This window comes from Strongylocentrotus purpuratus, unplaced genomic scaffold, assembly GCF_000002235.5.
Source record: "Strongylocentrotus purpuratus isolate Spur 01 unplaced genomic scaffold, Spur_5.0 spur5_scaffold_3, whole genome shotgun sequence".
NCBI classification, from domain to species: domain Eukaryota; kingdom Metazoa; phylum Echinodermata; class Echinoidea; order Camarodonta; family Strongylocentrotidae; genus Strongylocentrotus; species Strongylocentrotus purpuratus.
This window is the reverse complement of record NW_022145609.1, coordinates 6,057,372-6,129,460: the sequence shown is the minus strand read 5'-3', so window position 1 is coordinate 6,129,460 and position 72,089 is coordinate 6,057,372. Positions and strand designations below refer to the sequence as shown.

Here is a 72,089-nt window from a genome sequence, read left to right as displayed (position 1 = left end):
CCTCTTATTCTTTTTAATAAGAGCCACTTCCCCTTCTCATAAAAGCTACTTTTTACCTTCGATAAATGCCCCTATTATAATCTGATTATAAAGTGCCTCTTTTCATGTATGGTCAGCGCCTCTTTTCAGATGCGATAAGCGCTCCTTTTCACATCTGATAATTACCATTTTAACAATTATATTGTGCCCCTTTTTTCTTTCTAGTAAGGAACCTATCCCTTTTTTCATAAATGCCCCTTTTCACTTCTTATAAATGCCATTTTCGTCCCTGGTGTGTGCCTCTTTTTTTAGGTGTAAGAAGGGCCCAATTCTCACCTCTGATGATTAGCCTCTGTTCTTTAACACGTGTTCCTTTTCTTTTATAATAAGTGTCTTAACCCTTTCGATAAGTGTCCCCTTTTCCTCTCATCATTAAACGTGCCCCTAATTTTACGCGACTAAGAGCAATTTTCCCCAAAGCTCGCTCGCTAAGCCCTCTCGTAGTTAAAGATGTTATAATTTTATATGCGTGTAACTTATCGAAGGACTTTTCAGTCTTCCGTTATGAGTATGTGCTTATAACCCCATCAGGATTGGGTTTTTCCGCTTTATAAGATGTCATTTTTGCACTGCGACCTCACAAATCTTTAAAAGTTTTCCTCGTTCCCTTTGCTCGCTCGCAAATGAATTTTCAGATCATATGATGTATAAAGAGAAACAAATATTGAAACCATCCCCGATAATGTAATCACAATATAGGGGTATATACCAAAGTCTTTAAAAAAATACATTTTCGTTTTGAGATTTCCCTTTGAAGGTGCCCTGTTTGCCTGAAAGTGCCCTTTTTTGTTGGTGCCTTCCCACTTTGGAAGTCGTTCCGCCGCCTCTGAACAGAAATGCTCGGAGGAAGCAGTCGCCTTTTAATTTTGAAACTGTCACTTTCGTTTCATTATACAGTAACAAGTCAGACACCCTCTCCTGAATGGCACCGGCTGGATGACGCAGTCTATCTAGTGGACACCATCACCCTAACAGGGTACGATCAGGCGCAGTCTGTCTGTCAAGGTTACGGAGCGAATCTAGCAAGGGTTGACTCAGACGAGATCCAGGTATGAAAACGATTCAACTAATGGTCAGCTAGTAATCAAAATACATTTTTTTAGCTCGTAGCGTGATAGATATACAGTTTTAACCTTGGTCTAGGTTCTGTTGTGTTGCTCTGGAAGCGTCGCTTGCTGACGTAGGAATAACTGCGTCTGCGACTGACACGGTCTTTTGATGCAACATGTGACGATGATAATTATAGTAAAAAATGAATGCCAAGTGAACGATGCTTTGATAATAATTGCCTTGTTACTGGCGCATGCGATATTGTATATTACCTACGAGCGTTGCGCATTATGGATCGCGTCATAACCTACCCTAGTAGTGTCTATGAAGGCAGCTAGTGTATAGCGAGTAATATAATGCCATCTTAGCACGATTTACTCCGTCAACGTAACTCTCACATGAAGTTCGAACACTGCGCCAGTCACTGACGCAATCTTACGTCAGCAAAGACGCATCGTGTTCAAGGGGTAATATTTATTTAAAAGAAAAAAGTCCGATTCTTAAAAAAATGATTGTAAATCAAACACATGTGTACGATTCTTAATTCGAGTGATGACATTTATATAATAGAACGATATGGAGAATGTTTCACTTGGGTTAAATGGTTTCTAATCAATATCATGTTACGCTCAGTCCAAGTACCTTTTTCTTGGTCAAATTTTGTTCCACATAATTGGTTTTAGGAATGGGAAGTGAGTCGTATCTTGTTTTGTATTTTTCAATATCAATGTAGGTTTTCTTGACGACTTTCATCACTCCGGCCTTACAAGATACGCGTTACTTTTGGATTGGTTGCAATGACAGAGAGGACGAAGGTCAATTCAGATGGCTTGATGGCACACCAGTGATGTAAGCACTATAATCACGATATCGACAATGGGGCGATGAACTTCGTCAGAATTTATGAGGAATGCACGTTTCTATATTTATGTCAATTAAAATACCAGCAAACACAAAACGTTCTAAAGGCGTTAACAAAACTTTCAAAGTTCGTTAAAAGGGTTATGACTAAGTGGTTATTTATGTCCTATAAACGATTATTTAACCGGCATAAGTCTTGTAGGAGTGAATATTCGACAATACCAACAGTAGTATTTGCACACCTTCAAGCCTGGGTATCTCATTGTTTTTTAAATTGTCGTGCATTTTTTTTTTAATTAGATATGATGGTTGGGCATCAAATGAACCAAACAATGATGGTGGAGATGAAAATTGTGCTTCCCTTCAGTCGAGCACAAGGAATGACAGACATGGACAATGGGACGATGGCTCCTGTTTACTGAACAGATATTTCATTTGCCAGAAAGGAATTTGTGAGTATAATTACATTTATCAATAAACTTATGTGTCATCAAATCTCAATCTAGTCTTAAGTTTATTGCGCACAAGGCGTCATTAAGTCTGCCTGACGCGAGACTCCGTCAACGAATGCGATGCGGTCTTTGATGCGCAGTGTGAGAATGGCGTCGTGCAGAGATTGCCTGCGAAATGAACAGTGCAGTATCATATGGCGCATGGGCTATTAACTACGATACACTGACATGTTTAGCGCAGGTAATTGACGCAATCAAAATTAAGTCTCGTGGGCAGTATTTATGAACATTTTATCATTTACTGTCATATATGTTGCTAGATTTTGGTATTTTATTGCCCTTCTACCACTCCCATTCTTTCTTGTATCTCACCCTACAGATAATTTCCGACTCACGATCCCTCGAACCAATCCCGGTTTCGCTAATGTCTACTGCGCCGTCGACTTCGAAATCGAAGGAGAAACACTGTCTCCTGATAACGTCACGCTATCCATCGGTCAAACTCTTTCGTCATCGAGACCGATTTCCTACTCATCGACGAGTCTTGACGGTGAATTCCGTAATAATAGTTTCCTCCTTTACAACGTGACCGAAGGTGACCAAATCTTCTGCTACGAAGGTGAACTGCCGGACCAAAATAGATCCTTTTCACTGGCTACTATTTCTGCTGTCTTTGATTTTTACGGTAATATTATTTTTGTTCTAAACATTTTTTACCATATTTTTGTTAACTGATTGAGTAATTTTGTATATGATAGTTAACGATGAAAGAATCCATACCCTTAACAATTTTTTTGAAAAATCGATTTGTCCCGATGAATGTGTCTTGAGAATGTGACATATTAAAGCTTACATCTAAAATTATTCCACCTAATCGCTCTTTCATTCTTGAGTTACGAAAAACATAATAATCATCAAAATCTTGATTCTTGAATCTAACAAGTATAGGCATAATTCATTTGTTCACTTTATGCGGTTTATAACAACATACATAATGTCCATGCATGGATATTATCCAAAATACCTATTTAAAAAAGCGAGGTACTTGGAGCTTTAACATGTCAATTTAAAGTAGGCCCTAAGAGATTACATAATATTTATTGGGATGGGTTTTTTTGCACTTGTTTTATTTTTTTTTTATTTCTCTTGGTTTTTTTTCATAACATAAAGGCAATGTACACATAAACGAGTTATAAACAGGACAGCTTTATAATTTTCAGCTTTACCGGAGCTGTCATCCGGCCCAACAGTCGGAGAGATCAGCTCGTCATCAGTCTCTGTCTTCTGGAGCTCTTGGATACCTTTTCTGGACTCTGGCGACGGACCAGTTGTTGCTTACCTTATCTATCAGCAAACTGTGGAAGAGGAATGGATAGTGGTTGGTAAAATCGACTCGGGTGTAATAGAGGGCGATCTTCAACGAATAATGGAGTTTGTATTGACCGAGTTGGAACCAGGAACAGAATATAATATCAGTGTGTCTGCCGTCAGACAAGGTCCCGGCGGAGAAGGACCAAGAAGTCCACTTGTGACTGTTACGACTCCTACCCTCGGTAAGTCGTGATTAGATCAATATTGTACAGGATGTCGTATACAGATGTAATAATAATAATAATAATAATAATAATAATAGTTCGTCCTTATATAGCGCATTTCAGGACCGCAGGCCCTCTCAATGCCCTTAACAGATATATATTACTACTCTGGTCATCGGATTCATGCTTACCCGCACACAAGGTATGCACATTCTCCACTCCCTTAGGAGCATTCCAGCCAGTCGCCAACGTCCAACCATCAGCTAGACATGCATTAGTCACAGCCTCATTTGGCGGTTAATCCTGCGTCCAATTGACATAAGCCATTGATCTTACACTAGTGCCCCTACAGCCGACCGACCCCCTCGTCCTGAGCAAGGAGCCGGATCGAGGAGGAGGGCTGGTAGGATTTTTAAATAATTGTATCGGGTAAAAATGCCGGATCCGTCACTGATTATTGACTACGATGTTGCAATTGCTCCTACGGTTACCCTCGCCCCTATGACAATCATGAATTTGTCCTTGATCATTGTACAGAACACCTTAATCTGGTCCAAGCACTATCCTGCACACCAATTATGCGCAATCTAGGATCTATGACCAAGGGAACCAAAAAGATGTAGGGCCACTGATATCAAATGTCTCTATGAAAATGTATAGCATTCTTTGTTGTAGCAATAGGTCTATTCTGCAACTGGCAATGAACTAATACATCTTGGTGATTAACGCTTATATTTTCAATGTTGCAGAGAGTCAGCACCTAAGGGAAACTAGTTCTGTTTGGATGAGTTTATTGGTGATATCACTCTTGGGGAACATCATGCTTGCTATTGCCATGGTGATTGTATGGTAAGAATTAAAACCATTTTAATATCTCGCATGAGAGTGATGCCTTTTCGAAAATGTTTTAAAAGCAGAACGTGGATTTGAAATATTTTTAAACAAATTTAAATCGTTTTAATTCCTACTTTTAACTAGTTTATACAACAGAGCTGTTTCCAATCAAATGCTCTTGTACATGCAGTCTGCATTGCAAAAAGACATTGTTAGGTAAAAGAGTAACAAAAATCATGTTTATCATAAACCTGAATATCTGCATATACAATTATGAAGTAAAATACTAGTCTTGTATTCCCTCAAAGACCTTAAAATGTGAATTTTTTTTAAACCTCTTTCTTTACACTTATAATATTTGAAAATTCCGAATATGATGTTAATAGTGATGGTAATAATGCTGTTAATGACGAGGATGATGATGATGATAATGATAATGATGATTAACAACTATTTCTGTCTGTCATTTCTAAATCGACCATGCAGCAAGCGGAAGCAGAAAAAGGCAGACCTGTCTCGTTTACGTGTTGTCCCAGAAGGAGCAGGCGATTCACAGAGCCCTCATTACGAGCTGCCTCAACCGAGTGCAGTCAGGCAACATGTCTACCAGGGCCTCAGAAGAACGGGGGTCGGCAACATCCAAGAAGGGGTTTACGATGACATCGCTGATCCATAGAAATTGGAATACGTCAATATTTCATCTCAAGTTCGAAAGAAGTAATTCCCGTTGAACGTAAGGCGTCATGCAGTGACCCCGGACTGCGTCAACGACACGCGTGACCTTTGACACGCAATAAGTGACATCGCACAAGGAATGGATGTAGAGCTAGTATCACATTGGGCTGCAACAGCTTGCAACTTGTTTCAGACACAACATTTAGAGAAAATACTAGAATTAGCAACAATTTTCACTTGGAATCACACTAAATTGGTGCTTACGACATATTTGTGTATGTCGCACGAACTCCCCACAACATTTGGGTAAAAAATTTGCCTCGAGTTCGCAAACTGCATTTCCATAATTTTATTAAACTAATTTATTTTCACTGGCTACCTGCCGTAGCAACAAACTCCATTTCGTTGACGATCAGCCATGCATGAAGTATTTCGTCTTCTTTGTTGTTAGGGCGGACAGCCAGTGGAACAGATTCGTTTAATAAATTATGGAAATGCAAGCATTGCTTTAAACAAATAGAACTTTGTTATTTCTCACTCATTTTTCCTGATTGAGGTGTCATATAAAAAGGCAGAAAATGTGATTTGTCCTTGAAATTTAGATACCATTCGCCAAATGACTTTTTGGTACACTTTCTTTAAATTGCTTTTAATCACTCATGTGTGAAATATGCATTATATGAGCTGCATCAAATGAAGGAGGATCTAAGCTTTACAAAATATGTGTCATTTATTGATCATACATGTAATTGTGATTAAGTTACGATAAAACATGGATAATTCTCAGTTTCTTTTTTCTGGAACGCACTGTATATTCATTCATGCACAGAGTGTTATACGTGGATATATACGCGGATCCAGCCGGGGACAAGATAGGGGGTCCCAAAAAGGGGCACTTTGTGCGAAAATGTGAAAATCGCGCCGGCCCATTTTTGCTCGGGGGGGGGGGGGGTGGGATGGGTAGTTGGCACTAATTTGTTTTGTTTTGCTCAATTGGGAGGACAATGCTTCCTTTTTTTTTTACTCAGGAGAGGGGGCCCATCTTCTTTTTTTATTTAAAAAGGGTGTTTTTACTTGTATTTTGCCAGGGGGCCCGGCCCCCCTCCTGGATCCGCCACTGTCATGTCTCCCCACCCCCTTCCCATGCTTATGATAGTTGGCCTCTGCATTTATCTTGTTCTTTGACTTACCTCCATACTTTCAAGTTTTTCAATTATACATGTATATAAGCATTTTTTTTTATTGGAGGGGGGGGGGGTATATTTCATTCGTCACTTTTTATGTAATTCAATTATATTATATACTTTTATTGTTTTTTGAATATTTTGTATTTGATTTTTCAATAAATGCAGAAATATCTGCTAAAAAAAAAGATGTATCATGGTTTAAATCAACGTGTGTGTGCGTGCGTGTGTGTGTCTGTGTAAATGTTTGTACATATAGTTATTTCGTTATGGTTTTTTTCGGGTAGGTGGGACGCGGTCTTTGTTAGGCCTAAACAAATTTGTTGTATTGCCCTGTAAGTTCCATAACATTGGTCGGTCGGTCGGTCGGAAATCTTTTTTTTTTCCCCTTCTTTTTCTCATCTTTTTTTTCTCCCTCTTTGGGCTGATATTGTTCAGTTTTGTATTGCGATAAACATTTTTCTTCAAAAAAAACGGTTAAAAAAAAGAACTTTTTTAAAAAGCCGATCGTACATATCAAGATTTTGGGGTCGGTCGCAAATGGCAATACATCTCTTTTGTTTAGGCCTTTTAATAATTAATCGAAGACATCTACACAAAAATTTCGGAATATGATTAAATTTGAAAAATTCGGAGAAATTCTTCATTCCAAGAATAATACCTTATAGATAGATAGTTTATTGGTTTCCACAATATCTCATTTTGCAAAGAGTGTAACAAAACATATTGAAAATTATTATAATAAACATGTACATACAATACCGGTACACACTATTCAGAATATTGTCCATTAAATTGAACTTAAGAGATATAGTGGCGGAGCCTATGGAAAAGCAGAGCTTGTTGTGGATAGGCTCCTTAATCTACAAATGACATAATTAACTAAAGTAAAGTTTATAAACTACAAATACATGCTATAAAAACGGGGAGAGGGAGATTACAGGGATACATGAACCGAGACTTATTAACTACAAAAGACAAGGAAAAGGGAACGGAATATATCTGCAGCTTATTAAAACAATATTACAATATAGTTTGTTCTCGATATGAGTATATTATAAACATAGTTGGCATGGTTATACCGTTATTTAATCATTGCAATGAACAAAAGTATACAGCTTGGAGACAAGAATAGTCAGGAATCAGGAATGACAATATGCCTATGTATTCAAATAATAACATTTCAATTTGCTTCTGAATACATGAACACTTACAGACCTTTTAATCACAGAGTCGAGAGAATTCCAGAACTTAGGACCTGTATATATTAAGGTATTTTTAGCAAAGCTTGTTCTCGTTCTAGGAAGGTGATAGGAAAACGCCTGTCGGGTAGGATAGTCGTGGACTTGATTTCTTTTCTTAAACAAATAAGATAGCGCCTGGGGCAGTTCGTTGTTATTCAGCTGAAACATATATCCCACACTCTCTGTACTTTAGTATTAAAGAAAAGAGGGCTCGAGTGAGTACGAATAGGTACATTGCAGAACGAAAAAAGGGGGGACGCATTTTCGCCCCCCCCCCCCCGAAAAAAAATAGTAGTAAAGGAGTAAAAATGGTTTGTATTTTTAATCAAAAAGAAAATAACAAATAATACAACCTGAATTGAATCACATAACAAATCAATTTCCATTCAAAGACAAGGAGAGTAAACAGGAATTAAATTTCCTAAACATCCCGCATGCCCCTATATTTATCAATGGAGGATGTTTATAATAGCGATACGCGCATATCGTGGATATATTGTGAGAGGATGGGAAAGCGTGTGTGTTTATTATTATAGGAGTGAGAAGACATTAGCCCTTGAACACTGGCGTATTGATATGGGTAGGGTAGATGCCCCCAATTAAAATTCAAACGTGGCTTATTTCTAAATCGATACCAGTGATTTACAAAAGTTGCTGAAATGACATGATTTTCCGGGACTTTTTCTCCATTTCTGTTGTAAAACATTCTTTTGTAAGCGTTTGTTGAAAAATTACAAATTCCTATATTTATAGTTAGGCAAAAACTATGCCTTTTTAAAGCCTTCATGTTAAGTCCTGCAGAACGGCAGGGCTCGGGGGTTCGAGCCCCCCTCACTTTTTTGAAAAAGTATGTTAAAGAGAAAATAAAAGAAAGAGAGAAAGGATAAGTGACCTGCCAGTGTCACAAATGAGGTATCAAAATATGCTCATCTGACCGTAATCAAATGCCTCAAACCCCCGAGCTACCGGGGGGGCTCCACCCCTCGATGCTCATCTGACCATAATTAAAAACCTCGAACCGCTGAGCTTTCGGGGGCTCTACCCCCTGGACCCCACCAATTAAGGGCCCTAAGACGGGCTCCTGAATGATCATTTGTCCATGGTTAAATGCCTTAATCCCTTGAGCTTCAAGTGGCTTAGCTCCCTGAACCCCACGCAAATTATTGACCCGTCAGTGTCACAAATACGGTATCTAAATATGCTTATCTGACCGTAATTTAATGAAAAAAACCTCTGAGCTACCGGGGGCTCCGCCCCTTGACCCGTGCCGGGCCAAAGCCACTGGACCCACGCCAATTAATGCTCAACTCGTTTCGCTGGCTTTACTCTACCTGATCGTTAATACTCCTCTTTGAAATAGTGAAAGACTGTGGATTACGTGGTTCGCGGTTCGAGTATTGCCGCGGCACTAAGGTCATGGCAAAACATTCATCTACATTTGCAACACTCGACAAAGGTAAGGAAAATGGGTACCTGGCAGGAATTAATTCCTTGAAACGTTAGAGCACAATTATGCCAGCCGTACTAAAGCCGGGGCAGTGTTGTGGAGCGCCAGGAGTGTCAAGTCTGACAAACATGAGCGCTACACAAGAACTCACTAGTAATAGTTGGTTGCTCCCAGATATACCCCCCCCCCCCCAAAAAAAAAAGAAGATGTTTCTGGATTATCCAAATATAAGATACAATCACGTTGGTGAATTTTAAACAATGTAACCGTAGGAATTGATCTAATTTGAATAACTCTGCACTCATGAGGTAACAGATAATCCCGACCTCTACAATATATTCACTTAGCCTATAGTTATACATAATTTCCAACGTCTGAAAGGAAAAAATAACACATTCCCACACCAAATGCAGTATTGACAAACATGTACATGTAGTATTAGCCGGTCAAACGCGATTTCAATGTGAACATGAAAAAGTCATGGCTAGGCCATCTAATAGTCTACTTTAAAAACATGAGCTAATTCTTTCTTGTATCTTCAATACTAAAAAGACAGATCGAAGTTCAGAAATCCTCTCCTTCCGACTTGTATTAATATTACCAACTGACAGTACATATATGAAAATGAAAGGGATATCTTTTACCTCATCTGAATACAATGGTGGTAGAGCCTACAACCAACAAGCTTTGATGTTACTATGCTCTCTCACAACCTCTATTAAATTTCAACAAATAGTATTGACTTTAAAATTTCTGCAAAAATGCCAGTTGATTTAATAGATTATAATTATGTTTATTTAAAGGACCTCTGTGGTGTTACTAACATCTCATTTTGAGTAAGTATAACTGATATGTAAAATGAATTATGTTTTTTTTTTTTTTTTTTTTTTTTTTTTTTAAATAAATGAAACCGAACTTTTTCAGCTTGTCTTTTGTTAGCATTCCCTTTCTTCTCGTCGATTACAATTCAAATTTAGAATAGGCTAAGAAGCACCATATAATTCTCATCTTGTTTGCCATATTTTCGAAATGCTGGAGCGCTGTATAAACGGCTGCTAGGCTAAAGCCAGGGTAATAATAAATGTGCCTCGGAATAGAATTATCTAGATAGATGGCGCTATAGAAATGCCTATTATTATTATTATTGCAGGTTTTCAAATACAGATTTCGCTGAAAATTATGAAACCGAACCTGACAGAAAATCTTTAAATATTCACAAACATTGGACATGAAAGTTTTCATCATAAGACCTAATACACGTATATACAATATACCAGCAAAATCATACTGAAAGGAACTCAGTGGTAAACAGAAACAAAACTACAAACAAAAACAGGCTCTGTACATGTATGTACCATGATATCTGTTTGTCATGATGCACTATTTTACATTCGCGGACTACAATATGAATATGATAATCAAAGGTATCTGAAGTAACTATGAACATGAGCGTTAGTAGTAGACAACAATTGTTAATATTTTACGCCTAGGATGATGTTCTTGTCTCATCCATTTTATTCATTTATTTTTTTTATTATCTATCTGTTTATCAGTTCTTCTTAATTTTATCATTATATTTGTTGTTTTATTATTATTATTGTCATTATTGTTATAAATTTAGGAAAACATACAGAAAACAAACTATACAACCGGGAAGTTATTATTTCGCTTACAGTCTTTCCGTCTTTGAGAGAAATCGATTAAATTACTTCAATGCCTCATATGGAAGCATGTACATGAAAAGGAAACAGTTAGTTTTATTCTAAAATAAGACAGGGTGATGTAGCAAATTTATTATTTGAAACTGAAAAAGGAAAGTTTATGTCAACAAGCCCAGGAAACAAAACAGAAAGATTTTTTAAGGTCATTTCAGCGCGAGACACGTCAACGTTTATTTCTTCTCCAGTCTATGTACATGTACATGCATTTTGAAATACAATCATAAACGAATAGCATCTCTTTCTGACACCAACTCCCATCTATTTGTTGATTTAATATGGAGTTCGCCTACCAGGAGACAGCGTTCGTTACCATCGCCATTGTAGCCATCGCATTTTTACAAGGGGGTAAGAATACTTAGAAATATATCCAAGTTCGTCGTAAAAAAAACTCATCGCTTTTTTTGTTCTGTTTAAAAAAATTCTTCTTGCTTAGTTAAATTTAATTTTTGTGTTAAAAAGGGGGAAATCATTTCCGGTTTATCCTACCTTTGGGGGGGGGGCTGTTAATTATATCTGCTGTTTCAACATTCCGCTGTATCAGGTATTACCATACGAATGCTCGGAGGAAGCAACCGCCTTATAATTTCGAAACTGTCACTTTCATATCTTAATACAGTAACAAGTGAGCAAGAATGGCACCGGCTGGATGACGCAGTCTATCTAGTGGACAGCATCACCCAAGTAAGGTACGATCAGGCGCAGAGTCTCTGTCAAGGTTATGGAGCGAATCTAGCAGGGATTGACTCAGACGAGATCCAGGTATTAAATCGATTCAAATAATAGTCAGATGTTAATCACAATTACGTTTTTTTAGCTTGTAACGTGATATATATACAACTTAAAGTTACGTCTAAGTTCTGTTGTAAATCATTGCACATATAAAGTTGTGTACGATTCTTCATTCGAGCGATGCAACGTATAGAGAGATGTGGAGAATGTTTCACTTTGGTGGAATAGTTTCTAATCAATATCATGTTACACTCGGTCCATAGAACTTTTCTTTGTGATTCTTATGCCGGATAATTGGTTTTAGGAATGAGAAGTGTGTCGTATATTTAATATTTTTCAACACCAATGCAGGTTTTCTTGACGACTTTCATCACTCCGGCCTTAAAAGATACGCGGTGCTTTTGGATTGGTTGCAATGACAGAGAGGTCGAAGGTCAATTCAGATGGCTTGACGGCACACCAGTGATGTAAGCACTATAATCACGATATCGACAATAAAATAAGTGCATTTCTTTGATTAATCTCGTAGGACTTATTCATGTCGTTTGACAGTTATTAGTCATTTGAAGTTGGATCTCCATGCATAGAGATGAAGTTTGTCAGAAGTTTGTCAGAATTTATGAGTATGCACGTTTCTATAATTATCTCATATCCCAATTAAAATACCAGCAAACACAAAACGTTTGAGAGATGTTCTTAACACTTTCCAATGTCGTTAAAACGATTATGATTGTATGGTTATTTATGTCCTGTAAACGATTATTTAACCGGCATTACATTCAATTAGGATTGGATAGTCTAAAATCCCATTTATAGTATATGCTCACCTTCAAGTCTGGTTATTTTATTGCTATTGCAATTGTCATGCATTTTATTTTCCTTTGTTTTGTATTAGATATGATGGTTGGGCGCCAAATGAACCAAACAATGATTTTGGAGATCAAAATTGTGCTTGCCTCTGGTCGAGCACAAGGATTGACAGACATGGACGTTGGGACGATGTCTTCTGTATACTGGACAGATATTTGATTTGCCAGAAAGGAATTTGTGAGTGATATCACATTTATCAATATGCCTATGTGTTTTCACATGTCACTCTAGTCTTGCACACAAGGCAGCATTAATTTTACCTGACGTAGGACTGCGTCAACGAATGCATTTTATCATCTTATCATTTTATCGTCTTATCATTTTTATCATTTTATCATTTTATCATCTTATCATTTGTATCCGCGTTCTTCTATCTTTGTCATGTAAAGAACTGTCTTGTTTCGTTTTTATCTCTGTTGGCACCCCTTTCCCCTATTTTGAAGTTCCTTTTGTAGTTATGGACTTGTTAAAATAATTACTCATTATCCTTAAGTATCATTTGAGGTGTTCACACTTTTACAAGAACTGCTTTTTAGTGGACCCCTCTGTTTCCAATATGTATTTCTACATTTGTTTTTTAATGTTTATAATTGATTTATAATGTTTTGTTGGAAACATAAATAAATTGAAATTGAAATTGAAAAATTCACTGTGATAATGTTGCTAGATTTTGTATTTTATTGCCTTTCTACCACTCCCATTCTTTCTTGTATCTCATCTTACAGATCATTTCCATCTCACGACCCCTCGATCTAATCCCGGTTTCGCTAGTGTCTACTGCGCCGTCGACGTCGAAATCGAAGGAGAAACACTGTCTCCAGATGACGTCACGCTATCCATCGGTCAAAATCTTTCGTCATCGAGACTGATTTCCTTCTCATCGACGAGCCTTGATGGTGAATTCCGTAATAATAGTTTCCTTTTTGACAACCTGAACGAAGATGACCAAATCTTTTGCTACGCAGGTGAACTGCCGGACAAAGATAGATCCTTTTCACTGGCAACTATTTCTGCTGTCTTAGATTTTTACGGTAATATTTTGTTCAAACCAATTCTCACCATATTTAAACTGATTTAGTGATTGTGTATATTAAATGTAAATAGTGAATAACAACATACACAATGTATATGCATGAACTTTATCTGAGATACCTATTTAAGAATGCAACGTTTTTGGAGCTTTATTAAGGCAATTCAAAATTGAGATTGAGATTTCAGATTGAGTTTTATTTTTACTTGTTTTATTTGTTGGTTTCTTTGCTGGTGTGTTTTTTCTCATAAAGTACTCTATACATAAAATCAGCTTTTAACTTGATAGCTATATAATTTTCAGCTTTACCAGAGCTGTCATCCGGCCCAACAGTCGGAGAGATCAGCTCGTCATCAGTCACTGTCTTCTGGAGCTCTTGGATACCCTTTCTGGACTCCGGCGACGGACCAGTTGTTGGTTACCTTATCTATCAGCAAACGATGGAAGAGAAATGGCAAGAGGTTGGTAGAATCGACTCGGGTGTGGGAGAGGGCGATCTTCAACGAATAATGCAGTTTGTATTGACTGAATTGGAACCAAAAACAGAATACAATATCAGTGTGTCTGCCATCAGAGAAGGTCCCGGCGGAGAAGGACCAAGAAGTCCACTTGTGACTGTTACGACTCCTATCCTTGGTGAGTGGTGATTGGACTAATGCACTGTCGCTCATAAAGTTGGAATATTTTTGTTTTACCCCAATTTATGGAATTATTTTAAAATAATTTAAAAATAATAGATCTAGATAATAGTATACATTCTCAGATTTTATTGAATAATAATTTGACAATGTTTGTTTTGAGTGACTGCTAAAGCATGTGTATGCTACTATGCTTATCAACTAGGGAACCTACTCCCTTAAGTCATAAATGACAGTAATGAGGATTAATGTACGGAAGCCCATTAGTGCCACCATACGAAATAAAATTTAAGAGGAATTATCTGGCGGCCGCCAGATATTTAGAGGTCTATAACAGCTGCATAATGGTAGGATACTGGAAGCACTGGCGTACTGATGGGGGGTGGGGGTGGGGGCACTTTTGCCCACAGTTAGAGGCGGCATTCTTGGTTGGGAGGGGGGACACTGTGCCCCCACTTTTCAGGTTCCCCTAAAGTGCCCCCTTATCCTTTGTACATGTACTTTTTCCCCGGCCCCCCACTCAATGTTATTTAGGGTACGCATATGCTCGTTCCCTCTTTTTGAAAGCACCCCTATCTGAGGACCGCCAATATTTCTGTGGGCATTTCGCGGGCTTTTCCTGCCTTGGAGACCCCCCTTAATCAGGAAAAATGCTCAATGCACCTCCCTAAATTCGGAATAATTTCTCAGGAGTCCAAAGAGATGAGAGAAAAAAAATAAAAAACACCCCCTTTTTAAAGAAATCTCCGGGTGAAAAGTCAAATACACCCTTTTTTTTTACAATTCTCGGGCCGGACTTTGTCGCACGAAAATTACCCCTTTACCGGACATTTTGGCAACACGCAAGCGGTCATTCCGACCTCTGAGTGGGGGGGGGGCGGGCCTTTTCCCTTCTGATAATTTTTAATGGTAGGAATTTATATATTTTCATGGAAGGATACTGGAAGCACTGGCGTACTGATGGGGGGGGGGGGCAGTTGACCCGCGAAATGAAATTGAAATGTGGTTTATTTCTAGATTTTCTGGGTTAGTTTCGCACGTTTGCCCACAGTCAGAAGCGGCATTCTTGGTAGGGGGGGACACTGTGCCTCCACTGTTTACATGTACATGTCCTTTTCCCTTCTGATAAGTGCCTATTTTTTTCTTTCTCCATGATGCACCTCTATAATTCAAGGCATCTGAGAGCCCTTATAATTATAGTGCTTGCTTGCGCGTTTATAGATGTTTTGATTATAATGTTACTCATAATTACATAAAAGAACTTTTCAGTCTTTCTTCATCATGTAATTTTTCAAATGGGACCTTATACTTTTTGCTCGCTTGCTCGAAAATCGATATTGATCAGTTTATCACACCAAATTGCGAAGTACGTTAATTAAGCAATATGTTGTTCCACGTAAAGAAATAAACAAATATTGATGTCATTCGTGGTAGTGTATTCACAATCTTGACGAAGGGGTGGTACAAATATCTAAAAATGTTTTTTTTATTTTTTATTATTGTTGATGTGTCCCTTTGTAGGTGCCCCTTTTTTCAGAAATCCAGCCATTGTTGCGATCATAGGCGCCAGAAGTGGGGGCAGGGGACTCACCCTCCTCCCGACAAAAAGGTGTGTGTGTGGGGGGGGGGTCAAAACGAATTTTCACTCCCCCCCCCCCCCGAAAAAAATCAGCAGTAAAGCAGTAAAATTAATTACTATTTAGTAACCAAAAAGAACATAAAAAAATAATTAAACCTGAATTTAATCAAATTAAAATGATATTCCATTCAAAGAAAAGGAAAGTGAACTGGAATTAAAATTTCCTAAACATTCAACATGCCCCTATATTCATATTCATGCCCATAGAAATATTGGCAGTCCTCAGATAGGGGTGCTTTCAAAAAGAGGGAACGAGCATATGCGTACCCTAAATAACATTGAGTGGGGGGCCGGGGAAAAAAGACATGTACAAAGGATAAGGGGGCACTTTAGGGGAACCTGAAAAAGTGGGGGCACAGTGTTCCCCCTCCCAACCAAGAATGCCGCCTCTGACTGTGGGCAAAAGTACCCTACCCCCCCCCCCCCCCCCCCCCCCCATCAGTACGCCAGTGCTTCCAGTATCCTATCATTATGCAGCTGTTATAGACCTCTAAATATCTGGCGGCCGCCACATAATTCTCTGGCGGCCGCCAGTTAATTAAGTGGCGGCCGCCAGATAATTCCTCTTAAATTTTATTTCGTATGGTGGCACTAATGGGCTTCCGTATTAATGCCCTACAAAAGGGCACTAATATTGCACATCGACACGGTTTTGATCCTGGGGCCTCACAGTTACGAGGCCATTGCTTTGTCACTGAACCATGACTTTACGCAGCGGGGGCTAGGTTAGGGGCAGTTTCCATCAATAAAAATAAAACATAGAAAATGCAATAAATTTTCAATAATTTATTGCATGTTACCCCGGTCCCCAACATAAAAAAAAAAAATCCTCTGGACGGCCATGCATTATGGCTCAAGGCTTGGGCACGCAGAGGATTTGTTTATGTTGGGAACCGGGGTAAAATGCAATAAATTATATCAAGTGTTGCTAGGTAGGTCAATTCATAATGTTTGTCCAACCTGGCAACAACTAATGTATGCAGTTTGAATTCTGTCTATTGAAATACTATAATTCTTACCAGGTGAATGAAATAATTTGTATTGAGGCACTTCACAAAGACTTATGCATTACATTTGGTTACATTACGAAAATGGCCTATTGGTGACATACAGTCCTCAAGAGGGCGACATGCATTGATTAAAAATATATTCATTTCACCAGCTGGTTAATATAACACCGAAAAGTGACCGGCCAGGAAAATATAACAATTTGGATCCTCACAATTGATATCACGTGTCGAGCTCTGCACAAATCACATCTCGGTATCTGTCTAAGCTATCTAATATTAACATTTATAGCATTTTTTGTTGAAGCAATAGGTTTATTCTGCAACTAGCAATGGACTGATAAATGTTGGTGATTTACGCTTATCTATTCAATGTTGCAGAGTGTCAGCACCTGACGAATACTAATGCTGCTTCAGTGGTTTTAATCGTGACATTATTCTTGGGGAACATCATACTTGCTATTGCCATGGTGATTGTATGGTAAGATAACAAAACATTTTAATTTCTCGCACAAGAGTAATGCCCTTTTTGAAAAACGTTTGAAATGCAGAACGTGGATTTTCAATATTGAAATTGTTTTTTAATTCTCTAATTCCTAATTTTAACTAGTTTATACAACATAGCTGCCTGCAATTTATTCCTCTTGTACAGTCTGCATTGCAAAAACGCATTTCTAGGGTAATTGAGTAACAAAAATCATGTTAATCTCATCATGTTTATTTTAAACCTGAATATCTACATATACAATTATGAAGTAATATACCCTACTTGTATTCCCTCAAAGACCTTTAAATACAAATGTTCTAATATACATGTATCTTTTAATAGTATTTGATGATTTGCCGACTTTAATGATAATGTTGATGTTGATGATGATGGGGAAGATAGAGATAATGGTGATGGGGAAGATGGAGATCATTATGGTGATGATGACGATTGTGATTATCCACTATTTCTGTCTGTCTTTTCTAAATCGACCACCAGCAAGCGAAAGCAAAAGAAGGAGGACCTGCCTCGTTTACGTGCTGCCCCATTAGCAGGCGGTCCACAGAGCCCTCATTACGAGCTGCCTCAACCGAGTGGAGTCAGGCAACATGCCTACCAGGGATTCAGTGGATCGGGGATGAGCAATATCCAAGAAGGTGTTTACGCTGACATCGATGATCCAGAGAGAGTGGAATACGTCAATATTCCATCTGGAGTTCAAAAGTAATGACTTAGGACTGCGTCGATGACATGCGTTATATTTGACGCGCAGTGAAGTGACGTCGTACAAGAAGCACATATAAAGTTGGTATCTCACTGGATCGCGACTTGTTGGAGACACACAATTTCGAGAAGAAAAAAAAAATCATCGAATAAGCGACAATTTTCACTTGGAATCACACTGAATTAGTACTTACGACACATCTGCGTATGTCGCATGAACTCCCGGCAACATTTGGGTCAAAAAAATCGCATACAGTTCGCATACAGTCATGTCTTGATTTTTTTTTAAACACAATTCAGTCGCGCTCAGAGGGGTTTACGCCTCTCTCGATCTTGAATTTGTCAGATTCTCAATTTCGAGAACGGTTCCAGACGGCTTCGAGACTCCCTTGACAACCCTGTGGCTACTTTGAGAGAAAATTTGTCGCACGATTTTATTTTTAAAGCCCCTGTAAAGTGCTGGGAGCCCCGAATTCGCCAAAAATGTGATGGCAAAATTTCACTTAAATTGTATCATGATGTGAAATAGGATGTCATTTAAAACACAATTCTGCAACCCCCCCCCCCCCTATCCAAAAAAAAGGAAAAATGTGTTCCCCAACAAATATTGATCAAAGAAAACATAATTTGAGTTTTCTTTTGTCCGCAGAAAACCTAAATGTTGTATTCCTTCACCAATATTCGACTTAAAACACATTTTTAAAAAAAATCCTCTTTCACATTGTGATTCAATTTAAGTAAAGTTTTACCATCAAATTGTTAGGAGTCCCAACACTTTAGAGGGGCTGTAACTTTTTAATGATAGTGTTTTTAAAAAAGTTAATTAAACTAAATAATTTTGTTGCTTTTTCCTTGAAAAGAGGCCGTTTTTTCAGCCCGTTCGGTTGGTCAAACATTATACCACTAAATCAATGTATACAAAAGTAAATTGTGTACATTGCCATCATCATTATCATCATCGTCGTTGTCGTCACCACCATCATCACAACCATCTTATATATATTATTTATACCATCATTGCTAAGTAAAAAAAAATTGTTTAAAAACACAAACCACCGATACCGGGAGATTTGACTCCTCTGATAACAAATCTAAGGAAAGTAGATTGTAAGTAGACGTGGAGAAATGATATAAACATTTTACTTAGTAATCAAGTAATGGGCCTTATAATATGTTGACATCTACATTGTATTCGCAAGGGAGTCGATCGACCATTTTGAAAAAGTGTACAGATTGTTGACCAAATTTTCAAGGCAAACAAAAATCCACAATCTAATTATTCTTATTCATTCGCAGACTAAGGTTAAGAAAATCTTTCCGCCGATATTAATCTTGAATGTGAGTTTTCAACACAAATTTTAATGTAAAGTCTACGTGTAGCCCTCTTTCAAAAATTGCATTTATTCTATGGTTAAATAATGTCAGCTCTGAATTTGGTACCAATACATTAAAATTCCGATCCCTTTCGCAGCACTGATATATGTTGGCGAGACATTAATCTACATATGCCGCACTCCACCCGGGTGAGGTAAAACGGTATACCTACCATGAATTAATTCCTTATTAAAATGGAATGGCAAAGAATGGGAATGTTCCAGACATGAGTGCTATATCCACTGTTATTACTTTTATCATTATCATATTGTTATTATTATTATCATTTATATTATCATTATTATTATTATTATTATTATTTTCATCATCATCATTATTAATTTTAGTACCATTATTAAGCTGTTGTATCCCATACGTATTACCTCAGCCCCACCCCCTTTCACAGAAAATCATTTCATTTGATGCTCAAAATAAATTGGTCGTCTTTCATATCTGTTATTTTACGCAAGCGCATGTAAACCAACTTGATCATTTAATTATATTTGCCTAAAGTAATTTTATAACCTTGTTTCAAGACTTTTGTTTATTCTACGTTTGTTTTGACTACTTAGCTTCCTTTGGATCTCACTTCGTACGTCATTTAGATATACATTTATTGTATGAGAAATTCGTAACAGCAAAGTCCTGCGAACATTTTGTGCCAAGAATCTGAGACATAATTTAGCTGCACTGTATGTGAAATGGAAAATAAGGTACTGCTTTCAGAATAATCTGTGGTCTCCTACTTTTAAAAGTATCTGGTAAACATGTTTGCGATATTTGTAGGTACCCCTTAACAAAAGGGGTAGTGCTACAGATATGTGCAATAAGTTCTTCACCTTTTTGATGGTCATTATGGTTTTCATGTTGCCAATTCCTCTTTTCTGGTCATAATCTGAAAAATGTTTTTGCAATTGCAAATTACAGTTTACCGAAATGTGTCGAATAAAATGTTTAATCACATATTTTCGATTTGTATGTATATTCTTTTATGCACAGTGTGTTATATGTTGATGTATAAGATAGCTGGATCATGGTTTAAATGTACGTACGTGTATGTTCGTGTGAGGATGAGGGTGTATGTGACATGTTGGTGCATATCTTTATGTGATGATAAAAGACCTACAATAAATTTTACATTGTTTCAATGAGTACGATAAAATTACATCTAAGTGGGCTCACTTTATTAAAAAAAAACGATGCAAAGAGAGAACACCTTTATTATGAATTTGTTTACATGTATATATTGATTTTTTTTTTTTAATCGCGTAGGTGGGGCTCGGTCTTTATCATAATGATGAAGCGAAGGCATCTACGTGAGAATTTCCTCAATATAATTTATTCGGATATTTCGAGAAAATTCTTCATTCCTACGACAATATCTCATGGGGGGGGGGGGGGAACGAAAATCTTGAATGTTGACTTTGGAGGTGTAGGGATGTCGCGTGGTCTGGTGGATTCGTCACCTGTCTGTGGACCACATGGTTCGCGGTTCAAGTCCCGCAGAGCCCCTTCTGACACCTTTGATAGATGCCTCTATTAAAATCTGATAGGTGCCCCTTTTCCTCCGACAAGTGCCCACTTTACTTTGTAATAAGTGCCCCTTTCCATTCTCACAATTGTCCCTATTCATCTCAGGTGAGTACCCATTGCCAGGTAAAAGAAGTGACCCTTACCATCTCTGATAAGTGTTCCTAAACCTGTTATAAGGGCCTCTTTTCCTTTCTATGCCCTCTTTTCATTTTTATAAGTGTCCCTTTTCATCTCAGATGAGTGTCCTTATTCAAATTGTAAAGGTATACAATTTAACCCTGTAATTAGTGCCCTTTTTATTTTGACATGCGCCCCTTATCCTTTCTAGTAAGTGCCATTTTCCCTTTGATAATTGTACCTTTTTCTTTGTAATAGGTGCCCTTATTCTGTCCTCATAAGTACCTTTCTCGGCATCTCTGCTGACCGTTCCTTATCAGGTGCGAGAGGTGCCATACTTTCATCTCACATAATTCACCTGTTACTTTGAGTGCCCTTTTTTCTTTTCTAATAAATGTCCTTTTTCTTTGGATATGTGCCCATTTTTACATTCATCAAAAAATGTGCACCTAATTTAAAACGGCTACTAAAGAACAACTTTCTTTAATTTCACTCAAATTTGATATAACTATGGTTTTGGGGTATAAAAGATCTTTTCGGTCTTTCATAATTAGGTTGTGCACAAAAAATCCATCAAGATTGTTTTGTCCTCTTTTTCGCACTGCAACCTCACAAATATTAATATGTTTGCTCGCTCACTTCACTCGCTGGCAAATAAACATTCAGACCATCACACACCAAACTCAAAGTATGATGATTAACAGTATCCTGGACAATGTAAAGAGAATAACAAACAAAATCATCCCTGATAAATCAACAACAACAACAAATATATATATATACCAATGTCTAAAAATGCTATATTTTTCGCTTTGAGATTCCCCTTTGTAGGTGCCCCTTTTTCCAGAAAGTGCCTTTTTTGTTGGTCACCCCTCCCCACCTTTAAAGACGCCCGCTGCCCCTGACTGAAAAGACGGAAGTTCAGGAATCCTCTCTTTCCGACTGGTATTGAGATTACAAACTGACAGTCCTAATATGAAAATGAAAGGGATATATTTTACCTCAACTGAATACAATGGTGTTAGAGCCTACAACTAAACAGCTTTGATTTTACTTTATAGGCTGTCTCACATCCTCAACTCAATTTCAACGTAGTTTTGACTTTACAATTTCTACAAAAATACTAATTGATTTAATACATTCTATGTATTCATTTTTATTCAAAAGATCTCTGCGTTATTTCTAACATTATATTTTGAGTACATATAACTGATATGTAAGATAAAATATGATTTTTTTTTTTTTTTTTTTTAATCAAAACAGTTCTTTTGTAAGCATACCCTCTCTTTTTGTCAATTACAATTCGAATTTAGAATAATCTAAAAAGAACCATATAATCTTCATCTTTTAATTTGTCATATTTTCGAAGACTATTGCATTTTTTCAAAATTCAGATTTCGCTGAAAATTGTGAAACCGAACCTGACAGAAAATCTTTAAATATTTACAAGCATTGGTCATTAACAATTTCATAAGCCATATACCTTACATAAAAATAAATAAATAATATGGTTATTTATATAGCGCCGGTATCCGCCAGGTTCTGACGCTCATGGCGCTTTACACATAAACATACAAAGCAACAAAGAAACTCAGTAATAAACAGAAAAGATTTACATCAGCTATGAGGGTTTGTACCATGGTAACTTTTTGTCATGATGCACTATTTTACATTCCGCGTAATACAATATGACAAAATTAAAATGTATCTGAAGTAACTGTGAGCATGAGCGTTAGTAGTAGACAATAATTTTTTAAAGGTAATACAAAGTTTTGGGAAATTTTGAAAATTGGGTGGATAGTGATTCTTTACAATTTTGATATATTTGGATGCCCCTGCGGATGTATTATAAGCACTAGAAAATTTAGCCCCTAAAACACTTCTGCTTTCGAGAAAAATTGAATATAAAAATTTACCGGTGCTCCCGGTAAATTTTGATGAATTTTAAATAGCGCCTACGGCCGTACAATAGTAGTTACGACCGTGAAAATCTCTGAATATGTAGTTGTGATATATAATTTCCAAACGGGAATAGCTAGTTGGTCGATTTTAGTCAAGAAACATTGTTTTATAGCTTAACTAATATCCTGACCTTGAGAGGGAGCTATACAGCATAAAGAGTTAATTATTTATAATTTCATAACTTTAGACTCGATTTCAACCGCGACAACGATCACTGAATATTGTAGGATCGCATATGCTTCCAATGTGTTCATTTGAACCAAATTCATGTCCCCATACCAAAACTTTGTATTACCTTTCATATCTTACTCCTAGGATGATGTTTATGTTTTACCCATTCTATTTATTTATTTATTTATTTATTATCTGTCTGTTTATCAGTGTCTTTTTGTTATCATTATGTTTGTTATTATCATTATTATTATTATTATTATTATTATTACTAGCAGGACCCGCGGAAATCCGCGGGATTCTAGAGGGGGGGGGGGTATAAATAGATATATAGAGACTGTCTAAATTAAAACCACCAAGAACTTTATTTGCCATTCAGGCCATTAAAAAAATATACATGTTAAACGTCCCCGCCCGCTTCCTTTTTTAGGGGCCGCCTCCAATTTTTTTTTTTTTAAATTTGTTTAATTTTTTTTTTTTTTTTTCGAAAGGTAAAAAAACAGCGTCCCCGCCCGCTTCCTTTTTGGGGGCCGCCTCCTATTTTTTTTTTTTTTTTTTTTTTTTTTTTTGAAAGAAAGAAAAAAAACATGAAAAGCACTGCTAAAATGTATTTCTGATTTTAAATAATAAAAAAAAATTGTCGGCCGCCATCTTGAAAAATAGCCCGATAGCAGGAAAAATGTACGGAGCGGCCATTTTGAAAGAAAAAGGCCTCCTCCTTCCCATTTTTCGAAAAAACAGGACGCTAAACATGTTTTTTTTTAATTTGGCCATATATAAAAAAAAATTTAAAAAACGATCCAACTGTACCGGTAGTTATTCTTTAAGCCACTGGAACTGCGTATAGTTCCGTAGTGTGGCGTACCGACTATGCAGAAATTAGGCCGCGTATTAATGGGAAAATAGTCCCTGCGTAGGTTATGCGTAGGATGGCGTACAGGTTTGCGTATGGTTGCTGTGTGGAAAGCTTTTACTGCTTTGTCGATCTGGCGTAGGGTAGCGTACTGTTGAGTAGGCATGTAGCGTAGTGTTGCGTAAAAAGGCGTACTTTCTGCGTCAAGTTTCTACGCCGAAAGTACGCAAAAAAAAATAAACATGTTGAATTGTTTTCGTTCATCTTGCGTACCCCTTTCCGTCCCTCAGCATATAGTAACGTAGGCCAGCGTAGTTGGTACGCAACAATACGCAACTCTACGTATTGACCCCACGCCAATTAGTGACCCGCAAGTGTCACAAATAAAGTATTAAAAATATGCTCATCTGACCCTAATTAATCGCCTAAACCCCCGAGCTTTCGGGGGTTTATGGCCCCTTGAAACCCGTGGACCCCACGCCTATATTGTATATACACTCAACTCGCCGCGATCTGATCTCTCCCCCCCCCCCCCCCAACTTTGAAGAACGTAAACCCTGAGCTTTTTGGGGTTTATGGCCCCTTTAAACCCATGGACCCCACGCCTATATTATATACACTCAACTCAGGACCCGTGGAAATCCGCGGGATTCTAGAGGGGGGGGGGCGCAGGCAAAAAAATTAAGTTTTTTCATTTCGGGGGCTCCATTTCAAATTTTTGGGAAATTTTCGGGGGCTACTTTTTCAACTTTAGGGGGCTCTTTTTTCTGGGGCTACTTTTTCATTAATTCATAAAAGGATAGGCCTACACTTTGTTGAGATTTGTTTAGTAGGCTAAGGTTTCAGGCTTCCTACTTCATAATTTAATTGCCTATTTAAAAAAAAAAAATTTTTCTAGTTCAGTTCAATAACTAAGTTTTCATGCATTGATTTGATGCACGAACTGTAACATAATTAATAGACCCTAGATTGTGATTATTTCTGACCATGAATTTCGATAATCATTTTTCAAAGTAAAATTTTCACAAGAAAATCAGACAGTCGTTTAAAAACGTAGACATTAGTAATACTTTTACTAATTCGAAGCTCAGGTTTCGTAAATCTATTCACGAAACTATATTGAAATCGCGGCAATGATGCAAACCAACAGATAACAATTTCAAAGTGTCAAATCTCTTCCGACTCGAGCTCAGCTCAACTGAACTCACACACACTCCAGCGTAACTCTAGGAAGCTCGAACACCGACGCCGCAGGCCTCGGACGCCTGCGGTGCGCGGTGCCGGTGTTACACTGCACAGTGTGTACTGTATGTGTTGACTGAAGGCTGCTTGCGACTAAACTGTCAGTCCAATGGTTTTCTTGTGAAAACTTTCCTTTAGAAAATGATAATCTAAATTCAGTATGCATGGCCGTAATAATCACAAAATAAGCTTTGATTTAATACCTCCATTCACGAAAACTATAATTAAAATCGCGGCAATCATGATGGAAATAGGTCTCCAAGTTTGGACGTCGACGGGAATTAGCCCCGTGTATCTCTCGGGCTTTTGCAGCTAGTACAAAGCACACCCTATAGCACGATGGCTTACTCGTGGGTAATCCCGCCCTCTGCATAGAGCATTTAATACGCAACATAATGTGAGTTGCTCGTCGTCTGTCGAGTGTCTCTTTGATACAATGTTGAATATCCATGAGGTATCTCTGTCGTCACGCATATCGTGCATTATGCATGTCGCGTCTGTTTTCGCCCTGGACGTCGACACGGAGGAGGACCTCGGGCGGAGTATAGCCAATTCCACAGAGTAGACTCTCCCGCGGACGATGGCTGTTCTCTAGTAATTTCCCCCTTTTCAGGTACGAGAAGGGCTCCTTTTCACGTTTGATAAGCGCCCCCCCCCCCTTCACCTCTGACTATTGCTCTATTCAAATTTGAGAGGTTCCCCTTAGTTTGCTTTGAAAAGTTCCCCTTTTCCTTTGTAAAAAGTGCCCCTTCTCCTTTTGATAACTACCCTTCTTTTACTCGAATAAGCGCACCTTATATTTTCACATGTGCCTCCTTTCCTTTTGAGTAAGTACCCCTTTTCCTTATTAGTGCCCCAATTTAAAAAAGAGCCCCTTCTCCCTTCTCATAAATGCCCCTTTTCATCTATGACAATAGTTCTTTTTCATTCTCATTAGTGACCCTTTTCATCTCTTGTAAATGACCCTATTCAATTCTGAGAGATACTCGTTTTACTTTGACAAGTGCCCCTTCCCCTTCTCATAATTACTCCTTTTCATCTTTGATAACTGCCCCGTTTATTTTAACATGTGCTTCTTATTCTTTTTAATAAGAGCCACTTCCCTTTCTCATAAAAGCTCCTTTTCACCTCCGATAAATGCCCCTATTAAAATCTGATCGGTGCCCCCTTTTCTTTCAACAAATGCATATTTTCCTTCAAGTGCCCCTTTTACATTCTCATAAGTGCCTCTTTTCATGTATGGTCAGCACTTTTTTTTTGCACTGCGACCTCACAAATTTTTACAAATTTTCCTCGTTCCCTTAGCTCGCTCGCAAATGAATGTTCAGATCATATGATGTATAAAGAGAAACAAATATTGAAACCATCCCCGATAATGTAATCACAATATAGGGGTATATACCAAAGTCTAAAAAATATATATTTTCGTTTTTAAATTTCCCTCTGAACAGGAATGTTCGGAGGAAGCAGCCGCCTTATAATTTCGAAACTGTCACTTTCGTTTTATTATACAGTAACAAGTCAGACACCCTCTCTTGAATGGCACCGGCTGGATGACGCTGTCTATCTAGTGGATAACACCACCCTAACAGGGAACGATGAGGCGCAGTCTCTCTGTGAAGGTTACGGAGCGAATCTAGCAAGGGTTGACTCAGACAAGATCCAGGTATAAAAACGATTCAAATAATGATCAGCTAGTAATCACATGAAATGTTTTAGCTTGTAGCGTGATAGATATACAGTTTTAACATGGTCAAGGTTCTGTTTATGTTTTGACATTTAAAATCCACCGTTGCGCTGGAAGCGAGTAAATTACTGACGTAGGAATAGCTGCGTCGGCGACTGACAGAGTATTTGATGCAACACGTGAGGGTGATAATTATAGTAAAAAGAATTAATGCAAAGTGAATGATGCGCGGATAATAATCGTCGGTTACTGGCGCATGCGATGTTTATTACACAGGAGGATTGCGCAATATGGATTGCGTCATTATCTACGCCAGTAGAGCATAATTATAAAGGCTCCTAGTGTATGTGCGATTAAATTATTGCAATGTTTGCACGATTTACTTATTAAACGTCACTCTCACAGGAAGTCCAAACACTGCGCCAGTCGATGACGCAAACCTACGTCAGCAAAGACTCATCGTGTCCAAGTCGTATTAATCTTATTTATTCAATAGTTAATATTTAATTTTAAGTCCGATTCTTTAAAAAAAATTATTCTAAATCATTGCACATGTGTACGATTCCCCATTCGAGTGATGCCACGTTTAGAAAGATATGTAGATTGTTTCACTTTTGTTAAATGTTTTTTGAACAATATCATGTTACACTCAGTCCATAGAACTTTTCTTAGTGATTTTTATTCTAGATATTTGGTTTTAGAAATGGGAAGTGAGTGTTTTTTTTTGTATTTTTCAATATCAATGTAGGTTTTCTTGACGACTTTAATCTCTCCGCCCTTACGGGCTAGGCGGTGCTTTTGGATTGGTTGCAGCAAGGACAGAGATGTTTAGATGGCTTGACGGCACACCAGTGATGTAAGCACTATAATTACGATATCGACAATAAAATGAGTGCATTTCTTTGATTAATCGTGAAGGACTAATTCATGTCGTTTGACAGTTATTGGTCATTGGACGTTAGATCTCCATGTGTAGCGAAGATTTTACGAGGAATGCACGTTTCTAGGTTTATCTCAATTACAATACCAGCAAACACAAACCGTTTTAAAGGTGTTCACAACACTTTCCAATGTCATTAAAACGGTTATGGTTTTATTGTTATTTATGTCCTATAAACTATTATTTAACCGGCATTATATTCTTAAAGGGGTGGATAGTATTTGCTTACCTTCAAACCTGGGTTTTTCATTGTTATTGCAATCGTCATGCATTTTATTTTTCATTGTTTTATATCAGATATGATGGTTGGGCGATACGTCAACCCGATAATACTGATGGAGCTGAAAATTGTGCTTGCCTCTTTTCGACCACAGAGGCTGGCAGACATGGAAAATGGAACGATATCCACTGTACAGCGGACAGAAACTTGATTTGCCAGAAAGGAATTTGTGAGTCAAATCACATTTATCAATTGGCTTAATATGTGTCTTCAAATGTTACTCTGGTCTATTAAATGTCCATTGCACACAATGCGTCAGGTAGAGTTCCCGTGGTCAAGTGGTTACGTCGCCGGACTTTCGTTCACAAGGTCCGCGCCGCGGCACTAATGCCCTTTGGCAAGACATTGATCTACATTTGCCACACTCAACTCAGGGTGATGTAAATGTAAATTGGTGCCTGACAGGAGTTGATTCTTTGAAATGCTAGAGCGCCGCTATGGCAGCACAGCTAAAGCCAGGGTAATTTTCTCCAACTTTGGAAGCGCTTAGTGATTCTAGTAAGCGTTCATAAAAACTGATTATTATTATTATTAATTTTGCCTGACGCAAGACTCCGTCAACGAATGCGGTGCAGCCTTTGATGCGCAGAGTGAAAATGGCGTCGTGCAGAGATTGCTTGCGAAATATACAGGGCAGTATCATATGGCGCATGGGCTACTACGATACACTGACTTGTTTAGCGCAGGTAATTGACGCAATCAAAATTAAGTCTCGTGTGCAGTATTTATGAACATTTTATCATTTACTGTCATATATGTTGCTAGATTTTGTATTTTATTTCCTTTATATCACTCTCATTCTTTCTTGTATCTCATCCTACAGATAATTTCCATCTCACGACCCCTCGAACTAATCCCGGTTTTGCTAATGTCTACTGCGCTGTCGACGTCGAAATAGAAGGAGAAACACTGTCTCCTGATAACGTCACGCTATCCATCGGTCAAAATCTCTCCTCGTCGAAACCGATTTCCTTCTCATCAACGAATCTTGACGGTGAATTCCGTAATAATAGTTTCCTTCTTGACAATGTGAACGAAGATGACCGAATCTTCTGCTACGCAGGTGAACTGCCGGACAAAGATAGATCTTTTTCACTGGCTACTTTTTCTGCTGTCTTTGATTTTTACGGTAATATTATTTTTTGTTCTAAATATTTCTCACCATATTTAAAATGATTGAGTAATTTTGTATATTATAATAACGATGAAAGAATCCATATCCTTAATTTTTTTTTTTTGAAAAATCGATTTGTCCCGATTTATGTGTCTTGAGAATGTGACATATTAAAGCATACATCTAAAAATATTCAACCTAATCCCTCTTTTATTCATGGGTTTCGAATAACACTAAAATCATTAAAATCATCAAATTTACAAGAAGTTAGCATAATTCAGTCGATCACTGTGTGCAGTATTATAACAACATACATCCATGCATGGACATTATCCGAAATACCTATTTATGAAAGCAACGTACTTGGAGCTTTAAAATGTCAACTTAAAGCAGGCCCTAAGAGAATTCAGATTGGGATGGGTTTTTTTCACTTTTTTTTTTCTTTTTCTTCTTCATAACACAAAGGTAATTTACACATAAACTAGTTGTAAACGGGACCACTATATCATTTCCAGCTTTACCAGAGCTGTCATCCGGCCCAACAGTCGGAGAGCTCAGCTCGTCATCAGTCACTGTCTTCTGGAGCTCTTGGATACCTTTTCTGGACTCTGGCGACGGACCAGTTGTTGGTTACCTTATCTATCAGCAAACGAGGGAAGCGAAATGGCTAGAGGTTGGTAGAATCAACTCGGATGTGGGAGAGGGCGATCTTCAACCGGGAATGGAGTTTGTATTGACCGAGTTGGAACCAGGAACAGAATACAATATCAGTGTGTCTGCCGTCAGAGAAGGTCTCGGCGGAGAAGGACCAAGAAGTCCACTTGTGACTGTTACGACTATTACCCTCGGTGAGTGGTGACTTTTTCTCTCACTTTTTCCGTGTTTTATCCTGTTCTTCCTATGCCTATAATGCATATTTTTGAGTATACTCAACCGTTTTTGTTGTTTATATATATATATGTGTCCTTTTCTTTTGTACGTAGTACGCTGCCTTTCTTTATGAATGAATCTCTTAATTATGAATACAAATGATGATGATATACTTAACTATCTTGAATCTAGCGCAGACTCGTTAGAGTATGATCTTGGTGATGGCAATGACGCTGTCACGAGTCACTGTAATTATTGTACAGAAAGCCAATTCTCTCAAAAAAATAGGTAATTCTGGTGATAACGAGCTTTCTTTTCTACATCGTAATGTTCGTAGCAAACTTTGATAAATTAAATGTATCTTTGCAGAACATGTGCTACAGTTCTACGATTATAGGAATCTCTGAAACTTGGTTATCGAGTGAAACTGAAGGAAATGTATTTTCTCTTCCAGGAAGTAATTTAATTATGAATAATCGACAAGATAGGAGGGGAGGAGGTGTCGCGTTGTATGTCCCCACGCAGTTGAATTACCGAGTTTGAAATGAAGTTAATGTGATGAATGATTTAATAGAAAGTGTTTTTGTAGAAATGTTTTTTCCTGGCAGACGGAATGTTATAGTTGGGGTCGTTTATAGGCCGCCACAAGGTAACGTGAATTTATTTATAAATGAAATGCAAACTGTGTTGTCAAATTCAATATTTTTGCATAAAACAGTCTTTGTCATGGGTGAATATAATGTTAATCTTCTTCAGCACGATGAGAATGCATACGTTTGTGACTTTTTGAACATGTTTATATCTTTTTCTTAATTGCCCTTAATAACTAAACCTACCAGAGTTACAGACACTTCTTCTACTCTCATTGATAACATTTTTTGTAATGTACTACCTTTACCAGATGCGGGTATTATAATTTCAGATTTGTCTGACCACTTTCCAGTATATGCAAGGATGTCTTTTGGTATGAATATCCGTAATATTTCTAGTAATAGATATGTTCGAAAAAGTAATCCTACCAAATTAGAGATGGGTTGTTAGCAAGTGATTGGAGAGAAGTATTGAGTGATTATGATGTTGATAGCTCATATGATAAATTCTTAAATACATTCTCTTTGCTATATGATAAAAATTTACCTTTATGTAAATGTAATACTAGAAATCGTAGAACAATCCCTCGATTGCCATGGATCACTAATTCTATGTTGAGGTCAATAAATAGGAAAAATAAGTTGTACTATAAGTATAAGATTAGTAAATCTCAGTCTTCTCATAGGAAATATACTATTTATCGGAATACTCTTACTTCAACCCTAAGTGCTGCTAAGAAGCGGTATTACTTTGCTCAATTTCAGGCGACACATAATGATATATAAGGGACATGGAAAGTGATTAGGAATGTTTTTAAGCCAAAGCAGAAAGCATCTGATGTAAGTAAATTAAACATTGATGGGAATGTAGTGGATGATCCAGAAGTTATTGTAGATAAAGTCAATGAATGTTTTTGTAATATTGGCCAGAATTTGTCGCGTGTCATCCCAGAGTCTCAAAAAACATTTCAATCTTTTTTTAGAAAACCCTAATCATAATAGTTTATTTTTATTGCCAACGACTGTAGAAGAATTATTTGATATTGTACATTCTTCAAAGAATAAGAAAAGTCCAGGTTGTGACTTTATAACAAATGAGTTGATAAAAAATGTAATTGATGGTATTGTAAAACCCCTCGTACATATATTTAATCTATCAATGACCACTGGTGTTGTACCCATGAAAATGAAAATTGCAAAGGTTGTGCCCATTTTTAAAAAGGGTTATGCCCTTATCTTGAATAATTATCGTCCTATTTCTTTTTTTCTGAATTCCTTTTCTAAAATTCTTGAGAAGCTAATGTATACTCGGACGTTGACATTTTTGATGAATGCTAACATTTTTTCTAATTATCAGTTTGGTTTTCGTGAAAAACACACTACCACTCATGCTATTCTACATTTGGTGGACAAGATATCCAGTGCCTTAGATGCACGCATGCATACAGTTGGTGTCTTCTTAGACTACTCTAAAGCGTTTGATACTGTAAATCATTATATTTTAATAGATAAACTGTGCCATTATGGTGTAAGGGGAATAGCATTAGATTGGTTTAGAAGCTACTTAACAAATAGGAAACAGTTTGTTACTTTAAATGGAATCGATTTAGATTTGCGGGACGTCACCTGTGGGGTCCCACAGGGATCCCTTCTAGGCCCGCTTTTGTTTATTGTGTATATTAACGATTTTCAACTTTCCGCAAAAATGTTATCATTCATTTTATTTGCAGACGACTCGAGTGTATTTTTCTCTCACAGAAATCCACAAACTCTTTTGCAGACTGTAAACTCTGAGTTGACAAATGCGACTTTGTGGATTCATGCAAACAAGTTGTCTTTAAATCTTAAAAAAACTAATTATATGCTCTTTAGTAATTCCCTGAGTATATTGCCTGGAAATGTAATGTTCAATGGTGTTGAGATTGAAAGAGTATCTACATTTAAATTTCTTGGCCTGCATATTGATGAACATTTAAATTGGAAGTACCATATTAGTAAACTTTGTAAATTATTGTCAAGAAATACTGGTGTAATTTATAAATTGAAATCTGTGTTCCCACTGAATATTTTACGTATGGTGTACGGAACTTTAATTTTGCCATATTTGCACTATGGTGTGCTAGCTTGGGGCAACTCGTTCAAATCTCAAATGGATAAATTACTACTGGTACAGAAAAGAGTAATACGAATTGTTTGTAATACTCACTATCTTGCGCATACAGATGTTCTTTTTTTTTTTTTTTTTATAATAGTAGTGTTTTGAAAGTTAAAGATATTTATCATTTACAACTAGGAGCTCTAATGTATGAATTGAATGCAGGTCTACTGCCAGTAGCCTTGGCTAGAATATTTAAGAAAAATAACCAAGTTCATAGTTATTCCACACGTCAGGCGCAAGCATATCACTTGCCTCTTGTTAGAACGCAATTTGCCCTTACTACTGTGGGGCCCACTGGACCTAGGTTTTAGAATTCCCTTGAACCAAGAATAGCGCAATCAGTCAGTATTTATGTATTTAAGCTGAAGTTACTATATTTGAGTCGATATCGTCTAGATTTATAGTTGTGATCAATATTTAAGAAAATCAATTACTATATAGGTCAGCATAATTCTACTCCCATCTCTCACATCTATTCATCTGTCTGTTTTTTTTTTTCTGTGTTTCAGTCCTGTTGCTCGTTTTATTTTCCTGTTTCTGTTGTTTATAGCCATTATTTAGTAGTCAGTAGATTTTATTATACTTATTTATGTTTATATTTTATCAGTTGTTTAGTTAGTTTAGTTTGTCAGCACTTAAATGTATGCATTATTCTTTCTGACGAGTTTTGTTCTTTTAGGATATATTCATAAGCTACTCATGAGGGACCTTAAATCCACAAGCCTTGCTTTCAACCAAGAACACCTCATCTTTCTTTTGTAACGCCATATTCTGTAAACTTGTTATATTCATGTTATATTTGTAAAGTGTGTTATAAAAGAAAGATAAATAAAACTTGAAACTTGAAATAAACTTGAATAAGACTAATCGATGATGATTTCGTATACGGATGTAAACAGAAACATCCAACCAACAGCTAAAGACGCATTGGTATTTTCCTCAAAAGTCCTATGTTAGTTGGTGGATTTGGCGGTCGGTCCTGCGTCCAATTGACATTAGCCATCAATCTTATCCCGACTCTTACCCTTACACTTGTACCCTTCACCCCCCCCCCCCCCCCCCCCCCCCCCCCCCCGCTGCACTGAACGAGGAGCCGGAGCGGGGAGGCGGGCTGGTGGGACTTTTTAATAATTTCGTCGAGTAGAAAATTCCGGATCCTTATTGACTACGATGTCGCAATGCTCCTATAATTACCCTCGCCCTTATGACAATCATGAAATTGTCCTTAATCATTGTACAGAACTTCTTAATCAGGTCCAAGCACTACCCTATATACCAATTATGCGCAACCTAGGACCAATTGGCAATGAACTGACAAATCTGGGTAATTAGTGCTTATCTTTTCAATGTTGCAGAGTGTCAGCACCTGAGGAAAACTAGTGCTGTTTGGATGGCTTTATTCGTGATATCGTTCTCGGGGAACATCGTACTTCTTGCTATTGCCATGGTGATTCTAGGGTAAGAATAAAAAACATTTAAATTTCTTGCATAAGAGTAATGCCCTTTTCGAAAACGTTTTAAATTCAGAATGTTGATTTGCAATATTGATGTTGGTTTTTACGGTTCTAGGACACCTACCCCCTGGAGAACCACCTCTGGTTAACCACCCCTAGGATAACCACCCTCTAGGACAACTACCCCCTAGAAAACTATCCCCTAGGGCAACCACCCTCTAGGAAAACTACCCCCGGGCGACTAGCCCCAGACAACTACCCCCTAGGACAACTACTCCTCGGACAACAACCCCGGACAACTACCCCCCCCCCCGGAAAACTACCCCTTACGACAATCATCCTCTAGGACAATCCCCCGGACAACTATCCTAGGGGGTAGTTGCCTGGGGGTAGTTTTCCGGGGGTAGTTGTCCGGGGGTAGTTGTCCGGGGGTTGTTATCCAGGGTAGTTGTCCTAGAGGGTGGTTATCTTAGTGGTGGTTTTCCCGGGGGTGGTTGTCCAGGGGGTAGTTGTCCGGATATGGTTTTTTACGTATCAGGTAAATAACCCTCGGAAAACTACCCCCCCCCCCCTTTCAAGGTAGATTACCCCCCCCCCCCCCCGGACAATTACCCTCCTGAAAATTACCCCCAGGAAAATTACCCTTTAGGACAATTACCCCCCCCCCCCCCTTAAAATTTTCCTCTATATAGGACAAATACGTCCCCCAAAGACAACCAAGGACAACCACCCCCGATGAAAAATACCTGCCGTTCATTGAAGGGGAATACCATCCTGATAGTAAGTTGGTTTTAATGAAAGCAGAATTATTTTTTTCGAGGGGTAATTGTCACGTGGGGGGGGGGGGTGATTCTCCAAGGGGGTAATTTGCAGGGGGTGGTAATTGTCCTCGGGGGATAGTTGTCTACGGGGGGGGGGGTATTTGTCGTAAGGATGATTGTCCAGGGGATAATTGTCCTAGAACCTGTTTTTCAATTTTCTAATTCCTAATTTTAAGTAGTTTATACAACATAGCTGCCTACAATCTATTACTCTTGTACAGTCTGCATTGAAAGTAGTCCAGTAGAAGGTACCAAATACCATGTACATGACCTTGAAAAGTTGTTGAGTACGAAGTTTTTTGTTGATTCGTGTTCTAGATGGGTACTGAAGTAAATTCAGCTTGGTTGCCACCTTGGGAACCTTGGGGGATATTCGATGCTAATCTTAATCCAGGAAGCCTGAAAACATGGGTTAAATGACTATTCCAGTTTTATATGACGAGGAATTCATTTATGACACCAGTTTATTATTTAAGTATTGCAATTGTCTCAAAAAGCATAATTAACATAATGAGGTAATTAGCATACAGTGTATGTACAATATATGTACTTTATTGTCATTGTTTATCTAGAAAGCCTGAAAATGGTGCAACGCAACATTGTAAATCACATTTTAAAGACAACACATTAACTTAAAAGAATATATTTCATGTAGATGTAGTATAATTAGCCTAATTAACATAATTAGTCAATATGAATATTTGCATTTATTGATATAGGCCTAGTTTATCCAGAAAAATTTGGAATGGCAATTGTATTTGTATTTTTGTTATAACAATCAATATCTCACAGGTCCATCATGTTGAAATAAAAAATAATTAGCCTTACTAGCATTATTAACTCAATTAAACTCATTGATCAGGCAATTGGTTAGATTAAATAGGCAAGGATTGTTACTATGTAATTCATCATCTATGCATCTTAGTATAAGTACTGTTAGATCGCAAAGTAGGCCTACCAATATATGTCCATATAACACAAACAAGGAATTCTCACAATTCTGTCCCCAATACCTAAACTAAAAGAAAAAAATGATCAACATTCTAAATATACTTTGCCACAGTAACCATCTTTCAGTCGAGCCAAAAACATTTCTTTCTGTCTTTAATAATTTACTGGTCTCTGTCATGACTGTTCAGTGGGACATTTTAAAAGAATACCTTTGTATTCTGTCTCGTCGGACAGAAATTCACAAGGCCAAAAGGCAATTGCCTGATTAATATGCTAACTAGGTTAATTATGCTAGTAAGGCTAATTATTTTACGTTTCTAAGTGACTGACTTCTGAGATGGATAATGGTTGTCATTTAATTTTAAAAAATACACTTTGAAATTGTCACCCCAGATTTTTTCTGGCTAGACTAGACCTATATCAATAAATTCAAGTATTCAAATTTACTAATTATGTTAATTAGGCTAATTATAATATATCTACGTGGAATATTTCTCATGAATTAATGTGTTGTCTTTAAAATGTGATTTACAATGTTGCATTGCACAATTTTCAGGCTCTCTAGATAAACAATGACAAAGAGCTCCATTTATTGTACATATGCTAATTAGCCCATTATGCTAATTATGCTGTTTAAGACAATTGCATTACAAAAAAATAAAAACTGGTGTCATAAATGAATTTTTCGTCATAGGAAACCCTTGAAAAGTAATATTATCCATGTTTTAAGGTTTCCTGGATTAATATTAGCAACATATTCCATATTGTACATATGCTAGTTAGATGATTATGCTTATTACGCTATTTAAGACAATTTCATTACTTAAAAATAAAAATCAGTGGCATAAATGAATTCCTTGTCATGGTAAACCCTTGAAAAGCCGTATTACCCACATTTTCAGGCATCCTGGATTAAGACTAGCAACATATTACATAATTATTGAACATATGCTAATTGGATGATTATGCTAATAAAAAAAAGTTGCCCAAGGTTGCCAAGGTGGCAAGCTGAAGGTAATTCAATACCCATCTAGAACAAGAATCAACAAAAACTTTTACTTGGCAACTTTTCCAGGTCTGAAAAACTTCTACCGGACTAAAAAGGCATTTTTAGGTAAAAGAGTAACAAAAATCATGTTAATCTCATCATGTATATCATTTAGCCTCAAAGACCTTAAAATGCAAATTTTCTTATACCTCTATCTTTACACTTATAGTATTTGAAAATTCCAAATATAATATTAATAGTGATAGTAATATTGCTGGTGATGACGAAGATGATGATGATAACGATTACAATGATTAATCACTATTTCTGTCTGTCGTTTCTAAATCAACCACCAGCAAGCGGAAGCAGAAGAAGGCAGACCTGTCTCGTTTACGTGTTGTCCCAGGAGGAGCAGGCGATCCAAAGAGCCCTGATTACGAGCTGCCTCAACAGAGTGTAGTCGGGCAACATGCCTACCAGGGCCTCAGAAGATCAAGGATCAGCGACAGCATAGAAGTGGATTACGATGATATCGCTGATCCAGAGAAATTGGAATAGTTACGTCAATATTTCATCTGGAGTTTAAAAGTACTGATTCAGGCCTGGGTCGACGACTCGCGTGATATTTGACGCGCAATGAGTGACATCGTACAAGGAGTGGATGAATAATTGGTATCTTACTGGGCTGCGACAGCTCGCGACTTGTATACATATTGATTTGATCTGCAAGCACATTCGCTTAATGCTTTCACTAAGGGGAGGTATAAACACCCTACCTTACCGGGAATTTATTTTTGTTTATTTTTTATTTATTTTTTTTATCGAGGTGATCTATTTTAGAGTGATTCCAAAAAAAAATCATGTAAACGAAATATTTTAGTAACCAAATTGATTTTTGTTATACAATCAAATATCAAATTTCCTCTCGCTCGCAAGATTTAGAATTGAGGTTATGAACGATTGGTAGATTGTGTGCGAATGTAGGTATCTCTCTCTCTCTCCTCTCTCTCTCTCTCTCTCTCTCTCTCCTCCTCTCTCTCTCTCCCCTCTCTCTCTCCTTCTCTCTTCTCAGTTGTCTTCCTCTTTACTGTTGTCTTTCCTTCCTTTCCTCTTCGTATCAATGATAATAATAATAGTTCAGTTCTTGTATAGCGCATAATACGTTATGAAATAATATCTCTATGCGCTTCCAAAGAGCTTTGGACTTTATTACCCTAGCCTTCAGCCTTATCAGCGCACAGTGCATTTCAAGGAATAATCCTACCAGGTACCCATTTGATAATAATAATAATAGGCATATGCATAGCGCCGTCTATCTAAACAACCGAGGCGCACAAGAAAAATAAAAAGAATGAGAGAGTTTGGATGAGTGTCATAGTGCCAAGTACAGGTATTGTTAAAAAAGATAAGACTTCAGCTTGGATTTAAAGGTCTCTAAGGGAGTTATGATTCTCAAATTAAATGGTAAATTATTCCAAAGACAAGGTGCTGCAGATGAAAAATCCCTTTCACCACAAGCTACTCGTGTATTTGGGATCTTAAGAAGATGCTGGTGTGATGATCTTAGACTACGAGCTGGTGTATAAGGCATAACAAGGCTTTGTAAAATATCTCCACTAACCCCCTCACCTGAAGGTGTTATTCTATTGAAACCATGCAATGTACTTTCCTATTGTAAATCTGGTGTATGTTTCATGTATTACATGTGGCAATATGTAATACCTTGTATGTATTAAAACATTTTATATTACGCAATAAAAAGTATAACTTTGTAATGATAGTGTTAAAAAAAGTTATTTAAAATAGCTTGGTAAATAATGTTGGTGTAATTGCGATAAAAAGGGGACGTTTCAGCCTGTTCTGTCGGTCAAACATTACACCAATAAATTAATGAATAAAAAAGTAAACTGTGTCCATAAATTTGTTTACATGTATATATTGATTTTTTTTTTAATCGCGTAGGTGGGGCTCGGTCTTTATCATAATGATGAAGCGAAGGCATCTACGTGAGAATTTCCTCAATATAATTTATTCGGATATTTCGAGAAAATTCTTCATTCCAACGACAATATCTCATGGGGGGGGGGGACGAAAATCTTGAATGTTGACTTTGGAGGTGTAGGGATGTCGCGTGGTCTGGTGGATTCGTCACCTGTCTGTGGACCACATGGTTCGCGGTTCAAGTCCCGCAGAGCCCCTTCTGACACCTTTGATAGATGTCTCTATTAAAATCTGATAGGTGCCCCTTTTCCTCCGACAAGTGCCCACTTTACTTTGTAATAAGTGCCCCTTTCCATTCTCACAATTGTCCCTATTCATCTCAGGTGAGTACCCATTGCCAGGTAAAAGAAGTGACCCTTACCATCTCTGATAAGTGTTCCTAAACCTGTTATAAGGGCCTCTTTTCCTTTCTATGCCCTCTTTTCATTTTTATAAGTGTCCCTTTTCATCTCAGATGAGTGTCCTTATTCAAATTGTAAAGGTATACAATTTAACCCTGTAATTAGTGCCCTTTTTATTTTGACACGCACCCCTTATCCTTTCTAGTTAGTGCCATTTTCCCTTTGATAATTGTACCTTTTTCTTTGTAATAGGTGCCCTTATTCTGTCCTCATAAGTACCTTTCCCGGCATCTCTGCTGACCGCTCCTTATCAGGTGCGAGAGGTGCCATACTTTCATCTCACATAATTCACCTGTTACTTTGAGTGCCCTTTTTTCTTTTCTAATAAAATAAATGTCCTTTTTCTTTGGATATGTGCCCATTTTTACATTCATCAAAAAATGTGCACCTAATTTAAAACGGCTATTAAAGACCAACTTTTCTTTAATTTCACTCAAATTTGATATAACTATGTTTTGGGGGGATAAAAGATCTTTTCGGTCTTTCCTAATTAGGTTGTGCACAAAAAATCCATCAAGATTGTTTTGTCCTCTTTTTCGCACTGCAACCTCACAAATCTTAATATGTTTGCTCGCTCATTTCACCCGCTGGCAAATAAACATTCAGACCATCACACACGAAACTCAAAGTATGATGATTAACAGTATCCTGGACAATGTAAAGAGAATAACAAACAAAATCATCCCTGATAAATCAACAACAACAAAAATCATATATATATACCAATGTCTAAAAATGCTATATTTTTCGCTTTGAGATTCCCCTTTGTAGGTGCCCCTTTTTCCAGAAAGTGCCTTTTTTTTGTTGGTCACCCCTCCCCACCTTTAAAGACCCCCGCTGCCCCTGACTGAAAAGACGGAAGTTCAGGAATCCTCTCTTTCCGACTGGTATTGAGATTACCAACTGACAGTCCTAATATGAAAATGAAAGGGATATATTTTACCTCAACTGAATACAATGGTGTTAGAGCCTACAACGAAAAAAATCTTTGATTTTACTCTATAGGCTCTCTCATATCCTCAATTCAATGTCAACGTACTATTGACTTTACAATTTCTACAAAATACCAATTGATTTAATACATTCTATGATTCATTTTTATTCAAAAGATCTCTGCCTGATTTCTGACAGTATATTTCGAGTACATATAACTGATATGTAAGATGAAATATGATTTTTTAAATTTTTAAAAAAATAAATTAAAAAAACTGAACCTTTTCAGCAGGTCTTTTGTAAGCATACCCTCTCTTTTTGTCGATTACAATTCGAATTTAGAAGAATCTAAGAAGAACCATATAATCCTCATCTTGTATGTCTTAATTAAAAAAACTATTGCAGATTTTCAAAATTCAGATTTCGCTGAAAATTGTGAAACCGAACTTGACAGAAAATCTTTAAATATTGACAAACATTGGTCATTAAACATTTCATAAGCCAAAGACCTTACATAAACATACAAAGCAACAAAGAAACTCAGTATTAAACAGAAACAGGGGCGTACGCAGGGGGGGGGGTTGGGGGTTCAAACCCCCCCCCCTTTGGTATTTTAATGTATGTAAACCCCCCTAAAAAAAACTAAACCCCCCCCCCCCCCCCCCCCCCCCCCCCCCATTTGGCTTTTTTTTTTTTTTTTTTTTTTTTTTTTTTTTATCAAAAAAAAAAAAAAAAAATATATATATACCCACGGCTAAACTAAATAAGATGACCTTACCCCCCCCCCAACGAAAAAAAATGTCAAATTTTGAAATTTTGAGACCAAAAAAAAAAAAGTGTCCCCCCCCCCCCCCCCCCCCCCCCCCCCCCCCCCCCCCCCCCCCCCCCCCCCCCCCCCCCCCCACTGAGCGACTTTTCGGCCGGCGCGATTTTCAAAATTTCGAGAGCAAAATATTTTAAAACCCCCCCCCCCCCCCCCTTGAAAAAATCCTGCGTACGCCCCTGAACAGAAAAGATTTACATCAGCTATGAGGGTTTATACCATGGTAACTGTTTGTCATGATGCACTATTTTACATTCCGCATAATGCAATATCAGGTGCGAGAGGTGCCATACTTTCATCTCACATAATTCACCTGTTACTTTGAGTGCCCTTTTTTCTTTTGTAATAAAATAAATGTCCTTTTTCTTTGGATATGTGCCCATTTTTACATTCATCAAAAAATGTGCACCTAATTTAAAACGGCTATTAAAGACCAACTTTTCTTTAATTTCACTCAAATTTGATATAACTATGTTTTTGGGGGATAAAAGATCTTTTCGGTCTTTCCTAATTAGGTTGTGCACAAAAAATCCATCAAGATTGTTTTGTCCTCTTTTTCGCACTGCAACCTCACAAATCTTAATATGTTTGCTCGCTCATTTCACTCGCTGGCAAATAAACATTCAGACCATCACACACCAAACTCAAAGTATGATGATTAACAGTATCCTGGACAATGTAAAGAGAATAACAAACAAAATCATCCCTGATAAATCAACAACAACAAAAATCATATATATATATATACCAATGTCTCAAAATGCTATATTTTTCGCTTTGAGATTCCCCTTTGTAGGTGCCCCTTTTTCCAGAAAGTGCCTTTTTTTTGTTGGTCACCCCTCCCCACCTTTAAAGACCCCCGCTGCCCCTGACTGAAAAGACGGAAGTTCAGGAATCCTCTCTTTCCGACTGGTATTGAGATTACCAACTGACAGTCCTAATATGAAAATGAAAGGGATATATTTTACCTCAACTGAATACAATGGTGTTAGAGCCTACAACGAAAAAAATCTTTGATTTTACTCTATAGGCTCTCTCATATCCTCAATTCAATGTCAACGTACTATTGACTTTACAATTTCTACAAAATACCAATTGATTTAATACATTCTATGATTCATTTTTATTCAAAAGATCTCTGCCTGATTTCTGACAGTATATTTCGAGTACATATAACTGATATGTAAGATGAAATATGATTTTTAAAATTTTTAAAAATAAATTAAAAAAACTGAACCTTTTCAGCAGGTCTTTTGTAAGCATACCCTCTCTTTTTGTCGATTACAATTCGAATTTAGAAGAATCTAAGAAGAACCATATAATCCTCATCTTGTATGTCTTAATTAAAAAAACTATTGCAGATTTTCAAAATTCAGATTTCGCTGAAAATTGTGAAACCGAACTTGACAGAAAATCTTTAAATATTGACAAACATTGGTCATTAAACATTTCATAAGCCATAGACCTTACATAAACATACAAAGCAACAAAGAAACTCAGTATTAAACAGAAACAGGGGCGTACGCAGGGGGGGGGGTTTGGGGGTTCAAACCCCCCCCCCTTTGGTATTTTAATGTATGTAAACCCCCCTAAAAAAACTAAAACCCCCCCCCCCCCCCCCCCCCATTTGGCTTTTTTTTTTTTTTTTTTTTTTTTTTTTTTTTTTTATTATCAAAAAAAAAAAAAAAAAAAATATATACCCACGGCTAACCTAAATAAGATGACCTTACCCCCCCCCCCCCAACGAAAAAAAATGTCAAATTTTGAAATTTTGAGACCAAAAAAAAAAAAAGTGTCCGCTTCCCCCCCCCCCCCCCCCCCCACTGAGCGACTTTTTGGCCGGCGCGATTTTCAAATTTTCGAGAGCAAAATATTTTAAAACCCCCCCCCCCCCCCTTCAAAAACTATACTATAATAATTATTCTTATTATCATTATCATTATAATTATTATTATTTTCTTTTGGAGATTATGATGATCGTTTATCAACATCGTCGTCATCACTATGATTATTTACCTCCACAGTGCATTCAGGAAAACACATAGAAAATATTCTTTCGCTTACAAATAGGATTTTCGTCTTTGGAAGGGATTTTTATTTGTTTATTTATTTATTATTTATTCGGCAATTCACAAAAAAATATAACAATGTAAACATAAGTAAACAAACATTAAGAGAAAGTCAATTATAAATGCACAATCTTCCTGGAGGTCCTCTGAGTGCATCAGTTGGTTGCCGGGGAAGAGGAAAGCAAACTAAATCACTGTAACCGTAATGGTCCCTCTTAATGGTCCCTCCCTATAACATTTCATAAACAAACCAGGTGACAAAAACAAAGCACAAGGAGGAAATCATATTAATATGTATGATGACACTACGTCATGACACGATCAATCAAATTATTTCATTGCCAAATATGGAAGCATGAACATAGACGGAAACGGTTACTTTTATTCTAAAATTAGACTGGGTAATATAGCAAATTTATTATTTGAAACTGTAAGTAGAAGATTCATGTCAACAATCCCAGGAAACAAAACTGGAGATTCAAGGTTTGTTTAAGGTCATTTCAGCGCGAGACACGGCAACGTTCATTTCTCTTCCAGTCTATGTTCATGAACATACATTTTGAAATACAATCATAAACGAATAGCATCTGTTACTGACATCAAACTCCGATCAATTTGTTGATTTAAAATGAAATTCGCCTCCGAGGAGACAGTGTTCATTACTATCATCATTGCAGCCATCGTGTCTTTGCAAGGGGGTAAGAATACTTAGAAACAATATCACGTTCGTCATAAAAACGCATCACATTTTTGTTCTGTTTTAATTTGTTTTGTGTGCTTTATTCAAGAACGATTGCATAGTTTCAGGGTACTTTTAATAGACAGACCGAATACCATGTTACAAACCTTGATGTATCCACTGTTACGGGCATTTGTTCTTTTTATTCTCAGTTTGATTATCTTTTTTCATCTTGGGAAACGGAGGTGCCGGGGACGCTGCAGCACCCTCTCTCATTTTTTGTTTATCGGGGGTGCACTTCATCCCCTGTATTGGATGGTGAATGGGTGCTGCTGCAACGGGAGCTGTCTACTGAGTTTGGAGTGAAAGGGCACCCAGAAATGTAAAGACCTTATTTTCGTGAAAAGCCATCTTTCAGCGCCCTGTTAAAATGGAGGGGGGGGGGATCAGTTGCAATTAGACGTACCATGGGGTGCTGTTAACTATATCTGCTGTTTCAACATTCCGCTGCGTCAGGTATTCAAATAGAATTGCGCGGAGGAATCAGCCGCCTTATAATTTCGAAACTGTCACTATCATATCATTATACAGTAAGAAGTCAGTCATCCTCTCCTGAATGGCACCGACTGGATGACGCAGTCTATCTAGTGGATAACATCACCCTAGAAGGGTACGATGAGGCGCAGGCTCGCTGTCGAGGTTACGGAGCGAATCTAGCAAGGATTGACTCAGACGAGATCCAGGTATTAAATCGATTCAAATAATGGTCAGCTAATAATCACAATAATTTGTTTAACTTGTAGCGTGATAGATATACAGTTTTAACTTGGTCTAGGTTGTGTTCATGTTTTTTCATTTAACATCTGCTTCCAGAGCAACAGTGTTGCTCTGGAAGCGTCACTTGCTGACGTAGAAATAGCTGCGTCGGCGGCTTACACTGTGACACAGTCTTTGACGCAAAATGACAGGGTGAGAATTATAGTAAACAATAAATGCAAAATGAACGGTACCCTGTTAATAATTGCCTTGTTACTAGGGCATGCGGTAATACGAGGATTGCGCAATATGAATTGCGTCATTACCTACGCTGAAAGAGCCCATGAAGGCAGATAGTGTATGGGCGAGTAATATAATGCCATCTATGCACGATTTTACTCCTTGAAGTCACCCTCATAGGAAGTCCAAACACTGCGCCAATCGATTACGCAATCTAACGTCAACAAAGACGCATCATGTCCAAGGAGTAATATACATTTAATAGAAAAACTTTTGTTAAATGTTTTTTTATCAATACCATGTTTTCTCAGTCCAATATAACTTTTCTTGGTGAATATTATTCCAGATAATTGGTCTTAGGAATGGGAATTAAGTCGAATGTTTTTTTTCTTCAATATCAATGTAGAATTTCTTGACATCCTTCATCCCTGTGCCCGATACTCGAGGAGAATGGTGCTTTTGGATTGGTTGCAATGACAGAGAGGTCGAGGGTCAATTCAGATGGCTTGACGGCACACCAGTGATGTAAGCACTATTATCACGATTTCGACATTAAAATAAGTGCATTTCTTTGATTAAATTGGTAGGACTAATTCAGTTCGTTTGACAATTATTGGTCATTAGACATTGGATATCTACATGTATGTGTAACAATGAATTTGTCAAAATTAATGAGGAATGCACGTTTCTAGATTTTTTTTTCTCTTATCCTCAAGCGAGGTTTTTATTTCCATAATAGCAATACATATTTACATTAATAACTCAATGATGGAATGAAACATAACATAGGCTAACATACGTTTCTAGATTGATCTCAATTAAAATACCATCAAACACAAAACTTTCCAAAATCGTTAAAACGTTTATGATTTTATTGTTATTTTTGTCCTATAAACTATTATTTAATCGGCATTATAAGATGGGAAGAAGAATCCCTACAATCTGATTGGTTAATTACAGTGGAGTTATTTTTACTGGATCGGGGATCGATACCACCGATATCCCTTGGTTTTTAATAATTCTTATATTTTTTTTATTTTGGGGGGGATTTTTTTTTTTTTGAAATAGTTATAATTATTTGTTTTCCTTGTTTTTTGATAATTTTGATAATTTTTTGATAATTTTTTTTTTCTATAATTTTTTTAAAAACATTTTTGTTTAATTTTTATTTTTTTAGAGTTTACAGTTTTATGTGCACTGAAAACTTTTTCAAATATTTTTTAAATGTCATGACAAGTTGCACGAAATCATGATTTTCGGTAATTACCGGAAAGCATGGCTGAGGCAAAACCATGCGTCCGGTAATTACCGGACATCATGATTTGCCATGCACCCGGTATATCTGCAAAGTAACGGATTTTGTTATATTTGACGATTTTGGGGGCCCCATTTTTTTAAAAACAGATGATGCACAGATTTCATTCGTGGGTCGGTGGAACTGTGTGCACGCGGAACCTTTGAATTCGGCCTAAAACCATTCAAAGGTACCTTGTGCACAGGGTGAATAGTCTACAAAACCATTAATAGTATTTGCTCACCTTCAAGCCTGGGTATTTCATTGTTATTGTAATTGTCATGCATTTGTTTTGTCTTTGTTTTATATTAGATACGATGGTTGGGCGCCAAAGGAACCGAACAATGATGCAGCTCCTGGAGATGAAAATTGTGCTTGCCTATTGGCGAGCACAATAACAAACAGACATGGAAAATGGAACGATTTGTACTCTACAGCTGACAGAAGCTTGATTTGCCAGAAAGGAATTTGTGAGTCAAATCACATTTATCAATATTCGATAAACACTGTTTATCGAATAGCAGAGTTATTTTTATTTGGTCGGGAGTGAATGCTTTTCCAAATTGCACTCAAAGAGATTCTATCATACATATAGTATGTCCTCCGGAGGAGGACTAGAGGGGAAGCTAAATTGTGACCTTTGACATTCTATAGGTTTGCATGGGATGCATTATTATTTGAACGATTTTGGAGGTCAATGTTTATTCATGAGCAACGCCTTACAAAAGACGCCAATTACTGTTTGTTGATTCGCCATCAATTAAATGTTTTACAGTTCTAATAACAATACATTATGGATAATTATAATGATAAAATCTGATAAACAACAATAATAATGGTATAAAGTAATAGTATTAATAACAAACAATAATGTCATGATAAAAAGTATTCGTAAAACTCAGTAGATACCTGTGCTTTCTAAAGCATGTTGATAATTGAATTAATCATATGGATTTCATTCTAAAATATTCAAATTTCTGGATTTATTAAAGAGAAGCAGGCACCCCCCCCCCCCCCTATTCATGCGTTATTTTCCTTGTCTCGATTTAATATGTTATGTTGCATTTAAAAAGGTCATAGGAGAAAAAAAATATGTTGATAAATGAGTTCATCAATGTTGATAATTTTTTGGTATTTTTTGTGTGTGTAAACCCCCCCTAAACCCCCCCCCCCCCCTTTTTGGATTTTTTTTTTTTTTTTTTTATTTATTAAAAATTTAAAAAAATTAAAATATTTCCATGGCTGACCTAAAAAAGTTGACCTTGCCCCCCCCCCCCTGTTACACCCTCAAATGTAATAACTCCCACAAATGTAATAACGCCCACAAATGTAATGTCGTGGTCGTGGTCGTGGTCGAGTGGTTTAAGGCGCTTGACTTGGAGATGCGAAGGTCGAGGGTTCGAATCCCGACACGGCACTAATATCCTTTGGCAAGATATTAACCTGCACTTGCTACTCTCCACCCAGGTGTTAAATGGGTACCCGGTAGGATGCGACCGTCATTGTTGGTCAAACAGTTTTTGAGCGTCACGTAACGCCTGGCTGGAATGCTCCCCAGGGAGTGGAGATTGTGCACACATTGTGTGCAGGCAAGCACTGAATCCAATGACCGGGGTAATAGTATATTTGTAAAGCGCTTAGAGACATTTGTATTAAGCGCTATATAAATTAAATATTATTAAAATATTATTAATAACACTTTACCCACAAATGTAACAACACCCACAAATGTAATAACACTTTACCCACAAATGTAATAATTTCACCTACAAATGTAATAACCACTTTACCCACAAATGTAATAATTTTGAATCACCCACAAATGTAATAATGACTTTACCCACAAATGTAATAAATTTGAAGTGATATTTTGAATCACCCACAAATGTAATAATGACTTTACCCACAAATGTAATAAATTTGAAGGGATATTTTGTCGAATTTAAAACTAAAACCCTGTAATAAAGCATGGGTTTAGAGCGTAGTTTTTCTTCCAGACCCGGTTATTTCAAAACTTTTTAAAAATCTTCAAAACTAAGACCCCATCATCTTATTCCTGCAGATGAACATAAATATTGAGCGTAGTCTCTCCTCCAGACCCAGTTTTTCAAAAGTTAAAAAACAAACAAAAAACAAAACAAAACAAAACAACAAAAAAAACTTTTAAACTAAGACCCCTCCATCTTCCAAATTTAGACCCGGTAATAAAGCATGGGATTAGAACGTAGTCTTTACTTCAGACTCGGTTATTTTAAAAAAAAAATCTTCAAACTAAGACCTCACCATCTCATTCCTGTGGAATAACATGGGTATAGAGCGTAGTCTTTCCTCCAGACCCGGTTATTTCAAAGGAAATAGAAATTTAAACAAATCTTCGAAACTAAGACCCACCATCTTATTCCTCTTTTTTTTCATTTAAAAATAAATTACATTATTACGTATGTGGATACAACACGTCACAAATAAATGATTGGTCGGCGGTCACACGAACTGACGAATCAGTCAAAATGGTCCATATATATAACACACAGAGGAGGGACCGATTCGATGGTTCGTTGACCGTCGACGATTTCTTAATCATGTAAATATTCTAACGCCCACAAATATCCTGAAATTCATTGTTCGTAGAAAAAAAAGTAATTGAATAAATGACCTTAAATGTATTTAAATATTGACGCTGATTGTTTTATGCATGTGATTATGAAATATGTTCACGATATGTAACATATATTTATATATATATATGTACGCTATTAGTGAAATTAAAACGTTGGATTGCGATGTTATATTTTCATGAGTGCGTGAATGAATTACCTTTCTTCATGTGATGAACGTATCAATTACTTATACTGAAGACTACCAATTGGTACGCGGTACACGGTGTGAATTCATGAGAACGAAATTTATTCAAAGGCAAATACAAACAAAACACATTTATATTACAGTTTTCCCTACTTCTGAAACACTCAAGCAGCTATATAAACAAGAACAAGTCTGAAATGATAATCGGTTAACAAGCAAATAACAACGCATACTTTCATATAACAAATCATAAATAGCTGTATAACGAGATCGCGCGAAAAAATATTTGCATGTTTTGAATGAACGATTGCAGAACCCTTTGACTGATAAAATATCTATATACTCTCTCAATCAATGTGAGTAAATTGCAAAGGTTATGGTTTTATAGTATTAAATGCAATGATGGATACATAGATTTTGTAAGATAGAAAGTATTTTATTCCAAACGAATGAAGAGGTTGTTTCATTAATATACAGACGGTAACAGAACCAAAATAATTATTACGTATAAAAAGGTGGAGTAACTCACATGTCTGTTACAAGCAAACAAGGTTATAATTTGGGCAATATTGAACCTGATAACATCAACTGAACTTGATATAAAACGCAAACAACCTAACACGTGACAATTCTTCTAAGCTAGGAAAAACAAGAGAACAAGATGCCGAAATACTAAATGTACCTGGCTTTCTGTAACTTAGTATTCGTCCATATAAAACTACTTAACACGTACAACTCCAAAAGTTTTTCAGTAATACTTTTCAGATGCTTTAAGAGTAGACGGAGTTGAAATGAAATATGACTGATCAAAAGGAAATAATTATTTTAATTATACAATGAGATAAAGAATATTAACAACCTTTACCTGATCTCTGTTGAAGAGTTTGGCGTTTGCCACTTTTGAGCCATTTTTCAACCTTAAACAGAAATCTGATTAAAGACATACATTGTAAATGCAAAACAAACCATACACTTGTATAAGGATTATAAAAACATGAATATGTTAGTGATTTTAAAAAGCAATAGAGGCATGTAGTTTCCAGATATTTGCTTTAACACTGAGATAACATATTTTATGATATATAGTTCACTCATATGACACATAAATTTTCTTTACAACGGTTTATACACTTATAGTGTAGACAAAAAATCACACATGATTGGTCTGTAATATACTACGTGAGGATTAACCCGTTTAATGCATAATTGTTAGTTTGTTTTTGTTTGTGCGATCTTTTTCAATGAAGATCTTCTAAACACACCAAAAACTTAAGTTTATCCTAATCGAAATAGTGTAACTTTATAACGAAATGGAACTTTCGAAAATAACATGACAAGATTGTACGCTAATTGACTAACTTATGATTTGTTATATGAAAGTATGCGTTCTTATTTGCTTGTTAACCGATTATCATTTCAGGCTTGTTCTTGTTTATATAGCTGCTTGAGTGTTTCAGAACTTAGTAGGGAAAACTGTAATATAAATGTGGTTTGTTTGTATTTGCCTTTGAATAAATTTCGTTCTCATGAATTCACACCGTGAAATGCGTACCAATTGGTAGTCTTCAGTATATGTAATTAATAAGTTCATCACATGAAGAAAGGTAATTCATTCACGCACTCATGAAAATATAACATCGCAATCCAACGTTTTAATTTCACTAATAGCGTACATATATATATAAATATATTTTACATATCGTGAACATATTTCATAATCACATGCATAAAACAATCAGCGTCAATATTTAAATACATTTAAGGTCACTTATTCAATTACTTTTTTTTCTACGAACAATGAATTTCAGGATATTTGTGGGCGTTAGAATATTTACATGATTAAGAAATCGTCGACGGTCAACGAACCATCAAATCGGTCCCTCCTCTGTGTGTTATATATTTATGGACCATTTTGACTGATTCGTCAGTTCGTGTGACCGCCGACCAATCATTTATTTGTGACGTGTTGTATCCACATATGTAATAATGTAATTTATTTTTAAATGAAAAAAAGAGGATTAAGATGGTGGGTCTTAGTTTCGAAGATTTGTTTAAATTTCTATTTCCTTTGAAATAACCGGGTCTGGAGGAAAGACTACGCTCTATACCCATGTTATTCCACAGGAATGAGATGGTGAGGTCTTCGTTTGAAGATTTTTTTTTTTTAAATAACCGAGTCTGAAGTAAGACTACGTTCTAATCCCATGCTTTATTACCGGGTCGCGCATATTTTTTGTATACAACTGTTTAGCCATTTTCGCGAACAAATTCCAAGAAGTGCTCTGGTGAAAGAGTCCAAGTCGTCAGCGCACTATGTGCAAGCACGTACACCCAGGGAAGGGAAAATGATAGAAAGGGGAAAACAAGGATGGTGAAGAGGATATGGAGAAGGAAAAACAAGAAAATACATAAGGAAAGAGAAGAGAATAAGTCAAAGGAAGAACATAGAAATACATAATTAAAGAGCTATAAGAGGATCATAGATCTAGACTAAGGAAAAACAGGGGCATAAAGAAGGAGAAATGAAATCTATCAGATTAAAACAAAAAAATAGATGACGAAGGGAAAAGGATAGATTGAAGGAGAAAAAAGAAATACATGACAAAAGAGAAGAGGATAGATTTAAGGAGAATACAGAAATAAATAATGAAAGAGAAGAGAGGATAGATTTAACCCGAAACAAACGATCGAGTATGTCATATGTGCAGCTCCAGCAATCCAACACTGCTAAGGGTAACGCTAAACTCTGTCTCTAGTCGTTTGCACAGTATATTTGACTGAAGTGGCTAAACAGTTGTGTAAAAAAAAATATGCGCTACTGGGTCTTAATTTGGAAGATGGAGGGGTCTTAGTTTAAAAGGTTTTTTTGTTGTTTTGTTTTGTTTTTTTGTTTGTTTTTTAACTTTTGAAAACCGGGTCTGGAGGAAAGACTACGCTCAATACTTATGTTCTTCCACAGGAATAAGATGATGGGGTCTTAGTTTTGAAGATTTTTAAAAAGTTTTGAAATAACCGGGTCTGGAAGAAAAACTACGCTCTAAACCCATGCTTTATTACCGGGTCTTAGTTTGGAAGATGGTGGGGTCTTAGTTTTGAAGATTTTTTAATTTTTTTTTAAATAACCGGGTCTGGAGCAAAGACTGCGCGCTATACCCATGCTATATTACAGGGTTTTAGTTTTAAATTCGACAAAATATCCCTTCAAATTTATTACATTTGTGGGTAAAGTCATTATTACATTTGTGGGTGATTCAAAATATCACTTCAAATTTATTACATTTGTGGGTAAAGTGGTTATTACATTTGTGGGTGAAATTATTACATTTGTGGGTAAAGTGTTATTACACTTGTGGGTGTTGTTCCATTTGTGGGTAAAGTGTTATTACATTTGTGGGCGTTGTTACATTTGTGGGAGTTATTACATTTGAGGGTGTAACACCCCCCCCCCCCCCCCAACGGAGCAAAATGTCAAATTTTCAAATTTCGAGACCAAAAAAAAAAAAAAATGACCTCTTACCCCCCCCCCCCCCCCCCCCCGCTTATTCAGCGGCTGGCTGAGTCGTTACGAAATTTTTGGCCCGATTTATAAATGTTAAACCCGCCCCCCCCCCCCCCCCCTTCAAAAAATCCTGCGTACGCGCCTGGGGCGAACTATAATATTAATTGAAAAAAGAGACATTTTCCCGAAAAATAATAGGCACTCGATAACCCTAAAATGTTTCTGGCCATTTCGTCATGCCTAATTATGAATTACTATGTGATTGTAAGATCCTGAGGACAAATACAAAGACATTCCCGCAGAAACGTCAAATGCATCATCAAGCCACGCGACAGTATTAACTTTTTTGAGGGGCGTAGCCCAGCAAGCGTGGGATCTGTGAAAATGGATGGTTATTATCATTTGTTCGCCAATATAGATATTTTCAGAAAAACCGGAGGCTGGCACATTAATAAATAGAGGTGTATTCATGTTTTGAAATGCTATGTTAGTTGGGTTAGAGTGGGCCTTTAAGTCTCGTGTGCAGTATTTATGTATTTATGAACATTTTATCATTTACTGTCATATATATGTTGCTAGATTTGGTATTTTATTGCCTTTCTACCACTCCCATTCTTTCTTGTATCTCATCCTACAGATAATTTCCATCTCATGACCCTTCGAACTAATCCCGGTTTCGCTAGTGTCTACTGCGCCGTCGACGTCGAAATCGAAGGAGAAACACTGTCTCCTGATAACGTCACGCTATCCATCGGTCAAAATCTCTCCTCATCGAAACCGATTTCCTTCTCATCGACGAGTCTTGACGGTGAATTCCGTAATAATAGTTTCCTTCTTGACGACGTGAACGAAGATGACCAAATCTTCTGCTACGCAGGTGAACTGCCAGACAAAGATGGATCATTTTCACTGGCTACTTTTTCTCCTGTATTAGATTTTTACGGTAATATTTAGTTCAAACCAATTCTCACCATATTTAAACTGATTTAGTGATTTTGTATATTAAATGTAAATAGTGAATAACAACATACACAATGAATATGCATGAACGTCATCCGAAATACCTACTTAAGAATGCAACGTATTTGGAGCTTTAATAAGTCAATTTAGAATAGGCCCTAAGATTTTTGATTACAGATTGAGTATATTTTAACTTGTTTTATTTGTTGGTTTCGTTGCTGGTGTGTTTTTCTCATAACATATAGGTACTGTACACATATTAACTTGATAGCTTTATCATTTCCAGCTTTACCAGAGCTACCATCCGGCCCAACAGTCGGAGAGATCAGCTCGTCATCATCAGTCACTGTCTCCTGGAGCTCTTGGATACCTTTTATGGACTCTGGCGACGGACCAGTTGTTGCTTACCTTATCTATCAGCAAACTATGGGAGAGGAATGGATAGTGGTTGGTAGCATCGACTCTAGTTTGGGAGATGGCGATCTTCAACGAATAATGGAATTTGTATTGACTGATTTAGAACTAGGAACAGAATACAATGTTAGTGTATCTGCCGTCAGAGAAGGTCCCGGCGGAGAAGGACCAAGAAGTCCACTTGTGACTGTTACGACTCCTACCCTTGGTGAGTCGTGATTAGATCAATATTGATTAGGATTTCGTATACAGATGTAAATAGAAGCGTCCAACCATCAGCTAAACACACATTAGTCACAGCCTCAAAATTCCTATGTCGGTTGGTGGATTTTGTGGTTAATCCTGCGTCCAATTGACATAAGCCATTGATCTAACACTATTGCCCCTACAACCGACCGAACCCTTTGTCCTGACCAAGGAGCCGGATCGAGGAGGAGGGCTGGTAGGATTTTTAAATAATTTTATCGGGTAAAAATGCCGGATCCGTCACTGATTATTGACTACGATGTTGCAATTGCTCCTACGGTTACCCTCGCCCCCTATGACAATCATGGATTTGTCCTTGATCATTGTACAGAACACCTTAATCTGATCCAAGCACTATCCTGCTCACCATTATTATGCACAGTCTAGGATCTATGACCAAGGGAACCAAAAGGACATAGGGCCACTGATATAAAATGTCTCTATGAAAATGTATAACATTCTTTGTTGTAGCAATAGGTCTATTCTGCAACTATTAATAAACTAATACATCTTCGCGATCAACGCTTATATGTTCAATGTTGCAGAGAGTCAGCACCTAAGGGAAACTACTGCTGTTTGGATGATGATTTTATTGGTGATATCACTCTTGGGGAACATCATACTTGCTATTGCCATGGTGATTGTATGGTAAGAATCAAATCATTTTAATATCTCGCATAAGAGTAATGCCCTTTTCGAAAACGTTTTGAATGCAGAATGTGGATAGTTTTTTTAATTGTCTAAATCCTAATTTTAACTACTGTAGTTTATACAACAGAGCTGTCTCCAATCTATTCCCCTTGTACAGCCTGCATTACAAAAATACATTTTGGGGTAAAAGAGTAACAAAAATCATGTTTATCATAAACCTGAATACTTGGATATTTAAGTTTTAAGTAAAGTACCATTCTTGTATTTCCTCAAAGACCTTAAAATGTGAATTTTCTTACACCTCTTTCTTTACACTGCATAGTATTTGAAAATTCCGAATATGATATTAATAGTGATGGTAATAATGTTGGTAATGACGAGGATAATGATAATGATAATGATAATGATGATTAACAACTATTTCTGTCTGTCATTTCTAAATCGACTATGCAGCAAGAGGAAGCAGAAGAAGGAGGACATTACTCGTGTACGTGTTGACCCAGGAGAGGCAGGCGATCCACAGAACCTTGATTACGAGCTGCCTCAACAGAGTGCAGTCAGGCAACATGCCTACCAGGGCCTCAAAGGAACGGGGATCGACAACATCCAAGAAGGGGTTTACGATGACATCGCTGATCCAGAGAAATTGGAATACGTCAATATTTCATCTCAAGTTCGAAAGAAGTTATTCCCGTTGAACGTAAGGCGTCATGTAGAGACCCCGGACTGCGTCAACGACACGCGTGACCTTTAACATGCAATAAGTGACATCGCACAAGGAATGGATGTAGAGCTATATCACATTGGGCTGCAAAAGCTTGCAACTTGTTTCAGACACAACATTTAGAGATGATACTAGAATTAGCAACAATTTTTACTTGGAATCACACTAAATTGGTACTTACGACACAGTATGTCGCACGAACTCCCCACAACATTTGGGTAAAAAATTTGCCTCGAGTTCGCAAACTGCATTTCCATAATTTTATTAAACTAATTTATTTTCACTGGCTACCTGCCGTAGCAACAAACAACAAACTCCATTTCGTTGACGATCAGCCATGCATGAAGTATTTCGTCTTCTTTGTTGTTAGGGCAGACAGCCAGTGGAACGGATTCTTTTAATAAATTATGGAAATGCAAGCATTGCTTTAAACAAATAGAACCTTATTACTTCTCGCTCATTTTTTCCTGATTGAGGTGTCATATAAAAAGGCAGAAAATGAACTTTCTAGAAATGGGATTTGTCCTTGAAATTAAGATACCATTCGCCAAATGATTTTTTGGTACACTTTCTTTAAATTGCTTTTAATCACTCATGCGTGAAATATGTATCATATGAGTTGCTTTACAAAATATGTGTCATTTATTAATCAAACATGTAATTGTGATTAAGTTACGATAAAACATGGATAATTCTCAGTTTCTTTTTTCTGGGACGCACTGTATATTCATTCATGCGCAGAGTGTTATACGTGGATGTATACGCGGATCCAGCCGGCGGCAAGATAGGGGGTCACAAAAAGGGGCACTTCGTGCGTAAATGTGAAAATCGCGCCGGCCGATTTTTGCTCGGGGGGGGGGGGAGAAGGGGGAGGGGTAGTGAGCACTAATTTGTTTGGTTTTGCTCAATTGGGAGGACAATGCTACTTTTTTTTTTACTCAACATCCGCCCCCCCCCCCCCTTGAGCGCCAAGAGAGGGGGCCCATCTTCTTTTTTTTGTTTAAAAAAGGGTGTTTTTACTTGTTTTTTGCCAGGGGGTCCGGCCCCCTTCCTGGATCCGCCATTGTGATGTATCCCCACCCCCATGCTTATGATAGTTGGCCTCTGCATTTATCTTGATTCTTTGACTTTCCTCCATACTCAATTATACATGTATATAAGCATTCTTTTTATTGGAGGGGGGTATATTTCATTCGTTACTTTTTATGTAATTCAATTATATTATATACTGTTATTGTTTTTTGAATATTTTGTATTTGATTTTTCAATAAATGTAGAAACATGTGCTAAAAAAAATATGTATCATGGTTTAATTTAACGTGTGCGTGCGTGCGTGTGTGTGAGGAGAGTAAACAGGAATTCAATTTCCTAAAAATCCCGCATGCCCCCATATTTATCAATGGAGGATGTTTATAATAGCGATACGCGAATATCGTTGATATATTTTGAGAGGATGGGAAAGCGTGTGTGTTTGTTATTATAGTGGTGAGAAGACATTAGCCCCTGAACACTGGCGTATTGATAAGGGGAGGGTAGATGCACCCCAAATAAAATTCAAACGTGGTTTATTTCTTATTCGATACCAGTAATTTACAAATGTTGCTGAAATGACACGATTTTCCGGGACTTTTTTTCTATTTCTTTTGTAAAACATTCTTTTGTATGCGTTTGTTGAAAAATTACAAATTCCTATATTCATAGTCAGGCAAAACTTATGCTGAATAAATTGAAATTGAAATTGAAATTGAAAATGAAAGAAAGAGAGAAAGGATGAGTGACCTGCTAGTGTCACCAGGCGCGGATCCCGGCTTTCTAAGGTGTGGGAGCCCAAATTTGAAATTTAGTGTGCTGAAATATGAAAATCGTGCCGGCCAATATTTTGCTCATGGGGGGGGGGGGGGGGGGGGGGGGGGGGGGGGAGGGGGGGGGGGTAATGAGCACTATTCTTTTTTTGGTCCTCGAAAATTTGAAAAATTGCCTAAGCGCCATGGGGGGACCCATCTAAAAAAAAACGATAAAATTAGCGTAACAAAATGTACAAATACACATTTTTTTTCCAAGGGGGGGGGGGCCGGGCCCCCACTCCTGGATCCGCCACTGAGTGTCACAAATGAGGTATCAAAATATGCTCATCTGACCATAATCAAATGCCTCAAAGCCCCGAGCTAACGGGGGGCTCCACCCCTGGATGCTCATCTGACCGTAATTAAAAACCTAAAACTGATGAGCTTCCGAGGGCTCTACCCCCTGGACCCCACCAATTAAGGGTCCTAGCCTAGGACGGGCTCCTAAATGCTCATCTGTCCATGATTAAATGCCTTAAACCCTTGAGCTTTATGGGGCTCAGCTCCCTGAACACCACGCCAATTATTGACCCGCCATTGTCACAAATACGGTATCTAAATATGCTTATCTGATCGTAATTTAATTACAAAAACCTCTGAGCTTCGCTGGCTTCATTCTACCTGATCGTTAATACTCCACTTTGAAAAACGTTTCGCGGGCCTGCATGTAACATGTAAGAGTGGTGGTGTTGCAAATTTTTCTTCTGCCCCCAAACGTTTTTGCTCATTACGCCACTGCCCCCTGAATGGTGAGGCGCCGGAATATTCCCCCCCCCCCCCCAAAAAAAAAGGAGAATTTTTTTGTTATAATAATAATAATAATAAGAATAAAAGTTATTAAAAAAATGCCTCAAACTGCTTCCAGCAAGCCTGGGTGTCGCCGTAGTCTAGTGTATACGTCATCGGACTGAGGCAGGGGCGGCCGAGCGACATCCAAAGTGGGGGGCACCAAGAAAAAGGGCACTTTCTGGATAAAAATAAAAGGGCACCTACAAAGGGAAATCTCAAAGCGAAAATATACAATTTTTTAGACATTGGTATACCCCTACATTGTAATTACAATTATCAGGGATGATTTCAATATTTGTTTCACTTTATACACCATACAAGATATTGCTTAAACATCATGCTTTGCAGTTGGGTCTGATTGTCTAAAAAATAGTTTGCGAGCGAGGAAAAAAATTTAAGATGTATGAGATCACAGTGCGAAAAACTTCATCTTATAAAGAGGAAAAACCCAACCCTAACGGGGTATAAGCACAATCTCATAACGGAAGACTGAAAAAACATTGATAAGTAACATAAGTATATCATCTATAGATGCGTGCGAGCGTAGCGAGTGAGCTTTGGGATAAATTGCTTTAAGTCGCTTGAAATTAGCTAGGGCGCGTTTAATAATGAGAGGACTAGGGGACACTTATCAGGAAAGAAAAGGAGCATGTGCCAAAATACAAAGAGTAATTATCAGAGGTGAAAATGGGGCAATTCTTACACCTTCAAAAAGAGGCACTCACCAGGGATTTTTAAAAAAAAGTCAGTCAGGAGAATAGGAAATGGGCATTTGTCGACGGAAAAGGGGCCCCGATCAGATTTTAATAGGGGCATTTATAAGATATTATTGTATATTGTTAAAAAGGGAAATTATCAGAGGTGAAAAGAGGCACGTATTGCACCTGAAAAAGGGCAATGACCAGATATGAAAAGGGGCACTTATGTGAATGAAAAAGAGGCACTTGTAATAAATGAAAATGTTATTAGTTAAAAGAAAATTGGCACTTATGGGAAGGGGCTCTTTTTTAATGGGGCACTTTTCATTAGGAAAAGGGGCACTTATCAGAAAAGAAAAAGGGCACAAATATAAGGTGAGCTTTTCCGAGTTAAAAGGGGGGTAGTTATTAAAAGGGGAAGGGGCACTTGTGAAAGTAAAAGAGGCACGTACCTCTCAGATTTAAATAGGACAATTATCAGAGGTGAAGGGGACTTATCAAAATTGAAAAAAGGCACGTCTCGTACCTAACTAGGGGCACTTACTAGAGATTAAGAAGGCACTTATGAGAATGGAAAATAGACACTTGTTGCAAAGGAAAATGGGAACTTGTCGAAGGAAAAGGGGCACGTGTCCAAATAAAAGGGGCACTTATCAGTGTTAAAAAGGGGAAGGGGCGCTTCTACACATTAACAGGGGCACTTTTCAAATTAAAAGGGGCACTATTCCTATTTAAAAAGGGGCACTTTTTAAAAAGTTAAAAGGGCGCTTTTCCTATGTAAAAAGGGGCACTTTTCGGGTGCTTGAAAAAGTGGGGGCACTTCCCCCCCCCCTTGCCCCCCCCCCTCCCGGAGGGCCGCCTCTGGACTGAGGATTACATAGTTGGCGGTTCGAGTCTCGCTACGGCCCCAATGTCCTTAGGCAAGACACTTATCTACATGTGCAACTCTCCACGAAGGTGAGGTTAATGGGTTCCTGGCAGGAATTCATTCCCCGAAATGCTAGCTAGAGTACAATTACGACAGCCGTGCTAAAGCCGGGGTCAAAATTGTGGAGCGCCAGGAGTGTCAAGTCTGACAAAACAAGAGCGCTACACAAGAACCCACTAGTAGTAGTTGGTTGCTCCCAGCCAACGCTCAAAATACACGGGGGCGGTGGGCGATTCGCCCCCGTGAGCTCCACAATCGCCCCCGTCAGATGGTTCACGGGGGCGATTGCAAAATTAAAAATCGCCCCCGTGGAATTATAAAATAAAGATTATTTTTTCTGATATAACTTTAACACAATATTGAGTATCAATGTTCAAACGTTAAACCAATAAAATGGAACTAATTAGATGGCGCTTTCTCTCCCATCTCTATGAGTATTACCGATACAAACAACAGAGCTCGCAGTGCAGCTGTAGTGCGGCCGTCAGCAGCGACTATACTGGGCCGGTAGTACCGGTGTGCACGCTGACGCCCAATATCTGCTGGAGCTGGAGACGATCGCGCAAGGACTGAAACATGGAGAAGTTTTTCGTTGTGAAAAGTGTGAATCCTCTGAAATCTGGATATTCTAAAAGATCAGCAAATAATGTAACTCGACCAGTAAATCAATATTGAAAAGAAGATCAGCAAAGATGTTGCAGGGGCGGATCTAGGCGGTTAAGGGGGTTCAACCACCACCCCCCCCCCCCCCCTCCCCCTTGGGCTGCCAAGTGAAAATGTGATGTGCATAGAAAAATGCTATCATGTGTCATTGTGTCCAGACCAACACAGTATTAGTAGATGTCAGTAGATGCCGGGAAAACATCACTAACGGGGGTTCAAAATAGCGCACAAAAAAAATCGCCTCGCCGCTTCGCGGCTCGTCGACGATGCTCCGCATGTTAGTAGATGTCAGGAAAACATCACTTACGGGGGTTCAAAATAGCAGCAACAAAAATCGCCTCGCCGCTACGCGGCTCGTGGACGATGCTCCACATCGTATTTGGGTTACCCCCCCCCCCACCCTTAGCAAAAAGCTAGATCCGCCCCTATGTTTTGGAAGGATATGGTAAAAACTAAAAGTAAAGAAAGAATGTAAATAAGGTTGCTCCAAATAATGAGGAGGACATTATGTGCAGAGCGGGAAGAAATGGAGAGAATGTCATCACGGAGATAAAAGTCAATAACAGCTATGTAACAAGTAAATTTTCTAAGAGGGAAAATGCCGACTAAATGATAATGATAAAATACCAAGGAATTTAGGAGTTTCATGGGTACCAATTTAATGAAAATTTGTATGAAAAAAGAGCCCCCGTCGGTACTAAAAGAGCCCCCGTGAGAGGGCTCACGGGGGCTCTTTTTTTTTTGGAAGAGCCCCCGTGGACAAAAAATTAATTTGAGCCTTGCTCCCAGCTAACCCTATCCCCCCCCCCCCCCAAAAAAAAAAAAAAAAAAAAAAAATGTCCCCGTAATATTCACATAGTATAAGATAATATCACTTTGGTGAATTTCGAACAATGTAACTGTAGGAATTGTTCTATTATGTAAAACTCTGCATCCACGATAACAAATAACAGATAATCCCGACCTCTATAATATCTTCACTAATAGTTATACATATTTTCCAATGATGAATTATGATTTTTTTTTTTTTTTTTTTTTAATGAAACCGAACTTTTTCAGCTGGTCTATTGTTAGCATTCCCTCTCTTTTTGTCGATTACAAGTCAAATTTAGAATAGGCTAAGAAGAACCATATAATCCTCATCTTATTTGCCATATTTTTGAAAACTATTGCAGGATTTCAAATACAGATATCGCTGAGAATTATGAAACCGAACCTGACAGAAAATCTTTAAATATAGGATTTTCCGGCCAAATTCGCGAGTTTGTCATTTTAAGTTAATTTATCTTGCGTTCAAATTCGACGGTTTTAGTGCTGTCAGATATATCTTGGGTTTATATTCCTTTTTCTAGTTTTCAAATCTATGAAGTTTTCGTTAGAATCTATGTATGTTTCATTCAAATTAATGAATAGTTTGCTTCTTGTTATTTGGACATTCGATTTGACGCAACACGATTTCTGGCATCGTGAAGGTGTACTTTTAGCATTCGAAAACATTTGTAGCATTCAAATTAGCACTTTGTGCACTTGAATTGATGGTCAATATACATTTCTCGTTTATTACACACTTTTTATAGCTCATTCTCTTTCTTTCAAGATTGTTTTTTCCATGTGTATTTCATCATATCCTATTTTCTTGCATTTATACACTTCATATACTTTTAGATTTATGTGATATTCATCATCCTTTAAGTTTGATTGTTAAGAAGAAAAAAAGACTTACATCGACGGACTTGATGGTCTCAATATTTTTGTAAATTTTCATGTAAGGAAGTTGTTTGTCTTCTGTTTCATCATAAATTTATCACAATTTCATTATGGAAGAAGGGTACAATATTGTGACTGGGGTAGGTATTTTTGTATCCCCACTTTTCCGGGGTATATGAACATGTACATGTACGTGCAGAAATGCCATATCCCTTGATTTCGCCCTTCTTTACCAAATGTCTGACTACACCCATATGCATTGTCCTCAAAATTAATGAATGGAATAATAGAAAATACCCTAATTGCAAATCATGCATTTAATTGCATTTTTTTTTTAATGTAAACGTGTGTTGCATTTCTTCCCCTTAACATTCCTAACTTGAATAAACATAATTCGAATACGAATGACAGGTGTTAATTTGAATGATAAAAATGACGCCTCGACAAGTGACGATTAATTTGAATGCTAGTTGAGCAGTTTCTAAATTAAATGACAGATCTATGAAACCCTTCTAGTGCGGTATGGTATGTAATCCCGTAGGATTTTTGAGCCAAAGTTGATTTTTCTGCTGTTTTGGCTTCAAAAGCGTCCCAATTGACCAAATATGATGGGGTTCAATTTTTCAGACCCCTCCTTCATTTCCTGGGGGTCCATATTGGGCGCCAAAATGGCTTATATAAAGCGCAATAGGGAAATTATGTGTCTTCGGGAAAATTTGAACCCCATCAATTTCTGATAGTTTGGACCCCATTAAATCCAAAAATGCAAAAAATCAACTTTGGCACAAAAGTCCTACGGGAGCTGTTTCAGTGACATACCGTACAACACTATTCGACCAAAATTTTAAATTGACTACCAAAACGGGAAAATTCAATGATAATTGGCATGGCAAAGCCGATCTGCACTAACTTCAATGCAAAGTAAACAAATTCGAATTGACAAACTCGCGAATTTCGCCGGGAAATCCTATATTTACAAACATTGGACATGAAAGTTTTCATCATAAGACCTAATACACGTACATAAAATATACCAGCAAAATCATACTGAAAGGAACTCAGTGGTAAACAGAAACAAAATTACAAACAAAAACAGGCTCTATACATGTATGTACCATGATATCTGTTTGTCATGATGTACTATTTTACATTCGCGGACTACAATATGAATATGATAATCAAAGGTATCTGAAGTAACTATGAACATGAGCGTTAGTAGTAGACAACAATTGTTAATATCTTACTCCTAGGATGATGTTCTTGTCTAATCCATTTTATTCATTTATTTTTTTAATTATCTATCTGTTTATCAGTTCTTCTTAATTTTATCATTATATTTGTTGTTTTATTATTATTATTGTCATTATTATTATCATTTAGGAAAACATATAGAAAACAAACTATAAAACCGGGAAGTTATCATTTACATTTACAAATAGTCCTTTCATCTTTGAGAGAAATCGATTAAATTACTTCAAAGCCTTATAATTATGGAAGCATGAACATGAAAAGGAAACGGTTAGTTTTATTCTAAAATAAGACGGGGTGATGTAGCAATTTTTTTTATTTGAAACTGAAAGAGGAAAGTTATGTCAACAAGCCCAGGAAACAAAACAGAAAGCTTTTTTAAGGTCATTTCAGCGCGAGACACGTCAACGTTTATTTCTTCTCCAGTCTATGTACATGTACATGCATTTTGAAATACAATCATAAATGAATAGCATCTCTTTCTGACACCAACTCCCATCTATTTGTTGATTTAATATGAAGTTCGCCTACCAGGAGACAGCGTTCGTTACTATCGCCATTGTAGCCATCTTGTTTTTACAAGGGGGTAAGAATACTTAGAAATATATCCATGTTCGTCATAAAAAAACTCTTCGCTTTTTTTGTTTTGTTTAAAAAAAATTCTTATTGCTTAGTTTAATTTAATGTTTGTGTTAAAAAGGGGGCAATCACTTCCGGTTTATCCTACCTTGGGGGGGGGGCTGTTAATTATATGCGCTGTTTCAACGTTCCGCTGTGTCAGGTATTACCCTACGAATGCTCGGAGGAAGCAGCCGCCTTATAATCGAAACTGTCACTTTCATATCATAATACAGTAACAAGTCAGCCACCCTCTCCTGAATGGCACCGGCTGGATGACGCAGTCTATCTAGTGGATAACAGCACCCGATTAGACTACGATCAGGCGCAGGCTCTCTGTCAAGGTTATGGAGCGAATCTAGCAAAGGTTGACTCAGACGAGATCCAGGTATTAAATCGATTCAAATAATGGTCAGATGTTAATCATACTTACTTTCTTAGCTTGTAACGTGATATATATACAGCTATAAGTTATGGCTAAGTTATGTTTAAATGTGTTATTATCCACCATTGCTCTCGAAGCGTTACTTCCTGACGTAGCAAAACGTGAGGGTGATAATTATAGTAAAAAGAATGAATTCAAAATGAACGGTGCGCTGATAATAATTGCATGATACTGGCGCATGCTATAATATCTATTACACACGACGTTTGGCGCGTTATGGATTGCGTCATTACCTACGCTAATAGAGCCTACGAAGGCAGTTAGTGTATGGGCGAGTAATATAATGCAATCTGTTCACGATTTACTTTCTTTTAACGTCACTCTCACAGCAATGACACATCGTGTCTAAGGGGTAATATTCATTTGATAGGAAAATGTCCGATTCTTTAAAAAAAAATATTCTAAATCATTGCACATATAAAGTTGTGTACGATTCTTCATTTGAGTGATGCCAAGTATAAAGAGATGTGGAGAATGTTTCAATTAGATTGAATAGTTTCTAATCAATATCATGTTACGCTCAGTCCATAAAAAATTTTCTTTGTGATTCTTATGCCGGATAATTAGTTTTAGGAATGAGAAGTGTGTCGTATATTTAATATTTTTCAACACCACTGCAGGTTTTCTTGACGACTTTCATCACTCCGGCCTCAGAAGTTACGCGGTGCTTTTGGATTGGTTGCAATGACAGAGACGCCGAAGGTCAATTCAGATGGCTTGACGGCACACCAGTGATGTAAGCACTATAATCACGATATCGACAATAAAATAAGTGCATTTCTTTGATTAGTCTCGTAGGACTTATTCATGTCGTTTGACAGTTATTAGTCATTTGAAGTTGGATCTCCATGCATAGCGATGAAGTTTGTCAGAAGTTTGTCAGAATTTATGAGTATGCACGTTTCTATAATTATCTCATATCCCAATTAAAATACCAGCAAACACAAAACGTTTGAAAGATGTTCTTAACACTTTCCAATGTCGTTAAAACGATTATGATTGTATGGTTATTTATGTCCTGTAAACGATTATTTAACCGGCATTACATTCAATTAGGATTGGATAGTCTAAAATCCCATTTATAGTATATGCTCACCTTCAAGTCTGGTTATTTTATTGCTATTGCAATTGTCATGCATTTTATTTTCCTTTGTTTTGTATTAGATATGATGGTTGGGCGCCAAATGAACCAAACAATGATTTTGGAGATCAAAATTGTACTTGCCTCTGGTCGAACAAAAGGAAGGAGAGACATGGACGTTGGGATGATGACTTCTGTTCACTGGACAGATATTTGATTTGCCAGAAAGGAATTTGTGAGTGATATCACATTTATCAATATGCCTATGTGTTTTCACATGTCACTCTAGTCTTGCACACAAGGCAGCATTACTTTTATCTGACGTAGGACTGCGTCAACGAATGCATTTTATCATCTTATCATTTTATCATCTTATCATTTTTATCCGCGTTCTTCTATCTTTGTCATGTAAAGAACTGTCTTGTTTCGTTTTCATCTCTGTTGGCACCCCCCTTTCCCCTATTTTGTAGTTCCTTTTGTAGTTATGGACTTGTTAAAAGAATTACTCATTATCCTTAAGTATCATTTGAGGTGTTCACACTTTTACAAGAACTGCTTTTTAGTGGACCCCTCTGTTTCCAATATGTATTTCTACATTTGTTTTTTAATGTTTATAATTGATTTATAATGTTTTGTTGGAAACATAAATAAATTGAAATTGAAATTGAAAAATTCACTGTGATAATGTTGCTAGATTTTGTATTTTTATCGCGTTTCTACCACTCTCATTCTTTCTTGTATCTCATCCTACAGATAATTTCCATCTCACGACCCTTCGAACTAATCCCGGTTTCGCTAGTGTCTACTGCGCCGTCGACGTCGAAATCGAAGGGGAAACATTGTCTCCAGATGACGTCAAGGTATCCATCGGTCAAAGTCTTTCGTCATCAAGACCGATTTCTTTCTCATCAACGAGTCTTGAAGGTGAATTCCGTAATAATAGTTTCCTCCTTTACAACGTGACCGAAGGTGACCAAATCTTCTGCTACGCTGGTGAACTGTCGGACCAAAATAGATCCTTTTCACTGGATGCTATTTCTGCGGTCTTTGATTTTTACGGTAATTACCATATTTAAACTGATTAGGTGATTTTGTATATCAAATGTAAGTAGTGAATAACAACATACACAATGTATATGCATGAACTTTATCGGAAATACCTCTTTAAATATGCAAGGTATTTGGAGACTTAATAAGGCAATTCAAAATAGGCCCTAAGATTGGGATTTCAGATTGAGTTTTATTTTTACTTGTTTTATTTGTTGGTTTCTTTGCTGGTGTGTTTTTTCTCATAAAGTACTCTATACATAAAATCAGCTTTTAACTTGATAGCAATATAATTTTCAGCTTTACCAGAGCTGCAATCCGGCCCAACAGTCGGAGAGATCAGCTCGTCATCAGTCACTGTCTTCTGGAGCTCTTGGATACCCTGTCTGGACTCCGGCGACGGACCAGTTGTTGGTTACCTTATCTATCAGCAAACGATGGAAGAGAAATGGCAAGAGGTTGGTAGAATCGACTCGGGTGTGGGAGAGGGCGATCTTCAACGAATAATGCAGTTTGTATTGACTGAATTGGAACCAAAAACAGAATACAATATCAGTGTGTCTGCCAACAGAGAAGGTCCCGGCGGAGAAGGACCAAGAAGTCCACTTGTGACTGTTACGACTCCTATCCTTGGTGAGTGGTGATTGGACTAATGCACTGTCGCTCATAAAGTTGGAATATTTTTGTTTTACCCCAATTTATGGAATTATTTTAAAATAATTTAAAAATAATAGATCTAGATAATAGTATACATTCTCAGATTTTATTGAATAATAATTTGACAATGTTTGTTTTGCGTGACTGCTAAAGCATGTGTATGCTACTATGCTTATCAACTAGGGAACCTACGCCCTTAAGTCATAAATGACAGTAATGAGGATAATGTACGGAAGCCCATTAGTGCCACCATACAAAATAAAATGTAAGAGGAATTATCTGGCGGCCGCCAGATATTTAGAGGTCTATAACAGCTGCATAATGGTAGGATACTGGAAGCACTGGCGTACTGATGGGGGGGGGGGGGGTGGGGCACTTTTGCCCACAGTTAGAGGCGGCATTCTTGGTTGGGAGGGGGAACACTGTGCCCCCACTTTTTCAGGTTCCCCTAAAGTGCCCCTTATCCTTTGTTCATGTCCTTTTTCCCCGGCCCCCCACTCAATGTTATTTAGGGTACGCATATGCTCGTTCCCTCTTTTTGAAAGCACCCCTATCTGAGGACTGCCAATATTTCTGTGGGCATTTCGCGGGCTTTTCCTGCCTTGGAGACCCCCCTTAATCAGGAAAAATGCTCAATGTACCCCCCTAAATTCGGAATAATTTCTCAGGAGTCCAAAGAGATGAGAGAAAAAAAGAAAAATACCCCCTTTTTAAAGAAATCTCCGGGTGAAAAGTCAAATACACCCTTTTTTTTTACAATTCTCGGGCCGGACTTTGTCGCACGAAAATTACCCCTTTACCGGACATTTTGGCAACACGCATGCGGTCATTCCGACCTCTGAGTGGGGGGGGGGGGGCAGGCCTTTTCCCTTCTGATAATTTTTAATGGTAGGAATTTATATATTTTCATGGAAGGATACTGGAAGCACTGGCGTACTGATGCGGGGGGGGGGGCAGTTGACCCGCGAAATGAAATTGAAATGTGGTTTATTTCTAGATTTTCTGGGTTAGTTTCGCACGTTTGCCCACAGTCAGAAGCGGCATTCTTGGTAGGGGGGGGGGGGACACTGTGCCTCCACTGTTTACATGTACATGTCCTTTTCCCTTCTGATAAGTGCCTATTTTTTTCTTTCTCCATGATGCACCTCTATAATTCAAGGCATCTGAAAGCCCTTATAATTATAGTGCTTGCTTGCGCGTTTATGGATGTTTTGATTATAATGTTACTCATAATTACATAAAAGAACTTTTCAGTCTTTCTTCATCATGTAATTTTTCAAATGGGACCTTATACTATTTGCTCGCTTGCTCGAAAATCGATATTGATCAGTCCATCACACCAAATTGCGAAGTACGTTGATTAAGCAATATGTTGTTCCACGTAAAGAAATAAACAAATATTGATGTCGTTCGTGGTAGTGTATTCACAATCTTGACGAAGGGGTGGTACAAATATCTAAAAAAAAAAAAAAAAAAAAATTTATTATTGGTGATGTGTCACTTTGTAGGTGCCCCTTTTTTCAGAAATCCAGCCATTGTTGCGATCATAGGCGCCAGAAGTGGGGGCAGGGGACTCGCCCTCCTCCCGACAAAAAGGTGTGTGTGTGTGGGGGGGGGGGGTCAAAACGAATTTTCACTCCCCCCCCCCCCCCGAAAAAAATCAGCAGTAAAGCAGTAAAATTAATTACTATTTAGTAACCAAAAAGAACATAAAAATAATAAAACCTGAATTTAATCAAATTAAAATGATATTCCATTCAAAGAAAAGGAAAGTGAACTGGAATTAAAATTTCCTAAACATTTAACATGCCCCTATATTCATATTCATGCCCATAGAAATATTGACAGTCCTCAGATAGGGGTGCTTTCAAAAAGAGGGAACGAGCATAATTATGCGTACCCTAAATAACATTGAGTGGGGGGCCGGGGAAAAAAAGACATGTACAAAGGATAAGGGGGCACTTTAGGGGAACCTGAAAAAGTGGGGGCACAGTGTTCCCCCTCCCAACCAAGAATGCCGCCTCTGACTGTGGGCAAAAGTGCCCTACCCCCCCCCCCCCATCAGTACGGCAGTGCTTCCAGTATCCTATCATTATGCAGCTGTTTTAGACCTCTAAATATCTGGCGGCCGCCACATAATTCTCTGGCGGCCGCCAGTTAATTAAGTGGCGGCCGCCAGATAATTCCTCTTAAATTTTATTTCGTATGGTGGCACTAATGGGCTTCCGTATTAATGCCCTACAAAAGGGCACTAATATTGCACATCGACACGGTTTTGATCCTGGGGCCTCACAGTTACGAGGCCATTGCTTTGTCACTGAACCATGACTTTACGCAGCGGGGGCTAGGTTAGGGGCAGTTTCCATCAATAAAATAAAACATAGAAAATGCAATAAATTTTCAATAATTTATTGCATGTTACCCCGGTCCCCAACATAAAAAAAAAATCCTCTGGACGGCCATGCATTATGGCTCAAGGCATGGGCACGCAGAGGATTTGTTTATGTTGGGAACCGGGGTAAAATGCAATAAATTATATCAAGTGTTGCTAGGTAGGTCAATTCATAATGTTTGTCCAACCTGGCAACAACTAATGTATGCAGTTTGAATTCTGTCTATTGAAATTCTATAATTCTTACCAGGTGAATGAAATAATTTGTATTGAGGCACTTCACAAAGACTTATGCATTACCTTTGGTTACATTACGAAAATGGCCTATTGGTGACATACAGTCCTCAAGAGGGCGACATGCATTGATTAAAAATATATTCATTTCACCAGCTGGTTAATATAACACCGAAAAGTGACCGGCCAGGAAAATATAACAATTTGGATCCTCACAATTGATATCACGTGTCGAGCTCTGCACAAATCACATCTCGGTATCTGTCTAAGCTATCTAATATTAACATTTATAGCATTTTTTGTTGAAGCAATAGGTTTATTCTGCAACTAGCAATGGACTGATAAATGTTGGTGATTTACGCTTATCTATTCAATGTTGCAGAGTGTCAGCACCTGACGAATACTAATGCTGCTTCAATGGTTTTAATCGTGACATTATGCTTGGGGAACATCATACTTGCTATTGCCATGGTGATTGTATGGTATAAGATAACAAAACATTTTAATTTCTCGCACAAGAGTAATGCCCTTTTCGAAAAACGTTTGAAATGCAGAACGTGGATTTTCAATATTGAAATTGTTTTTTAATTCTCTAATTCCTAATTTTAACTAGTTTATACAACATAGCTGCCTGCAATTTATTCCTCTTGTACAGTCTGCATTGCAAAAACGCATTTCTAGGGTAATTGAGTAACAAAAATCATGTTTATTTTAAACCTGAATATCTACATATATAATTATGAAGTAATATACCCTACTGGTATTACCTCAAAGACCTTGAAAGACAAATGTTCTTATACATGTATCTTTTAATAGTATTTAATGATTTGCCGACTATAATGATAATGATGATGGAGATGATGGTGATGGGGAAGATGGAGATTATTATGGTGATGATGACGATTGTGATTATCCACTATTTCTGTCTGTCTTTCCTAAATCGACCACCAGCAAGCGAAAGCAAAAGAAGGAAGACCTGCCTCGTTTACATGCTGCCCCATTAGCAGGCGATCCACAGAGCCCTCATTACGAGCTGCCTCAACCGAGTGGAGTCAGGCAACATGCCTCCCAGGGATTCAGTGGATCGGGGATCAGCAATATCCAAGAAGGTGTTTACGCTGACATCGATGATCCAGAGAGAGTGGAATACGTCAATATTCCATCTGGAGTTCAAAAGTAATGACTTAGGACTGCGTCGATGACACGCGTTATATTTGACGCGCAGTGAAGTGACATCATACAAGAAGCACATATAAAGTTGGTATCTCACTGGATCGCGACTTGTTGGAGACACACAATTTCGAGAAGAAAAAAAATCATCGAATAAGCGACAATTTTCACTTGGAATCACACTGAATTAGTACTTACGACACATCTGCGTATGTCGCATGAACTCCCGGCAACATTTGGGTCAAAAAATCGCATACAATTCGCATACAGTCATGTCTTGATTTTTTTTGTTAACACAATTTAGTCGCGCTCAGAGGGGTTTACGCCTCTCTCGATCTTGAATTTGTCAGATTCTCATTTTCGAGAACGGTTCCAGACGGCTTCGAGACTCCCGTGACAACCCTGTGGCTACTTTGAGAGAAAATTTGTCGCACGATTTTATTTTTAAAGCCCCTGAAAAGTGTTGGGAGCCCCGAATTCGCCAAAAATGTGATGGCAAAATTTCACTTATATTGTATCATGATGTGAAATAGGATGTCATTTAAAACACAATTCTGCAAAGACCCCCCCCCCCTATCCAAAAAAAAGGGAAAATGTGTTCCCCAATAAAATATTGATCAAAGAAAACATAATTTTAGTTTTCTTTTGTCCGCAGAAAACCTAAATGTTGTATTCCTTCATCAATATTCGACTTAAAACACGTTTTTTTTTTTTTTAATCCTCTTTCTCATTGTGATTCAATCTAAATATAATTTTACCATCAAATTGTTAGGAGTCCCAACACTTTAGAGGGGTTGTAACTTTTT

The 72,089-nt window shown here is 37.5% G+C and overlaps 2 protein-coding genes across 2 annotated transcripts; both read left to right on the top strand.

Moving 5' to 3' along the window:
• The first annotated feature begins 44,125 nt into the window (after nucleotides 1-44,125).
• LOC115928769 lies at nucleotides 44,126-54,360 on the top strand. Its single transcript, XM_030996658.1, has 7 exons — nucleotides 44,126-44,195; nucleotides 44,768-44,919; nucleotides 45,050-45,145; nucleotides 45,579-45,697; nucleotides 46,779-46,837; nucleotides 53,405-53,710; nucleotides 54,014-54,360. Exons 1-7 carry the CDS (start codon nucleotides 44,126-44,128, stop codon nucleotides 54,358-54,360), a joined length of 1,149 nt encoding a protein of 382 aa, XP_030852518.1.
• A 518-nt stretch (nucleotides 54,361-54,878) lies between these two features.
• LOC115928901 lies at nucleotides 54,879-56,350 on the top strand. Its single transcript, XM_030996970.1, has 2 exons — nucleotides 54,879-55,035; nucleotides 55,492-56,350. Exons 1-2 carry the CDS (start codon nucleotides 54,917-54,919, stop codon nucleotides 55,790-55,792), a joined length of 420 nt encoding a protein of 139 aa, XP_030852830.1. The 5' UTR covers nucleotides 54,879-54,916; the 3' UTR covers nucleotides 55,793-56,350.
• Nucleotides 56,351-72,089: the final 15,739 nt, after the last annotated feature.

Coding starts and splice junctions, on each gene's coding strand:
- LOC115928769 (XM_030996658.1), top strand. CDS start 44,126: ATGAAATTCGCCTCCGAGGAGACAGTGTTCATTACTATCATCATTGCA. Junction 44,196..44,767: donor CATCGTGTCTTTGCAAGGGG/GTAAGAATACTT, acceptor ATCATTATACAG/TAAGAAGTCAGTCATCCTCT. Junction 45,698..46,778: donor CTTGACGGCACACCAGTGAT/GTAAGCACTATT, acceptor GTTTTATATTAG/ATACGATGGTTGGGCGCCAA.
- LOC115928901 (XM_030996970.1), top strand. CDS start 54,917: ATGTTCAATGTTGCAGAGAGTCAGCACCTAAGGGAAACTACTGCTGTT. Junction 55,036..55,491: donor ATTGCCATGGTGATTGTATG/GTAAGAATCAAA, acceptor TCGACTATGCAG/CAAGAGGAAGCAGAAGAAGG.